The 63,549-nt window shown below is 39.0% G+C and overlaps 1 protein-coding gene across 2 annotated transcripts; it reads left to right on the top strand.

Moving 5' to 3' along the window:
• Positions 1–40,487: 40,487 nt before the first annotated feature.
• NOX1 (NADPH oxidase 1) lies at positions 40,488–62,054 on the top strand. Of its 2 annotated transcripts, none has more exons than XM_070605212.1 (13): positions 40,488–40,607; positions 43,878–43,973; positions 47,712–47,822; positions 48,062–48,146; positions 48,490–48,641; positions 48,745–48,926; positions 49,014–49,146; positions 55,721–55,816; positions 56,365–56,600; positions 56,816–56,978; positions 57,416–57,562; positions 57,757–57,881; positions 60,716–62,054. In XM_070605212.1, the coding sequence occupies exons 1-13, from the start codon at positions 40,563–40,565 to the stop codon at positions 60,840–60,842; spliced, it is 1,698 nt and encodes a 565-aa protein (XP_070461313.1). In that variant the 5' UTR covers positions 40,488–40,562; the 3' UTR covers positions 60,843–62,054. The 2 variants fall into 2 exon arrangements, with proteins under 2 accessions (XP_070461313.1, XP_070461314.1); XM_070605213.1 differs by lacking the exon at positions 40,488–40,607 and adding an exon at positions 43,487–43,726.
• The last annotated feature ends 1,495 nt before the right edge of the window (positions 62,055–63,549 follow it).

The following is a 63,549-nucleotide window of genomic DNA, read 5'->3' as shown; positions in this document are numbered from 1 at the left end:
TAGCTACACTAACCAAGGAAAAAAAGAGAAAGGACCTAAAGCAACAAAATTATAAATGAAAAAGGAAACATTACAACTGATACCACAGAAATACAAAGGATCATAAGAGGGTATGAACAACTATATGCCAAAAAAACTGGACAGTATATAAAAACTGGAAAAATTCTTAGAAACATGCAACTTACTAAGACTGAATAATGAAGAAATAAAAAATGTGAACACAGCAATTACTAGTAAGGAGAATCAGTAATCAAAAATCTCCCAGTGAAGAAAAGCCCAGGACCAGATGGCTTCACTGGTGAATTCTATCGACTGTTTAAAGAATTAACACCAATCCTTCTCAAACTCTTCCAAAATATCAAAAATGAGGGAACACTCCCAAACTCATTTTATGAGGTCAGTATTATCCTGATACCAGAACCAGAAAAGGACACTAATAGAAAAGAGAACTACAGGCCAATATCCCTGATGAATATAGGGGGACAGTGTCAAGATGGTGGCATAGGCAGACTCTGAACTCACCTCCTCCCATGGACACAACAAATTTGCAACTACTCTTGGAACAATTACCCCTGAGAGAAAACTGAAAACTGGAAAAAAGAACCCGTGCAACAAGGGATAGTGCTGACTGAGGTGGAAGAGGCAGAAATCCCTTTTTAGAGAGAAAAACAGCCACTTTTGAGAGCTGTGGCACTTCATGGCCAGCTGGGAGCAATCCTAAGGTACGAAGCCCTCCCTGGAGGAGCACAGGATTTCAGTGGGGGAGCATTACTGCTATAAGAAGCTTTTGGACTCAGCACAACTGGGACGAGTGTCGTAATATCTGGCTTTGCTGGCTACTAGCAACAATGGGGAATACCCCTGGAAGAGCTATGAGACATAAGGGGAAAAAGGGCTGCTCTTGAAGGGTCCACATACAAATTCACCCATTTTGGAAAGCAAACTAAAATCACCAGAAAGAAAGGCACACAGTCCTTTGGTAAAAAGAGACTCACTTGATAGGCTCTGGGAGCATCTCAGTGAGAGGTGAAACCTCTCCAGGGAATGAGACATTGGTGGCAGCCACTATTGTGATCTAGTACAGGCATGCTGACACAGATGCTGACAGACACCATTGGAGTTCTCCCTCTAGCCTGTTAGCCCAGAGTCAGCCCCACCCACTAGAGCACTGACTTAATCCAGTTCAACCAGGACAGGCAGCCTACCCTAGGGACTAGCTCCACCCAACAGCCAGCCCTCAGGCAACTTGTGGGCCCACAAAGGCAGGGTGCCTGGAACCTCTGAAGCTGGGCAAGTGGGTCCACCTCTGCAGGGCAGGGCATGCATGAGGAGCAGGTGGAGTGTGTGGGGATTTGCTTGAGTGTGTGGAGCCTCCACAGTGGTGTGACTGGACCTGCTTCAGAGGGTTGGGGCATGCACATGGGGCAAGACTGTCTTGATGGGGTGTGCAGCCCTGTGGGTAGTGGGGCTTGTCAGCTGCAGCAGACTGGTGCTTGACAAACAGCTACATAGGGGATAGGCCCCACCTTCCAAAGCCTGAACAATTAGGTGCTCCCATGTCTGGGGCCTGCCACACTCAGCTGCAGTCCTGAGAGAGCTGACAACAGTCTTGCAGGCTGGAGGCCTACAGCAATTTTAAGCCCCTGAACCTAGCAACCAGGAACACTGGGGGCCTAATCACTTAACAGAAAAACTGCAACAGGAATGTGCTGTTAGACCTTGCAGCCAACTGTGCTGGGGCTCCCCACACCCAATAAAGTGACTGAAGGGCCCATAGCAGCCACATGCAGCTGAGCATTGCAACCAGCCAGCCAGAGGGACAGCCTAGCCTCCCTGGGCACCTGCAACAAGAGTAACCCTGCCACAACAGAAGGACACGTGTAGCCCACACAGGCAACACTCCTGGAACACTTGGAACTGGTGATAAGAGGGAAACACATTGCTGGGCCTCATAAGTCATCTCTTACATAAGGCCACCTCTCCAAGATCGGGAGACATAGATGACCTACTTAATGCATAGATATAAGCACAGAGGAAGAGGCAAAATGAGGAGACAAAGGAATACGTTCCAAGCAAGAGAACAGGAAAAAAACCCAGAAAAAGAACTAAACAAAACAAAAATAAACAATCTACCTGACATAGAGTTCAAACAAACAGTCATAAGAATGCTCACTGATCTTGGGAGAAGAATGGATGAACTCATTGAGAACTTCAATAAAGAATTGGAAAATATAAAAAAGAACCAATCAGCAATGAAGGATATAATACTGAAATGAAAAATTCACTAGAGGGACTCAATAGTAGAGCAGATTATACAGAAGAATGGATCAGCGAGCTGGACAAAAGACTAGAGGAAATCACCCAAGCTGAACAGGTGAAAGAAAAAAGAATTAAAAAGAATGAGGACAGTCTAAGGGAACTCTGGGACAACATCAAGTGCACTGACATCCATATTATAGGTGTCCTAGAAAGAGAAGAGAGAGACAGAGAGACAGAGAATCTATTTGAAGGAGCAATAGCTGAAAATGTTCATAACCTAAGGAAGAAAACAGACACCCAGGTACAGGAAGCACAGAGAACACCAAACAAGATAAACCTAAAGAGGCCCACACCAAGACACATTGTAATTAAACTGTCCAAAATTAAAGATAAAGACAGAATCCTAAAAGCTGCAAGACAAAGGCAACAACTGACATATAAAAAGAAGCCCCATAAGGCTATCAGCTTACTTCTCAGCAGAAACCTAACAGGCTATAAGAGAATGACATGATACATTTAAAGTGCTGAAAGGAAAAAACCTACAGCCAAGAATACTTTGCCCAGCAAGATTGTCATTAAGAATGGAAGGAGAGGTAAAGTATTTTCCAGACAACCAAAAACTAAAGGAGTTTAGTAAGTAATCAGCCTTACAAGAAATGCTAAAGGGACTTATTTAAGTGGGAAAGGTAAGACCACAAATAGGAATAAGAAAATTATCAAAAAAAAAAAGCAATAAAATGACTGGTAAAGGCAAAGATACAGTAGAGGTATCAGATCAACCACCTATGAAGATAATATTAAGGTCAAAAGACAAAAGTACTAAAATTATCTATTTCCACAATAAGAGGGTAACAGATACACATGCACAAGAAAAGAGGTTAGATATGATATCAAAAACATAAAATGTGGGAGGAAGGAAGTAAAAGAGTAGAGCTTTTAGCAAGAGGTCAAACTAAAGAGACTGTCAAATTAATAAGGTTTGCTATATACATAGGTTATTATATATGAACCGCATGGTAATCACAAACCAGAAACCTGTAATAAATACACAAAAAATTAAGAGAAAGGAACCCAACATAATACTAAAGAAAGCCATCAAACCAGAGCAAGAGAAGAAGAAAGGAACAGAGAAGAACTACTAAAACATCCAGAAAAAAATAACAAAATAGCACTAAGTCCATACTTATCAATAGCTACTTTGAATGTCAATGGACTAAATGCTCTGATCAAAAGGCATAAGGTGGCCAAATGGATAAAAAACAAGACCCATATATATGCTACATACAAGAGACACACTTCAGACCTAAAGACACTCACAAACTATGTGCAAATGGCAATGAAAAGAAAGCTGGAGTAGCAATACTTATATCAGACAAAATAGACTTTAAAACAAAAACTGTAACAAGAGACAAAGAAGGGCACTACATAATGATAAAGGGAACACTCCAACAAGAGGATATAACACTTGTAAATATCTATGCAGCCAATATGGGAGCACCTAAATATATAAAGTAATTATTAACAGACATAAAAGGAGAAATAGACAGTAACACAATAGCAGTAGGGGACTTTAACACTCCAATTACACCAATAGATAGATCATCCAAACAGAAGATCAATAAGGAAACATTGGCCTTAAATGACACGTTAGACCAGATGGACTTAGTAGATATATACAGAACACTCCATCCAAAAAACACAGAATACACATTCTTTTCAAATGCGCATGGAACATTCTCCAGGATAGATCACATAATAGGCCACAAAAGAAGTCTCAATAAAATTTAAGAAAATTGAAATAATACCCAAGCATCTTTTCTGACCACAAAGGTATGAAACTAGAAATCAACTACAGGAAGAAAATCAGAAAAGCCACAAATATGTGGAGATTAAACAAAATGCTACTGAACAACGATTGGGTCAATGAAGAAATCAAAGGAGAAATAAAAAAACACCTGGAGAAAAATGAAAATGAAAATAAGACATGCCAAAATTTATGAGATACAGCAAAAGGAGTTCTAAGAGGGAAGTTTATAGCAACACTGGCCTACCTCAACAAACAAGAAAAATCTCAAACAATCTAACAGTGCATCTAAAGGAACTGGAAAAAGAAGAACAAACAAAGCCCAAAATCAGTAGAAAGAAGGAAATAATAAAAATGAGAGCAGAAATAAATGAAATAGAGGCTAAATTGTCAATAGAAAAAAATCTATGAAACCAAGAGCTTGTTCTTTGAAAAGATAAACAAAATTGGCAAACCTTTAGCTAGACTCAGCAAGAAAAAAGGAGAGAAGGCTCAAATCACTAAAATCAGAAATGAAAGAGGAGAAATTACGACACCTCAAAAATACAAAAGATTATAAGAGAAAACCATGAAAAGCTATACACCAACAAATTGGATGATCTAGAATAAATGGATAAATATGCAGAATCTTAGAATTTTCCAAAACTGAATCAAGAAGAAATAGAAAACTTGAATAGACCAATCGCCAGTAAGGAGATCGAAATAGTAATCAAAAACCTCCCAAAAAACAAAAGTTCAGGACCAGACGTCTTTCCTGGTGAATTCTACCAAACATTCAAAGAAGACTTAATACCTATCCTTCTCAAACTCTTCCCAAAAAATTGAAGAGGAAGAGTAACTTCATAGCTCATTCTACGAAGCCAACATTACCCTGATACCAAAACCATACAAGGACAACACAAAAAAAGAAAATTACTGGCCAATATCAACTGATGAATATTGATGCAAAAATCCTTCAACAAAATACTAGCAAATCGAATACAGTACATTAAAAAGATCATACACCATGATCAAGTGGGATTTATTCCAGGTGTGCAAGGATGGTTCGACATCCACAAATCAATCAACATGGTACACCACATTAACAAAATGAAGAATAAAAATCACATGATAATCTCAATAGATGCAGAGGAAGCATTTGACAAGATACAGCATCCATTTCTGATAAAACCTCTGAATAAAATGGATATACAATGAAAGTAACTCAACATAATAAAGGCCATATATGATAAACTCACAGCTAGTATCATTCTCAATGGAGAAAAACTAAAGGCTATCCCTCTAAGAACAGGAACCAGACAAGGATGCCCACTTTCACACTCTTATTTAATATAGTATTAGAAGTCTTAGCCAGAGCAATCAGACAAGAAAAAGAAATAAAAGGGATCCAAATTGGAAAGGAAGAAATGAAACTGTCACTATTTGTAGATGACATGATTTTATATATAGAAAACCCTATAGAATCCACCAAAAAACTTTTATAAATAATAAATGCTTATGATAAAGTTGCAGGATACAAAATCAACATATGAAAATCAATTGGGTTTCTATACACTAAGATTGAAGTAGCAGAAAGAGAAATTAATACAATCCCATTTACAATTGCAACAAAAAGAATAAAATGCTTAGCAAGAAACTTAACCAAAGAGGTGAAAGATCTATACACTGAAAACTATAAAACATTTTTGAAAGAAATTGAAGAAGATACAAAGAAATGGAAAGATAGTCTGTGCTCTTGGATTGGAAGAATCACCAAAGTTAAAATGTCCATACTTCCTAAAGCAATCTACAGATTCAATACAATCCCTATCAAAGTTCCAACATTTTTCACAGAAATAGAACAAAGAATCCTGATGAATATAGATGCAAAAATTCTCTATAAAATAGTAGCAAGCTAAATTCAGCAGCACATTAAAAAGATCATTCTCCATGTTCAAGTGGAATTTATCCCTAAGATGCAACGATGGTTGACATATGCAAATCAATGAACGTGATCTATCACATTAATAGAATGAAAGAACAGAATTATATGATTATCTTAATAGATGCAGAAAGATCATTTAACAAAATTCAATATCCATTCATGATAAAAATTCTTAACAAAATAGGCATAGAAAGAGCATATCTTAACATAGTAAAGGCCATATATGACAAGCCCACAGCCAACATCATACTTAATGGTGAAAGTTTGAAAGCTTTTCCTCTAATATCAGGAACAAGACAAAGGTGCCCGCTTTCACCACTCTATTCAACATAGTATTAGAAGTCCTAGTGAGAGCATTCAGGCAAGAAAAAGATTTAAAAGCTACCAGAATTGGAAAGGAAGAAGTAAAATTGTCTCTAACTGCAGATGACATGATTTTTTACATATAGAAAATCTTAAAGACTCAACCGAAAAACTGTTAGATCTAATCAATTAGTTCAGCAAAGTTGCAGGATACAAAATTAACATAAAAAAATCAGCAGCATTTCTGTATACTAGCAATGAATGTTCTGAAAAATAAATAATGAAATTGATCCCATTTACAATAGCATCAAAAACAATAAAATACTTAGAAATAAATTTAACCAAGGAAGTGAAAGATCTTTACTCTGAAAATTGCAAGGCACTGATGAAAGAAATCAAAGAAGACACAAATAGTACCCCATTTTCATGGATTGGAAGAATTGTTAAAATGTCCATACTCCCCAAAGCCATCTGTAGACTCAATGTAATCACTATCAAGATTCCAATGGCATTTTTTACAGAAGTATAAAAACTACTCCTAAAATGTATAGAGAACCACGAAAAAACCCCCAAAAGCCAAAGAAATCCTGAGACAGAAGAACAAAGCAGGAGACATCACACTCCCTGATTTCAAGCTGTACTATAAAGTTATAGTAGTCAAAACAGTATGATACTGGCATCGAAACAGACATATAGATCCATGGAACAGAATTGAGAGCCCAGAAATAAACCCACGCATATATGGTCAACTAAGATTTGACAAGAGAGGCAAGAATATTCAATGGAGAAAAGGAAATCTCTTCAATAAATGGTGCTGGGATAACTGGATATTCACATGTAAAAGAATGAAATTGGACCCCTATCTTACAGCACTCAGAAAGATTAACTCAAAATGAATTAAAGACTTAAATGTAAGACCTGAAACCATGAAACTCCTGTAATAAAACATAGGAACAAAGCTCCTTGATATAGGTCTTGGTAATAACTTTTTGGATCTAACACCTAAAGCAAAAGCAACAAAATAAACTAGTGGGACTGCATCAAACTAACAAGATTCTGCAGAGGAAAATAAACCATCAACAAAGAGAAAAGACAACCTATGGAATGGGAAAAAATATTTGCAAACCATATGTCTGATAAGGGGTTAATATCCAAAACATATGAAGAACTCATACAACTCAATGGCAAAAAAAAAAAAAAACCCAATCCAATTTAAAAATGGGCAAAGCACCTGAATAGACATTTTTCTAAAGAAGATATAAGGCCAAGGGGTACATTAAAAGATGCTTAACATCACTAGTCATTAGGGAAATGCAAATTAAAACCACACTGAGATATCACCTCACACCTGTTAGGATGACCATAATCAAAAAGACAAGAGATAACAAATGCTGGTGTGGATGTGGATAAAAGGAAACCCTTGTACACTTTTGGTGGGATTATAAATTGGTAAAGTCTCTATGGAAAACAGTATAGAGGATCCTCAAAAAATGAAAATTAGAGCTGCCACATGATCCAGCAATTCCACTTCTGGGAATATATCTAAAGGTGACAAAAATACTAACTCGAAAAGATATCTGCATCCCCATGTTAATGGCAGAATTATTTACAATAACCAAGACATGGAAACAACTTACATGTCCATTGATGGATGAATGGATAAAGGAGTTGTGATATGTATATACAATGGAATATTATTCAATCATAAAAAGGAAGGAAATCCTGCCATTTGTGACAACATGGATGGACCTTGAGGGCATTATGTTATTGAAATAAGTCAGATAGATACAGACGAGTACTGTATGATCTCACTTATATGTGGAATCCAAAAAAAAAAAAAACCCAAACTCATAGAAAAAGTGATCAGACATGGTTACTAGAGGTGTGGGGTGGCAGGAGGGGAATTGGAGGAACGTGATCAAAAGGAATAAACTTCCAGTTATAAGATAAATTAGCACTAGGGATGTAATGTACAATACGATGACTATAATTAAGACTGTTGTGTGATATATAGGAAAGTTGTTAATCCTAATCCTGAGTTCTTATCACAAGCAGAAAATTTTTTCTTCTTTTCTTTATATTGTATCTATATGAGATGATGGATGTTAGCTGAACCTATTGTGATTATCATTTCATAATATATGTAAATCAAACCATCATGCTGTATTCCTTAAACTTATAGAGTGATGTATGTCAATTATTTGTCAATAAAACTGGAAAAAAATGAATAACATTCCATTGTTTAGATATACCACAGTTTGTTTATCCACTTAAATAAGGACATCTTGGTTGCTTCCGAGTTTTACCAATTATTAATAAAACTGGTATAAACATCCCTGTGTGGGTGCTTATGTGGACATTAGTTTCAATTCATTTTGGTAAGTACCAAGAAGTGCAATTGCTGGATCGTATGGTAAGAGTATGTTTAATTTTGTAAAAAAAACCCATTAAACTGCCTTCCAATGTGGCTGTACAGTTTTGCATTCCCAGCAGCAATGAATGAGAGTTCCTGTTTCTCCACATTCTTGCCAGCATTTGATATTGTTAGTGTTTTGGATTTTGGCCATTTTAATAGGTGTATAGTGGTATCTCATTGATCTTTTAATTTGCAGTTTCCTAATGACAAATGATGTTGAACATCTTTCTATATGCTTACTTGCCATCTAGATATCTTCTTTGGTGAGGTGTCTGTTCAAGTTTTTTGGCCACTTTTAAATTGGATTCTTCGTTTTCTCATTGTTGCATTTTAAAAGTTCTATGTATATTTTGGATAAAAGTCCTTTATCAGATGTGAATTTTGCAAATATTTTCTCCCTGTTTGTAGCTTGTATTCTCATTCCTTGACATTATCTTTCACAGACTAGAAGTTTTTCATCTTAATGAAGTTCAGCTTATCAATTCTTTCTGTGATGAATCATGTCTTTGGTGTTGTAACTAAAAAGTCATCGCCATACCCAAGGTCATCTAGGTTTTCTCACATGTTATCTTCTAGGAGTTTTATAGTTTTGTGTTTTACATTTAGGCCTCTGATCCATTTTGAGTTAATTTTCATGAAGGATGTAAGGTCTGTGTTGATTCTTTTGGCATGTGAATGTCTAATTATTCCAGCACATTTGTTGAAAAGACTATCTTTGATTCATTGTATTGCCTTTGATCCTTTATCAAAAACTCAGTGATGATATTTATGTGGGTCTATATCTGGGCTCTCTATTCTGGCCCATTGATCTATTTTCTCTATTCTTTCACTATTAACACACTTTCTTGATTACTGTATCTTTAGTAAGTCTTAACATCAGGTAGTGTTAGTCCTCCAACTTTGTTCTCCTCCTTCAATATAGAGTTGGCTATTCTGGGTCTTTTGCTTCTCTATATAAACTTTAGAATCAGTTTGTCAAAATCCACAAAATAACTTGCTGGGATTTTGATTGGGATTGTGGTCAATTTATAGGTCGAGTTGGGAAAAACTGACATCTTGACAATATTGAGTCTTCCTATCCATGAACATAGAATCTCTCCATTTATTTAGTTCTTTTTTGATATATTTCATTAGAGTTTTGCAGTCTTCCTCATATAGGTTTTTTACTTACGTTATTAGATTTGTATGTAAGTATTTCATGTTTTGGGACACTAATATAAATGGTAATGTGTTTTTAACTTTAAATTCTACTTGTTCATTGCTAGTATATAGGAAAACAATTGACTTTTGTATGCCAACCTTGTATCCTGCCATCTTGCTATAAATATTATTAGTTCCAGGAGTTTTTTTCATCAGTTCTTTCAGATTTTTTACATTGACAATCATGTCATCCCTGAACAAAGACAGTTTTATTTTTTCCTTCCCAGTCTGTATACCTTTTCTTTTCTTTTCTTTTCTTTTCTTTTCTTTTCTTGTCTTGTCTTGTCTTGTCTTGTCTTGTCTTTCCTTGTCTTATTCCATTAGCTAGGACTTCCAGTACAACACTGGCAAGGAGTGGTGAGAGGCAATATCCTTGTATCATTCCTAATCTTAGCAGGAAGATTCTAGTTTCTCACCATTAAATACAATGTTAGCTGTAGGTTTTCTGTAGCTGTTCTTTGTTCAGGAAGTTCCCCTTTATTCCTAGTTTGCTGAGAGTTTTTTTTTTTTTATCATGAATGGGTATTGGATTTTGTCAAATGCTTTATCTGCATCTATTGAGATGATCATGTGATTTTTGTCTTTTATTCTATGGATATGATGTATTACATAGATTGACTTTCATGTGTTGTGTGACCCTTGTATGCCTGAGATAAATCCCACTTGGTCATGATGTATAATCTCCTTAATGTGCTGCTGTATTTTATTTACTAGTATTTTGTTGATGATTTTTGCCTATTTTTGTAAGGGATATTAATCTATAGTTTTCTTTTCTAGTGATGTCTTTATCTGCCTTGTTGTAATGCTGGCTTCATAGAATAAGTTAAGAAATGTTCCCTCCTCTTCTAGTTTTTGGCAGAATTTGAGAAGGATTGGTGCTAATTCTTCTATAAACTCTTGGCTACCATGATCAATACCTTTGCCTCAAAACGCTTTTAGCAAACACCTCCCAGTAAGCTGCCTCACTCCTTGGAACACTTGAAGTCAGGTGAAACAAGCAAGCCCTTGTGATCTTACCTCAGGGAACCACCAGACAGGTCAAAATACACATTCATAGTTCTTTGAGAATAAGGTCTATATTGTTTCCTCTGGCACTAGCAACCTGCACCAGGAGAGTGGGCTGCCATCTTCACAGTTGCTGCCAATTTGTTGAGTGAGGGATAGCAAACAGGCAATTTAAAATGCCACAGTCCTCTCTTACTGCAGTCCAGCATCTTCTTTCTTCATTAAGCTTTCCCATGGTTGGTATACTAGATTTTTTACTAGATTCCAGAGGTCCTGGAAAGTTGATTTAGACAGTTTGCTACCTTATTAGTTGCTATTGTAAAGGGACAGAGCTCTGGAATTACCTACTCCACCATTTTTGGTGACCTCAGTTTCTTATTTTTTGTAAGAATGACAATGCTTCTTCCAAGCTCTTAATATGCCTAAGCTAAAACCAGATGTCCATTCATTACTTTTTTATGCACAAATTATTTCATCACTGGCCTGTGGAATCCCCTTCAAAATGGCTTGTTGTCCCTTTGACAGAATCCCAGTAAATCTTTGATAGCTTCCTTTCTACTACAAGATATCTCAAGCTCATCTTGTACATTTACTGACTCAGACTTGGATAGCCATTTCTCCAAAGGACTCTGGTTCTTTTAGGTGGGAAATGGTATTTAAAGACCAAGGCCTGGGTACTAAGGGTATTTGTTGCTGTTGAGTTGTCATTGCTTCTAGGCTTTTCAGTAGATAGAGCTAGGAAAAACATTTTTAAAAATGAAAAATATCATGAGTACATAATGATATTTCCAATTTAAATGTAATAGTACAGGGTTTAACCTAATTTATTTATTTTGCACTTATATCTTTTTTCTCTTACCCTGAAAATCTTGGTTTCTGTCTACCTTAACCTTATACTTATTTGCTTTATGCTAAATAATAATTTCAAAATAACAATGCCAGTATTACTATTAACAATAAGACTACTGTAAGCAGTTTAAGATTTCTTTGTGGTTCATTTTGTCCTTAGACCATATATCACTAGGGATTTACAGCCAAAATACTGTGTTTTAAAATCACTTATTCTCTTCTTTGTGTGATTATGCCACCGGCTTGATATACAGTGAGGTTCATCTGTTTGTTTGTTTTCAGTTTTTAAGGATTGCTTTTTATTTTCCTTTTGATTTAATTTTACTTTTAATTATGCTTCCCAAGTCAAAACTAGGGGTCTGGCCCAGTGGTGCAGTGGTTAAGTTTGCATGTTCCGCTTCTGTGGCCTGGGGTTCGCTGATTTGGATCCCAGGTGCAGACCTACACACCACTTAGCAAGCCATGCTGTGGCAGGTGTCCCACATATAAAGTAGAGGAAGATGGACACAGATGTCAGCTCAGGGCCAATCTTCCTCAGCAAAAAGAGGAGGGTTGGCTGCAGATGTTAGCTCAGGGCTAATCTTCCTCAAAAAAAAAAAAAGTCAAAACTAGATAACAAGGTACATTCCGAGAAGTTTAGCTTCCATCCCTATCACTGCATTATGCTCTCTCCTTCCCCCAGTTTTTTTAGACTTTTGTTCATACTACTGATGTTTCTTGTTGAAAAATATAAGCAAATATGTATGTGTGTATGTAGGCGTATATATTTCTCCCCTTTTTGTACACAAAGGGCAGCATACTATAAAAACTTATCTACCTTGCTTTATTATCACCTAGTATATCCTGGCAATCATTCTATATCAGCATATGAAGATTATCTTCATCCCTTTTTATAACTGTATATTACTCCATTACATCGATGTACTGGGTTTCTTTCAGTCTTTTGATATTACAAATAATGTCACAATGAATACATTGCACATATGTCTTTTTGCATTTTTTCCAGTATGTCTTTGAAATAGATTCTGGGAAGTGAGATTGCTTTATGTAAACATATGTAATTTTACTAGATAGTGGCAAATTCCCCTCCTTAGGGGCTCTACTATTTTGCATTCCTGTCAGCAATGTGTGAGACTTCAGGCCTCTTTACATCTCTCCACAGAATCAGTGTGGATCAACTTGGTAACTCTGGCCTTCATGGCACAGGAGAGACTTTACCTCCCTCACCACTCATCCCACAGATGTGAACCATAGCTTGCATTTTATTATTTTCTCTATTTACATACCCTGTGCTAAGAACAAATGGGTTGCCTGATAGTAATGAGAAATGAAGTAATATGGCAAGCCTTGGCTTGTTATGAGCCACTTCTCAAGCTACCTGAGGCTGAGGAAGGTTCTAAAACGTGTTAAACAACCCTGACAGCCTGATTGCAAGTGAGTCTACATTGTTTGCTCCCTATACCAACCATGCAATCTTGACTATGCCCCTGTGACTGGAGGGCATAGCCCAGTACACACAATGCAGAATGGGACATTAGATGTGCATATTTATACTTCCCCGAAGTACTTGTTTTCTATTCATTATTATCAACTTTGAAATAAACCCATTGGAGCCACCCAAAAGACAAACACATCATTGTTATCACTGTTGATACTTCTTTCATCTCTGGCACTTGCTTTCACTTCCATTCACTGCCTCTCCAAGTGTCTCCTTGGAGCTCTTACCATCTTGTGGCAGGTCAGCACAAGATTCAGGCTTGAGAACTGAAGTGTTGACTTTTCATAAGTATGAAGAAAGTGTTTTCTAAAATATCGTAGGCTTAGGCTCTGCCTCCTGCCTCCCCCGACCCGCCACCTTTGGCAACAGTGCGAAGTAGGAAATGTTCATTGCCAGTGTTCCCAGATTTTATTTTCTAGACCTCCCTCTCATTCTCATGCTCCTAGCCCTCCTTCATGGTGCCCTCTTTCTGAACTCAAGTACTCAGAGCCCTGTTGGTCTCTGCACCCATCAACAGCTTCTTGTGACCATATGTCACCACATTCCTTTCCAAAAGAGTTTGTCCTCTGGCCCTGAAAAGAAAGGCTATCTTTGGCTGAAAGGATTTCAGGCACCAGGGAGGGTGGCAATGGCAGGATGAAGGAAGGGTACAGACTTGAGAGTGAGACCTTTTCCTGAAATCATGCCATGCAGTCATCAACTATTCAGCCTCTGCAGGGACTCTGAGTTAGCAAGCTGAGAGAGGAACTGAAAGTATTTTCTGATATAACAGCAAAATTTCACAGTATCATGTCAGTTATTTCTATCTATGGTATATGCTGGGTACTTGCAGCTCATTAAAGATTTTCCCCTGAGCTGATTTGATGTTTCAGAGGTGATCTACAATGTGTGATCCAAAGGGTTCTGGGAAGACTCCAGAGCCCAAAAGATGTTTTTCACTAGACTTTTGCTCTTCTGGAAATTTTTACTTATATGTGAAAAGATGTATTTTAAAATTATAGAAGCAATGCTTGGTTCTACTTAAAGATGGCAGATTGAAAACATGAATTTGTTTTTGTTCCTTCACCAAGTCCCGTTTATTTTATTGTTTTTATTATTGAGTTCATAATAGTTTACATCAATGTGACATTTCAGTTGTACATTATTTCTTGTCTGTCACCACATAAGTGCTCCCCTTCACTCCCTGTGCTCACTCCCCCACCCCCCTTCCCCTGGTAACCACTGAACTATTTTCTTTGTCTATGTGTTAGTTTATATTCCACATATGAGTGAAATCATATGGTGTTTGTCTTTCTCAGTCTGGCTTATTTCACTTAGCGTAATACCCTCCAGGTCCATTCATGTTGTTGCAAATGGGATGATTTTGTCTTTTTATGGTTGAGTAGTATTCCATTGTATCTATATACCACATCTTCTTTATCTAATCATCAGTTGATGGGCACTGGATTGTTTCCATATCTCGTCTATTGTGAATAGTGCTGCAATGAACATAGGGGTACATATGTCACTTTGGATTGTTGATTTCAAGTTGTTTGGATAGATACCCAGTAGTGGGATAGCTGGGTCATATGGTATTTCTATTTTTAGTTTTTGAGGAATCGCCATACTGTTTTCCATAGTGGCTGCACCAGTTTGCATTCCTACCAGCAGTGGATGAGGGCTCCCTTCTCTCCAAACCCTCTCCAACATTTATTATTTTTGGTCTTAGTGATTATAGCCATTTTAACAGGTGTTAGGTGGTATCTTAGTGTAGTTTTGATTTGCATGTCCCTGATGATTAGTGATGTTGAACGTCTTTTCATGTGTTTCTTGGCCATTTGTGTATCTTCTTTGGAAAAATGTCTGTTCATATCCTCTGCCCATTTTTTGATTGGGCTGTTTGTTTTTTTGTTGTTCAGTTGCATGTGTTCATTATATATTATGGAGATTAACCCCTTGTCAGATATATGATTTGCAAATATTTTCTCCCAATTGGTGGGTTGTCTCTTTGTTTTCATCCTAGTTTCTTTTGCGTTGCAGAAGTTGTTTAGTCTGATAAAGTCCCACTTGTTTATATTTTCTTTTGTTTCCCTTGTTTGAGGAGACATGGTATTCGAAAAGATCCTTTTAAGTTCAATGTCAAAGAGTGTACTACCTATATTATTTTCCAGGAGTTTTGTGGTTTCGGGACTTATCTTCAAGTCTTTGATCCATTTTGAGTTTATTTTTGCGTATGGCATGAGATAATGGTCTACTTTCATTCCTTTGCAACTGGTTGTCCAGATTTCCAAACACAATTTATTGAAGAGACTTATCTTTTCTCCGTTGTATGTTCTTGGCACCTTTGTCAAAGATTAGCTGTCCATCAGTGTGCAGTTTTATTTCTGGGCTTTCAGTTCTTTTCCATTGATCTGTGTGCCTGTTTTTGTACCAGTACCATGCTGTTTTGATCACTATGGCTTTGTAGTACATTTTGAAGTCAGGGATTGTGATGCCTCCAGCTTTGTTCTCTTTTCTCAATATTGCTTTAGAAACTTGGGGTCTTTGGTTGCCTCATATGAATTTTAGGATTCTTTGTTCTATTTCTGTGAAGAATGTCATTGGGATTCTGATTGAGATTGCATTGAATCTATAGATTGCTTTGAGTACTATGGACATTTTAACTATGTTTATTCTTCCAATCCATGTGCATGGAATCTCTTTCCATCTCTTTATGTCATCATCTATTTATTTCAATAATGTCTTATAGTTGTCATTGTATAAGTCCTTCACTTCCTTGGTTAAATTTTTTCCTAGATATTTTATTCTTTTTATTGTGATTGTAATGGAACTGTATTCTTGAGTTTTCTTTCTGTAAGTTTGTTATTAGAGTATAGAAATGCAACTGATTTTTGTAAGTTGATTTTGTACCCTGAAACTTTACTGTAGTTGTTAATTATTTCTAATAGTTTTCTGATGGATTCTTTAGAGTTTTATATATATAAGATCATGTCGTCTGCAAACAGCGAGAGTTTCGCTTCTTCACTCCCTATTTGGATTCCATTTATTCCTTTCTCTTGCCTAATTGCTCTGGCCAAAACCTCCAGTACTATGCTGAGTAAGAGTGATGATAGAGGGCATCCTTGTCTTGTTCCTGTTCTCAGAGGGATAGCATTTGCTTTCTCCCCGTTGAGTATGATGTTGGCTGTTGGTTTGTCATATATGGCCTTTATTATCTTGAGGTAATTTCCTTCTATCCCCATTTTGTTAAGAGTTTTTTACCATAAATGGCTGTTGGATCTTGTCAAATGCTCTCTCTGCATCTATTGAGATGATCATGTGGTTTTTAGTCCTCATTTTGTTAATGTGGTGTATCACATTGATTGATTTGTGGATCTTGAACCATCTCTGTGTCCCTGGAATAAATCCCACTTGATCATGAGGTATGATCTTTTGATCTATTGCTGTATTCAGGTTGCCAATATTTTGTTGAGGATTTTTGCACCTATGTTCATCAGCGATATTGGCCTGTAGTTTTCCTTTTTGTGTTGTCCTTGTTAGGCTTTATCAGAGTGATGTTGACGTCGTACAATGTGTTAGAAAGCATTCCATCTTCCTTGAGTTTTTGTAATAGCTTGAGAAGGATAGGTATCAAATCCTCTCTGAATGTCTGGTAGAATTCTCCCAGGAAGCTGCCTCTTTCTGGGCTTTTATTCTTTGGGATGCTTTTGATTACTGTTTCAATCTCTTTACTTGTGATCAGTTGTTCTGATTCTCTATTTCTTCTTGATTCAGCTTTGGGAGTTTGTAAGACTCTAAAAATTTATCCATTTCCTCTAGATTGTCCATTTTGTTGGCATATAGCTTCTCGTAGTATTCTTTTATAATCTGTTGTATTTCTGTGGTATCTGTTGTTATTTCTCCTCTTTCATTTCTAATTTTATTTATCTGAGCTTTCTCTCTTTTTTTCTTTGTAAGTCTGGCTAGGGGTTTGTCAATTTACTTTATCTTCTCAAAGAACCAGCTCTTTGTTTCACTGATCCTTTCTACTGCCTTTTTTGTTTCAATTGCATTTATTTCTGCTCTGATTTTGATTATTTCTCTCCTTCTGCTGACTCTGGGCTTTGTTTGTTCTTCTTTTTGTAATTCATTTGGGTGTAGTTTGAGATTGCTTAGTTGGGATTTTTCTTGTTTGTTAAGGTGAGCCTGTATTGCGATGAATTTCCCTCATAGTACCACTTTTGCTGCATCCCATGTGAGTTGGTATGATATGTTTTCATTTTCATTTGTCTCCAGATGTTTTTTTGTTTTCTCCTTTAATTTCTTCAATGATCCATTGGTTGTTCAATAGCATGTTGTTTAGTCTCCACATCTTTGTCCCTTTCTCAGCTTTTTTCTTGTAATTAATTTCTAGCTTCATGGCATTGTCATTGGAAAAGATGCTTGTTATTATTTCAATCTTCTTAAAATTATTGAGGCTTGCCTTGTTTCCCAACATATGGTCTATCCTTGAGAATGTTCCATGCACAGTTGAGAAGAATGTGTATTCTGCTGTTTTTGGATGTAGTGTTCTATATATGACTATTGAGTCCAACTGGTTTAGCTTTTCATTTAATTCCACTGTTTCCTTGTTGATTTTCTGTCTGGATGATCTATCCATTGATGTGAGTGGAGTTTTGAGGTCACCAACTATTCTTGTGTTATTATTAATATCTTCTTTTGGGTTTGTTAATAGTTGCTTTATATACTTTGGTGCTTCTGTGTTGGGTGCATAGATATTTATGTGTTATTTCTTCTTGATGGAGTGTCCCTTTGATCATTAAATACTGCCCCTCTTTGTCTCACTTTACCTGTCTTATCTTGAAATCTACTTCCTCTAAGTATTGTGACACCTGCTTTCTTTTGTTTGCCATTAGCTTGGAGTATTGTCTTCCATCCCTTCACTCTGAGCCTGTGCTTGCCATTGGAGCTGAGATGTGTTTCCTCGAGGCAGCACATTTTTGGGTCTTATTCTTTAATCCATTTCACCACTCTGTATCTTTTTACTGGAGAGTTCAGTCCATTTATGTTTAGGGTGATTATCGATATATGAGGACTTAATGCTGCCATTTTATCACTCATTTTCCAGTTCTGCTGCATTTCCTTTGTTTCTCGTCCTGTGTATTTTGGTCTACCCATTGGATTATGTAGTTTTTTATGATGTGTTTCTTTGTTTTCTCCTTTTTTATTATTTGTGTTTCTGTTCTGCTTTTTTGTTTAGTGGTTACCATGAGGTTTGTATTCAAAATCTTGTGGATATGATAGTCCATTTTCTGATGGCCTCTTATTTCCTTAGACTAAACCAATTCAGTCCCTTTCCTCTTCCCTTCCTAAGTTGTTTTTCTTACATCTTATTCCATCTTGTGTTGTGAGTTTGTGGTTAAAATGACAAGATTATCTTTGTTTTTGGTGTTTTCCTTCCCTTATCTTTAATGCTATACTTCAGTATTTACTAGCCTGTTCTGATTCTGTCTACCTATTTATCTCCTTACTCTGTGCTTTGTAACCCCTTTCTCCCCACCCCCCCTTTTTTTTTCAAGTATAAGAGCCTTCTTGAGGATTTCTTGTATGAGGTGTCTTGTGGCTATGAACTCCCTTAGCTTTTGTTTGTCTGGAAAAGTTTTTATTTCTCCATCATATCTGAAGGATATTTTTGCTGGATAGAGTATTCTTGACTGAAAGTTTTTTTTCCTTCAAACATTTGAATATGTCATTCCAGTCTCTCCTAGCCTGTAAGGTTTCTGCAGAAAAATCTGCTGAAAGCCTGATAGGGGTTCCTTTGTAGTTTATTTTCTTCTGCCTTGCTGTCCTTAGCATTTTGTCTTTGTCATTCACTTTTGCCAGTTTCACTACTATATGCCTTGCAGTAGGTCTTTTTACATTGACATATTTAAGAAGTCTGATAGCCTCTTCCACATGGATTTCCATCTCCCTCCCTAGCTTTGGGAAGTTCTCTGCTATTATTTCTTTGAATACACTTTCTGCTCCATTCTCCTTCTCTTCTCCTTCTTGAATACCTATAATTCTTATGTTGCATTTCCTAATTGAGTTGGATATTTCTCAGAGACTTTCTTCCTTTCTTTTTAGTCTTAGTTCTTTCTCCTCCTCTATCTGGAGCATTTCAACATGTCTGTCTTCAATTATGCTGACCTGCTTCTCTATGATGTCCACTCATGTGTTCAGGGAACCCATATTTTGTTTTATTTCTTCCACTGTGTCTTTCATCTCTAATATTTCTGATTGATTCTTCTTTATAGTTTCAATCTCTTTTGTGAAGTAGCCCCTGAATTCATTGAGTTCTTTCTCTGCATTCTCTTTTACCTCGTTGAGTTTTTTGATGATAGCTATTTTGAATTCTTTGTCATTTTGATTTCTGGGTACTTGTCCTTTTCTCTTTGGTCTGGAGATTTAATATAATGTTTGATATTGCTAGAGGGCGTAGCTCTGTTTTTTCACATCTTGGTATTATTTGATTGCAGTTACCGCCTATTGCCACTGGGTGGGGGTCAAGAGCCACATAGTCTGAGCCCTCTGCCTTCCACTGAGATCCCAGGTGCTGGAGCCAGCACTGGGCGGGTGGGGGGAAGGGCACTTTCTCCTGCATGCTCTCAGGGTTTTCTTGCTCTCCTCTCACTATCTGCTCTCCTGGGGTGTTGGCTTGATGAGGGCACCCCCCATGAAAGCTTTTGCCTTGGTAGAGGCCTTCCCTCTAGACTGCAAGGGCCCTCAGGGATCCTTCATGTCCCCACAAATGAATGTCCCCTCCCCTGTTCCTTCCCTCTTGGAGGCCTCCCTCGGTCCTGGATCATAGTCTTTAGAGGAGGGAGTGAAGTTTTCTCTTACCCCATTCCACCTCCTCTGAGCGGGGCTCCAGCTTCCCTGCCCTCCTTCATGTGGCTGCGTGAGTCTCTTAGATGTTTGTTGTGTTGTGTTTGGATGTCCTTTGTTGGAGTATGAATGTTTTTTTGTTGTATGGTGGAGGGGAGAGACTACTGGGAAAGCTCACTCTGTCATGATGCTGATGTCACTCCAGGGTTGCTATTTTTTAAAGGAACACTCAGAGAACATAAAGGAGCTCTTTGGAAATAAAAATATGACAGCAGAAAAAAAATCAATAGAAATGTTGAAAGTAAAGTTGAGGGAATCTTCCAGAATGGAGAGCAAAAAGACAAAGATTAAAGTAGGAGAAAGAATATTAGAAAATTAGAAGCGCTGTCCAGTAGGTTCAATATCTGAATAATCGGAGTTCTAGTTAGAGAGAAGAAGAGAAAATGAAGGGAATGAAATTATTAATATATTAATTCAAGAAATTTTCCAAAAACTGAAGGGCATGAGTTTTCAGGTTGAAAGATCCCATGACCAATGAAAACAGACCCACACCAAGATACATTTTTATAAAATTTCTCAATGTTGTGTTACAAAGAGGATCCTACAAGTTTCCAGAGACAAAAACAGGTCACATATAATGGACCAGGAATTGGAGTGGCTTTGTATTTCTCAATATCAACATTGGAAACTAGGAGATGATGGAGAAATGCCTTCAAAATTCTGAAGGATAGTTACTTTCAACCTAGAGTTCCTTATCCAGCCAAATTGTCAATCAAGTGTGAGGATAGAATAAAGACATTTTCGGACAAGTAAAGTCTCAAAAGTTCACCTCTTGTGCACCTCTTGGTTAAAACAAGAGTTTTAAACCAAGAAAAAGGAAAAACTGGGTTAGTGGGGAAAGGATCCAGCATAAGAAAAAGGCAAAAGGAAATCTCTAGGATGATGGTGAAGGGAAGTCCCAGGATGACAGCTGCACACTAGGAAGGAATAGAGGGGAACCAGCTCATTCAGGTCAGAAGCTTCAGGAGAGATATCGCCAAGATACTTGGATACAACTGAACATATGGAGAGGTGAGGTAGGTAACTGATGAAGAGTTTAAAGTTGAATTCCTGCTGAGTACATAGAAAGCCATTTAAAGAAAATAATAATTATTAGCTCCAGGAAAAACAAGAAGTTGTACCAATAAAGAAAAGTATTTGTGACTCTTCATGGATCAGCGGCAAATAACGTTTATTTGGCCACCATACTGTAAAGCCTGAATAGTGGTCTAAAATTATGATACATCTATATGGGAAGAGTGTGGGGATAGGAAGGGTCCTTGGGTGAGGTGGGGAGCAGAGTGCCTGTAGGTATGTCAATAGACAATGTGAAAAACTTAAAAGTCAAGAAGTAGCAATAAAATAATGTTATTTAGAGAACCAACATAAGTGCCAAAAGAATCAGCTAAAAGAGTTAAAAGCTCTTGCCTCTGGGGAGTGGGAAATTATGGGGAAGGGGAAAGAGAGTATCGTTTTTAGTAACAAAACTTGTAGAACTATTTAACTCTGTAAACTATGACAATGTATAACTTTGATAAAAATTAAAATATTTAAGCAATGCATGCCCATTATAAAAACTTTAAAAATTCAAAAAAGCAAAAATTAAAGAATATCGCAAAGAAACTCAATACTTATCAATAGCCACATTTAATATTTTGCTATATTTCCTTTCAGGCTTCCTACATGCCAAATTTTACATAGCAGTGATTATACTGATATCTTGGGGTTTTTTTCTCCGTTAGCATCAAAGCATATGCCTTCTCCTGTTGCACTCTTTTAAATAGCTGTGTAGTGTTCCACTGTGTAGATATACTATAATCAATTTGACTATTCTCTACTACTGAGCATTTAGACTATTTCCCTTTTTTGGCCACTATAGCTAATGCTGCAATGAACATCTTTTTTCATATTTTTTTTCTGTACTTCAAATTATTTCCCTAGTATATATTCTGAAGAGTGGTACTGTTATGGACTAAACTGTGTGCCCCCAAAATTCATACCTTGAAGCCCTAACCCCCAATGCAACTGTATTGGAGATAGGGCATATAAGTAGGTAATAAAGATAGAGTAAAGTCATAAGGATGAGGCCTTAATCTGATCTGGTTGGTGTCGTTGTAAGAGGAGGAAGAGAACCAGAGATCTCGTTCTCCCTGTCTTCCTGTCTCTCTGTCTCCCTGTCTCTTTTCCTTTCTTCTCTCTCCTTCTCTCCTCATCTCCCTTTTTCCTTCTCACTGTGCACACACACAGAAAAGATGACGTGAGGACACAGTGAGAAGGCAGTCAGGTAGAGAGCTGTCACCAAAAACCAACCTTTTTTTTTTAATTTTTTTTTTAGGAAGACTAGCCCTGAGCTAACTACTGCCAGTCCTCCTCTTTTTGCTGAGGAAGCCTGGCTCTGAGCTAACATCCGTGCCCATCTTCCTCTACTTTTTATATGTGGGATGCCTACCACAGCATGGCGTGCCAAGCAGTGTGAACTTCACCGGAACATGCAAACTTCACTGCTGCGCCAATGGGCCGGCCCCAAAACCCAATCTTGATGATGCCTCGATCTTGGACTTCTAGCCTACAGAACTGTGAGAAAATAAATTTCTGTTGCTTAAGCCATCCAGTCCATGGTATTTTGTTACAGCAGCCAGGCAGACTATACAGGTACTTACTTTGTGTTTTAAAGCATTCATATGAAAATATAAATGTCCCTGGAGATGACTCACACAAGGGCTATTGTCAGTCATTCATGCCCCAGTGTGACTTAATTTAATATGCTGCTTTTTCTTTACAGTGAAGTGAAATACTGGCACCTGGAGGTGGAACTCCTTGCAGTTTATGAGGGATTGGCAGAGCTTCTGGAAATCACAGAGACTCAGCAATACTTAGTCAATAAATGACAAAACAACACTTAATTCTGGGAATTATTTAGATACTGTAGCAATGTTTTCTTTTTGCTCAATGAGTTGTATAAATTGTTTATCAATATGACTAAACATTGCTGGTTTCTCCTCCTGTTCAAAATATATCCTGAATCCACTCTTTCTTCTCACCTCCACTGCCTGGAACCTAAACCAAGCCACTCTGGTCGCATCCCTCTCTCCCATGAGCTGTTCTTTGCACCACTACAAGAGTGTACTTATACAAAGTGGAAACCAGATCCCATCTCTTAGCTCTCAGAACTTTCTATCACCTTTAAAATAAAACCCAAACTCCTTGCCATGTTATATTGTATATGTGCAATGTTATATATTATCTATCATTTACTTTGAGCCACTTCAATATCAGCTGTATAATATACCTGATTTAATCTGTTCTTAGATGCATATTTTTTCACTTTTTGTCACCTCTGAAATTGAGGTGAATTTTACCATTGATGATATGTCATAGTTTAATTGAGAGCCGTTTTCCTTTGTTGGCACATGAAGAATGAGTCTTATAACCTATGACATCTTGGACTCATGGAATCAATGACTTAATGAAATGGTGTATCTGTCTACAAAACCATCTTTTGAAATACTGGTCTAGGGTGAGGGCAGTGGAGGTAGGAAGAAGGGGTGGATTTAGTATATCTTTTGCAGTGGAGGAGGAAGTGGCAATGATTATTCATATTGATAAACAATTTATACAACTTGTAAATTAGTTTTAATCCACACTCTGAGGGTGGTTAACATTTGAATTATTCTAATCAGGAATATACACTCAGGAGTGATTAGTTAGCTTTTGAAAGATCCTACTCAGGTGTCCACACGCCAACCTCATGACGTTCACATTTTCCTATTTGAACCTGAGCTAAAGCAGGAGTTCTTAAACTTTCTTTGTGCCATGGGCCCCTTTGGCCAACTGGTGAACCCTTTTCGGAGTCATGTTTTTAATGCATAAAATAAAACACATAGGATTACAATTAAAACCAATTGCACTGAAATGCAATTATCAAAACATTAAAGATACAATTATTAAAGATACAATTTTGACATATTAATATGTGTGCTTGTTTATTAACTCAGCAAATAACATGATGTAGCAGCAGGTCTAATAACCACCATAATTTTGAGCATAAATGATTTTTTGAGATATTGGCAACAGCTGTAATGTGATGTGAAAATATCTTTGGTATGTGTCGGTGACAAAGTCGCAGGTATTGCTAATAAGACTGTGGTCTGTTGACTAATTTTATTTAGAAATTGATAAAAATAAAGGCGTAATTTTTTTCCCATCAAAGTCCACAGACACCCCTTGAATTCTATCCGCAGGACCCAAGGTTAGGAAACCTTGCACCACAGACTCCATTAATTAGCACAAGACATGTAAGAAATAATATTTCATTGGTGAAATGAATTGTGTTCAAAACATGTGGAGTGGCTAAAAATATTGTCCAGGTGCTTCTGCCCTTGCATAAATAGAATATAGAAATCTGGCAAGCCAGCCCAACCACTCAGCACTCTTTGGAATGGCATTGTAGGCCTCAGACTCTGCATGGTCCTCTATCCCACTCTGCTGTAGCCAGCTTGCCAGATGGTCCCCAGTGATTCCTTCCTTGCTTGTGTAGTCCCTTCCCACACTGAATAGGGATGACCTATTTAACCAGTAGGATATTATGGAAATGACAAAGTGTGACTCCCAAGGCTAGGTCAGAAAAGACCTTGCAGCTTCTGTCTTGCTCTATTTTGGATCGTTGCTCTGAGCTTGCATGTTATGAGAACATGCCAACAACCCTATGGAGAGGTCCACGTGGTGAGGAACTGAGATTTCCTACCAACAACTAACAGTGCTTTGCTGGGCATATGAGTGAACCACCTTGGAAGCAGGTTCCCGGTTCATTCAAGCCTTCAGATAACTGCAGCCCTAGCCAACATCTTGACTGCGACCTCATGAGTGACTCTCCTGAGCCAGAACCACCCAACTAAGCTGCTCCCAGATTCCTGATACACAGAAACTATGTGAGATGATAAATGTTTGTTGTTTTAAGGCACTAAATTTGGGGAGTAATTTGTAGCACAGCAATAGATAACTAATATATACCACTTAGAAGATTTTCCTGCTCCACCCAGAAGATAGGCTGGTCCTGTTACCATATTATTAGACCATCTGTTTTAGGTAAATCTTTCATGCAAGGAACTTGCTGGAGTTCCTAAAGGTCAGAGAGCATGTCTTTGACCCAGTTTACAAGAAAAGGCTATCCGACTGTTTTGGTCCCTAATTGCTAATAAGTGTATGTGTCACAGAATTCAGTCTGACAGGGTCTATAGCCCTCACCTATCTCTAATCTTCAGAGGCTACCTAAATCTACCAAAAACAATAGGTATAGGTCTATTTGCAACATATTTGCAAAGGCCTGCAAGGCCCTAGATAACCTGACTTTCATCTACCTCTCTAAACTCAACTCTCACCACCGACTCTCAAGTCTCTTCAGCAACACTGGCTGTATTGGTTTGCTAAGCCTGTACGATGAGTGGCTTAAACTACTGAAATTTGTTGTCTCACACTTTGGAGGCTAGACGTCTGAGATCAAGATGTTGGCAGGGTTTGTTCCTTCTGGGCGCTGCGAAGAAGAATCTGTTCCGTGCCTGTTCCCTAGCTTCTGGTAGTTTGGGGGCAATCTTGGGTATTCCTTGACTTACAGAAACATTGCCCCAATCGCTGCCTTCATCTTCACATGGTGTTCTCCGTGTGTGCGTGTCTGTGTTCAAATTTCCCCTTTTTATGAGGACACCAGTCATATTGGATTAGAAGCCCACTCTACTGCAGTATGACTTCATCATAACTAATTACATCAAATAAGCTCCCAGTCTGAGATACTGAGGGTTACTTTAGACTTCAACATATGGATTTTTGAGACACAAGTCAACCCATAACACTGGCCTTCTTGCTGTTCCTCTAGCACACCAAGCTCATTTCTTTCTTTTATTTTTTTTTGTGAGGAAGACTGGCCCTGAGCTAACATCCATTGCCAGTCTTCCTCTTTTTTTTCCAGGAAGATTGTCCCAGAGCTAACATCTGTGTCCATCTTCCTCTATTTTGTATGTAGGACACTGCCACAGCATGGCTTAATGGGCAGTGTGTATGTCTGCCCCCGGGATCTGAATCTGTGAACCCCAGACCACCAAAGCGGAGTGCACGAATTTTACCACTATGCCAAAATCTCATTTCCACTTCAGGTCCTTTATACACACTAGTCCTTCTGTCTAGAACCCCAAAGAAGCATGACTGTTCCCTTCTCAGCATGCAAGTGTTATCTCATATGTCACCTCCTCAAAGAGGCCTTCTCTGATCACTCTATCTAAAATAGCCCCTCCACAACACACACATCATTCTCTACTCCCTTACCTGTTTTAGTTTTCTTCACAGCACTTATCACTACCTTAAACAGTTTCATTTTACTTGTTTTCATCTGTCCCTCCCACCAGAATATGAATTCCATGAGGACAGGGAGCTTGTTCATTTTATTTACTGCTGTATCATCCCCTCCTAACAGTGCCTGTTAGAGAATAAATATTTAATAAATGTTTGTTGAATGACCATTGAATGAGAGAATGCTCACTTTGGTGATTCTCTGATTTAGTCTCTGGAAAGCCCAGTAGAATCAAGTTTACTCTGAGAACATGGAACTTATTCCAAACTCCTCAAGATATTCATTTCCTCCCTTGAAATGAACTACTCCTTTCTAAGAGCTCAATTATAAAACAATAAAATAATATTACTCCTCTCCCCCAAAGTTACCTGTTTTCCCTCTGCTTGTACTACCAGGAAACCACCTGAGGGCAGCAAAAAATCAGAGCGAAAAGAGGTCAGTTCCAAGGCAGAGGTACATTTGCAGTCTTTCCTCAAAGGTTGTCAACCACCTGCTCTGTCTCCAGTCTGGCTGGTTCTTTGCAGGTCTAATAGGCACACATTCATGAACCTGACTGGATTACCTGTTAGGAAAAAGAAGGGAATCCCTTTCATTGGATTAACTCACTCGGAAAAGGCTGAGGAAATAAACTGACTTCCAACTCAGATTTCTGAATTTAAGAGCCTTAAGTCAGAGCAGTGGCTATATTTTATTCCTCAAAGGTTTTTAAAAAGGAATTGTCCACTTTGAGTTCTGAGCTTCCTGAAAGTAGAGGGGTGAACCTAGTGCCCCCCACCTGCCTCCCAGCTCTCAGCTGTATGACCTATGATGACAGGTGCTAAGATCAAGTGATAGCTGAAGTGAAAAAGTCTCTTGGGGTTTTTGATTATTATCTCTTGGGGGGTTTTGATAATTTTTTGTTTTCATCTTTCCTTAACAATCAAAAGAGGACTCTAATCAGAATATTTCATGTTTATTCACCTAAACTCAGGATTTTCCTGTAATAATAATAAAAAAGGGATTGTTTGTGGTTTGTGATCTGAGAAGATTCGAGCAAGGGGGGAGGGAGGTTTAGTTTCTAGACTATTTCTCAAAAGATAATTTTTATTAAATAAAAGGAGGAAGGAATTTAATTAAACCATTTTTGAGATCAACTCCCAACTTTTTTCCATTTAATCTTTTTTTCAAACCTGCTTAAGTCAGTAGTTTTTGAGCCCTTGTGGGTTGCAGACCCCTTACAGCAATGCTTCTTAAGTTAAATGTGCACATGAATCACCTGGTTATCCTGTTAAAATGAAAGTTCTGATTCAGTAGGTCTGGAGAGGGCATTATAGGGTGGATCAAGTGGGTCTTCAAGCTTTCCCTTTTAGGCATTTTGGCTTCAGCCTGCCTCCAAACGCCCAATGCACCCCTGTTTTCCAGAGCCCTCTGCTGCAGTTCCCCATTCTAACTACTCCTTGCCAGATGCTCCAGTTACAGGTCTTTCTGTTTTTACCTTGCCTTCAAATTTACCTGTCTTAGGTCCTTTTCTCTCTGGATTCTGCCGCCTGTGAAAATGTAATGAGTAACAGGTGACAGTGGGTTGATTATGTAATTAAGAAGAACAACCCCACCCACCCCTCCACCATCACAAGGTAACAATGAAATTTAATCATAGCCTCTGGGGACAAAGCTTTTTCCCAAAAGGATAATTCCAATGGTAAGAATTTCCTGCCCTATAGCAGAATAATGAAAAACTATTTTTTTTTAAAGATTTTATTTTTTCCTTTTTCTCCCCAAAGCGCCCTGGTACATATTTGTATATTCTTCGTTGTGGGTCCTTCTAGTTGTGGCTTGTGGGACGCTACCTCAGCGTGGTTTGATGAGCAGTGCCATGTCCGCGCCCAGGATTCAAACCAACGAAACACTGGGCCGCCTGCAGCAGAGCGCGCGAACTTAACCACTCAGCCACGGGGCCAGCCCCGAAAAGCTATTTTTTAGTGGGGTGGGGAGGAGGAATGTCATTTTGAATTTCTCAAAAAATTATACAACATAGGAGATTGCCTACCTGACCTACTTATACTTTCTGTTCTACCTCTCATCTGCTCTGGTCTCATTAAAAGCAACATTGTCTTATTTTAGAAGTGGGGCCGTGAAACCGTCAAATGACCAGGTATTTTATGTCTATGTACAAAGGAGGTGCAATTCCAAAGCAAGAGAAGAAACAGAGGGGCCAGCCCCGTGGCCGAGTGGTAAAGTTTGCGCACTCTGCTGCGGTGGTCCAGGGTTTCACTGGTTTGGATCCTGGGCACAGACATGGCACCACTCATCAGGCCATGCTGAGGCGGTGTCCCACATGCCACAGCTAGAAGGACCCACAACTAAAATATACAAGTATATACTGGGGGGATTTGGGGAGAAAAAGCAGAAAGAAAAAAAGAAAGAAGATTGGCAACAGTTGTTAGCTCAGGTGCCAATCTTTAAAAAAAAACAGAAGAGACAGAGATCTGAGTGTAGGTTTTTCTGCAGATGATAGTGCATTACCTGGTATTTACTGAAGCTTAAAGGATCCTGATACTATTTGACCAATATTTCACCCAATAATTTTCCTATAACTTCTTTATTTTTTTGGTAGAATGGAAACTATTCATCTAAAAATATTTATTTAGGCCTTCAATCCACAACATTTAATATTTTTTTTCTTTTTTGAGGAAGATTAGCCCTGAGCTAACATCTGCCGCCAATCCTCCTCTTTTTGCTGAGGAAGACTGGCCCTGAGCTAACATCCATGCCCGTCTTCCTCTACTTTATATGTGGGAAGCCTACCACAGCATGGCTTGCCAAGTGGTGCCATGTCTGCATCCAGGATCCGAACCAGCGAACCCTGGGCCGCTGAAGTGGAATGTGTGCACTTAACTGCTGAGCCACCAGGCCGGCCCCCAGCATATAATATTTTATTTTATTTTTTAAAGATTTTATTTTTTTCCTTTTTCTCCCCAAAGCCCCCCAGTACATAGTTGTATATTCTTCGTTGTGGGTCCTTCTAGTTGTGGCATGTGGGATGCTGCCTCAGCGTGGTTTGATGACCAGTACCATGCCAGCGCCCAGGATTCGAACCAACGAAACACTGGGCCGCCTGCAGCTGAGCGGGCGAGCTTAACCACTCAGCCACGGGGCCAGCCCCAGCATATAATATTTTAAATGGCTTATTTTCATGCCCATTTATAGGAACAAAAATGGGCTCCTCAAGAGATAAATTTGCTATACTAGAGATGTAAATGATTGCTCAACCTATGCCATACCTCTACCTAAAGTCTTTTCATATACTCCTCCTGGCTTAGTGGCCATGTTCTGCACTATGATCACATAACCCAAGAATAGGCAAACCCATCCAATAGAATGGCCAGCAACCACATCTGGCCTGTAGCATAAGAAAGGCTGGGTCAAATTCTATTCTCAGGAATATTGGTGAGGTAACAGAAAAGATATAGAGATGACAGCAAAAGTAATCCATAGAAAGAACAGAAAATATACGCTTGAACATAGGCCCTCCTTTCTGGCAGAACTTTGAGTTAGCTTCTGTTCTTTGAATCACAGAGGTGCGAAAATAAACAACAATGAAGGAGAAAACATCATAGGCTGGAAGGATAAATGAATGGTAAACTATGAAGTTGGTGGCTTCTGCCTAAACAGAACATTAAAGACACTTCTTCCATCCCTCTGGCTGCACTGTGAGCTCCTTGAAGGAAGGAACTGTGTCTTATTCATCTTTGACTTCCTCACACCTTGTATAGAACAGGTATCCAATAAATATCAAATACAAAATTCAATTTTCTATGATGAACGCAAGACATCAAGATCAGATAGCATAGTTTGGTTGATCCCAGCCTTTTTATCACCTAGGACTTCTTTCCTTATGTTTCCCTCCATAGACCTTATATTTTGAAAAATATTGTCTAACTTGCATTAAATAATTATGATTTTTTACAAGGTGGCTATGAACATCATTAATTTTCAAATTGTAAAGTCCAAAAGAATGTCCAGATTAGTGATTAGAATTAAAAAGAATTGATCTTGATTCTTGGATACAAAATAAATATATCAATTGATTCCTATATAGATGACAAACAGATAAAAATGAAATTTAAAATATAATTCAAAATGCCAGGCAATAGTAAATATGAACTATCAGGAATAAATATATAGAAAAATATGCAAAACTTCTATGATTAAAGAATAATAATAATTCAAATTTTAAAATACCAAAATCCTGTGTCCTGGCCCTGGGGTTTAAGTTTTCTCAGTTCACATTTCCTCCCAGAACAGATGTAGAAGCTCATCCCCACTACCCCAATAGATGTCCAGGGCTTATAGGCTTCGAGAACTGAAGGGTCTGGAATTTTACCTTACAAGCTAATAAGTGAGACTCCCTGTGTCATGGATGCTGGCAAAGACACGAGACTCCTGGGTCAGAGACAAAAGACTTTGTTACCCATGGCACAGCAAACAGCATTAAGTTCGTGTTGACTTGTGGAGGTTCCCCATGCCTCTCAAGTCTCACAAGTGAGAGGTAAGCAGGGTAGGGGAGGGCCAGGCAGATACTATGCATGGAATGGATTTGCTTTGTGGCCAAGGAACACTCAGGTTGGGAGATTCACTGATTTATAGCAAGCAGAAGCAAGCCCACTCTTCGTCCATGGTGAGATATTACCTCATCTGTCGAGGCTGCTTGCTGCAAATACAACTCTGAGAAATGACCTGAGCAGATCAAGATCTTGCATTCTTGGCACACCCAGCAAGATGTGTAGGAGCATGAGAGACTCATGGGGGAGTAGCTCCCCCAACAAGGGGTGTTTGTGGGTATTGTAGAGAGATATCTGCATGAGATAAAGAGTTGGTGAAAGAGCAAAATCTTTTTTTATTGAGATATAATTAACATATAACATTATATTAGTATACAACATAGTGATTCAATGTTTGTATACATTGCAAAATGATCACCACAAAAAGTTTAGTTAACATTTTCACCATACATAGTTACAAAATTTTTTTTTCTTGTGGTGAAGACTTTTAAGATATACTCCCTTAATACTTTTCAAATATGCAATACAGCACTATTAACTATAATCACCATGCTGTACGTTACATCCCCTAGCAAAATCTTATTGCAAGTGAAAGGGTGTAGCCACTGCATAAAACTGTTTGGCAATTTCTTAATAAGTTAAACGTAGACTTACCATACAACCCAGCAATTTCACTCCTAGATATATACCCCAAAGAATTGAAAACAGGTGTTCAAACAAAAGTTTGTGTGTGAATGTTGATAGCAGCACTATTCATAATAGCTAAAAGCTAAAAGCTTTTATTCATAATAGCTAAAAGGTGGAAGTAACCCAAATGTCCATCAATGGATGAGTGGATAAACACAATATGATATATCCATACAATGGAATATTGCACAACATTGTGAATGTACTAAATGCCACTGAGTTGGGCACTTTAAAATGGCTTAATGTTGAATTTTATGTTATGTGATATTTTACCATAATAAAAAAAAATCTTATTGAAGCCCAGGCATTGCTCTTTCCCATCGGATGGTCAGCTGGTAAAGCACTGGGCAGAATAGAGTCACGTTCTTGCCCATGTGCAGACTGAAGAACCAATGGGCACAGGCCCTGGGTGCAGTATTGCCCTTTAGCATAGCTCTTCTCTTGGTGCACTTGATTAGCTATAGGTGTGGGGACAGAATTCTAGGACTGAGCCCCAAAGGACCTGGACCACCTTCCCTAACCCATCAAGCAATTCTCTTCCTTGTCTCCCCCACTCCAAAACCTCCCTGGATTTCAGGATACCTCCTCTCTATCCAAAGCCCAGGTCTGTTTTCTTTACCAAGAGACCTTGATGACCCATGGTGAAGAGCCTCAAATCAGAGTCCAAATCCTTAGCAATCAAAAACCTTTGTCTTGACAGCAAGAAAAGCTCAGTCTTCAAAATTTAGATAATCTCGTCTTGTGCTCTCTGAAAAGAAGGGAAAATATTTGCATCCTGTTCTGAGGAAGTTCCCTTACCCCTAGAAAGAGCTGAATGTTTCTAACACAACAAAGGAAAAGCCTTTTTAAAAAGCAGTTGCATTTCCTTATTTAAAAGACTAATCATTTACATCCTGCTTTACATGCAACCAAAATAGTTCTAACTCATTTGTCATGGCCCCTTCCTCCAGCTTCAAAGCCAGGGACACAAGGTTGTGTTCTTCTCACATCACATCACTCTGAACTCTTCTTCTGTCTCCCTCTTCAACTTTTAAGGGTCCTTGTGATTACATTAGGCCTGTCTGCGTAATCCAGAATAATCTCCCTATTTTGAAGCCAGCTGATTAACAACCTTAATTCCATCTGCAACCTTAATTCCCCTTTGCTATGTGAGGTGACATAGTCACAGGCTCCAGGGATGAGGATGTGGACATCTTTGGGGGCCATGATACTGCCTACCACACCATCACTTGACAAATGTTTATTGAGCACGTACTGTGCATAAAGAGCTTTGTGCTCAGCCTTAGAAAGCCATCTGGGTGAGACAGGAGTTACTCAGAAAAGGGTAAATAACAATAAAAGGTTTTACAAATTGTGGGAGGAGTAAGAGGATAAGAGGAACTCCTGCTATGAAAATTAGGACAGGGTGTGGTGTGATTGTTGAGGTATTCAGAGAAGGCTTCCTGGAAGAGGCAGAACTTCCTCAATCAGTCTTAAAGGGCAATGCTTGACTATTGTTTCAATAATAGTGAAACATTGAACTGAGTTCAATGAGTTGAACAGGTCTTACGTACTGTTAAATTAATTAAATAAGAAGGCCATTAGACTGAGGTGACTAATGCTTTAGTGACCTATGTAAGCAGAGTGAAACCTATACCTGTAAATGCCTCAAGATTAAGAAATAGAAACCCAAGGATAACCAATCACAAACAGCCAACTTGGCATTAAGCTATAGCCCGTCAAATAATTTCCTTTTTCTGCTTCTGTCCCTTCTCTATATGTCACTCCCCTAGCTCCTCTCAGTGAAGTGTTCCTAACCACTTCCAGTTTGGCGCTGCTGGATTTGAATCGAGTTTTGCTCAAGTCAACTTTTAATGTTTTTAATGTGCCTCAGTTTATCTTGCAGCAAGACACACTTTTGAGTGCCGCTTTCCAATGTAAAGTTGTAAAATGAAAACACTCACTGCTATTCAAGTGATGTCCCCATAACACTCTTCAGCTTGAGCAGCGCTATTAGAACCTCTTTCGATGCTCACTGCAGCCCTGTGAGGGAAGTAGAGAGGGCAGGGAGCCACAGGATCCTTGCCACCATTAAGTCCCCAGGCCCCTTTCCAGGCCTAGTGTCTGCTCCCTGTGTTCCTTCTTCCTTGAACAATAGGGACACAGCCTGTTTTCTCTCCTTTGGTAGCTGTCTTCCTGAGCCTCGCTGCGGAATGAGACACAGCCTCTCCACATCCCCCACTTCCTTGCCACTGAAGCCAAGCATACAGGCTCATTCAGTTTCAAGGTTTGTCTGCTACCTGCTCTGGAGAAACAGGAGATAAAGCTAACAGAAATAAGGGAATGGCAAAGGTTCCATAATCTTGCAAAGCTTATATAATCATGGCCTCTAATCTATAATTTCTGCTCCTTTTTTCAATGGTAAAAGAAAGTACCATTGGCTTCAGGCCGTCTGCTTATATTTTCTTAGGGATCGTCATCATCAGAGCAGCAATCAACCGTAGAGTGCATTGTTCTAATTGCTTTACATATTTTAACTCATTAATTCTTACAACCACCCATTTTACGGATAAGTAAAATGAGGCGGACTTCAAACCCGGGTAGACGGGCTCTGGAATCTGTGATTCTAACCACTGTACCATACTGCCTCACTGCCTCTTCCCTACCCTTACCCTGCCTGCTGCCTGTCAATATAGGCTACTATTTGGACATTTTCTCCATGAGGACCCAGTACACTAAGTTACAGATGAAAAAACTGAGGCCCAGAAAAGTTAGACTTTTCCAAAGCAGCATTGGTAGTGAGCAGGGAGCTGGGAGTTAAATCCAGTAACGTTGCACCATGTTGTCTTTAAGAGAGGCTACTTTGTGAGGTCTGGTTCTGATCCAACATAGTGAAAAGAATTGATTTTAAACAATTCCACATACATCAATCCCTCTTGTCATTATGGGATGCTTCATTTTTAGACACTGTGATCAAGGCCAGATTAATACCTTTGGAGGCTCTAAGCTTTAAAAAGAGAAGGATGTCCACTCAACACCATTCTCTATGGATTCAACTTAAAAACAATGATAGGGGCTGGCCCCGTGGTGTAGTGGTTAAGTTTGCGTGCTCCACTTGGGTGGCTCGGTGTTCGTTGGTTCAGATCCTGGACGTGGACATGGCACTGCTCATCAAGCCATGCTGAGATGGCACCCCACATAGAAGAACTAGAAGGACTTACAACTAGGGTATACAACTAGGTACTGGGGGGCTTTGGGGAGAAGAAGAAAAAAGAGAAAGATTGGCAACAGATGTTAACTCAGGGCCAATCTTCCTCACCAAAAAAAACCCCAAAATAACAATTACGACAGCAAAATAAATACAGCAAAGTACCAATTTTTCCCATCATGACCACTTAAATTTTTCTTTTTGAAACACCAACAATCAAATTCTTAAAAGCATTTTTCTGAGTGTTCTAAGCACATGTTTAAACTGTTAGTAATTCAGCACTGACTGTTTCATATTGATTCCTGGAAAAGATGTACAAGGATTGTAACTGTAAAGGTAAGTTAGGGACAAACGATGTGACCAGTGATCAGGAAGAAGACAGAGCCAGCAAGTCAGGGAGGGGCTCTGTGTTTACAATTTACAAAAATGCACCTACCCTGGGTGAGATCAACCATCTACAGGAAATCTTTCCAAATGAATGCAGCCTACAGGATAACTGTGGCTAAATTACTAATGACGTTGATGTTTAAGTACTCCAGGAAGCAGTCGACCTCAAGATTAAAGAAGGTCAATCTATAAACCTGGGAAATGCAAATATTAAGACAGTCTGGAGAAACAAAGAGGGAGGGGAAGTATTAGGATGTCTAGAGCCAAAAGAAGGAAAGGAATTTCTTGGAGAAGTTACAAAAAGGGAAGTTGATGGTAAGAATTTTTTAGTGTGTCCAGCATTGCCCAAGGAGGAGGGGCCTCAGATTTGCAGCATGAATCTTGTAGTTGGATTAGCTGTTATAATCTAATTTTGAAAGAGTCCAACTGATCCTGCTGTTGAAGCTTAATGATAATATTCCATTAAGATCATCTGATTATCTTTGCTCAGATTCTATGCTCATCAACTTATCAACTGACTTCCTGGGACTCTGGTATTGAGTATGGGGGCCCCTACCCACAGACACAAGGCTCCATTCATCACGGCGTATATAATCCACTAGGTAATACATAAATTGTTATCTAGAATATAAATCATTCTCTTAACGAATCACAGGATCTCAAGGTTGGAGGATACTTCAAAGACATTTAACCATCCATCTGGTGCTGAAATTCCCCTATAAAACAGCTGGCAAGGGGTTGTTCATTTTCCCTTGAACATCTCAAGTAACAAGAAATTCATTACCTCTTCACTTCTTTGAACACCTCTGTTAGAAAATTCTGTTTTATATTGAACAAAAATGGGTTACTTTAGAGCCTCCAGTCCTAGTTTGACCCCTTGGGTCCAAATACAAAACAAACTAAACCTTCTCCAAAAAAAAACCCCCGAAAACATAGGTAAGCTCCTGTCCCTGGCAAACCTCTTTTCCAAGCCAAATTCCCTAAGTTCTTTAACAGTTCCTAATACGGGATGGTTTTGAACCATTACGTCATCCTCGTAACCCTCCCACGGGCAGGCTTTAGTTTCTCTTTTAAAGTGTGGTGGTCTTGGGCGTGATCAAGTGTTTTTGTAAAGTTTGCAAAAGTAAGACTGCAAATGGTTAAGATGACTGTCTTTTTCTGTTCCTCCTTCCCCTCTGTCACACTTCCCCTCAAGTTAAGCAGTGCTGGAGTGGCCATGAGCATTTCTGGAATAAAGCTCCTTAGCTTTATTGTATTGTCTTGTATTGAAGGTGCATTGATGGTATATTTATTGAGGGTTTAGGAGAATGTGTATCATGTGGTTCACTGACACTTCCGTGTATAGTTAGTCGATTGCTAGTGCTTGCTGTCTTAGTGCAGGAATGGCTTCCAAGAACACTCCTAGCGCTCACTGTGCTAATTTCACTCAGCATTGTGACACTAAGTTGCAGGTGTGTTAGGCAGCTAATGAAAGTATTATGTTATTTGTATGAGTTTTTGATATTGAATAGATTTTTCAGCTATTTAAAATATAAAATATGCTATGCATTCCCCCTTATAATGGGGAAATTTTTATGGTATGTAAATTATACCTCAATAACCCTGTTAAAAATGTGCTATGATTTCTCTCCTTATTCTAAATAAATGTTAACTTTGAGCCTAAAATACAGTAAAATAAGAACATATAGCCAGGTATCTACAAAAAGCTACACCAAACATCATACTTAAGGATGAGATATTGAAAAAAATCCACTTTGAGACTGGCAATTAGAAAGGGAGTCGCTATTACTACCTCTGTTCAACATTGTATTAGAAGTTCTAGTGAGTGCAATAAGTCAAGAAGAAGAAATAAAAGATATAAGAATCAGGAAGAAAGAAATAAAATTGTCATTATACCAAAAAATATGACTGTGTTTGTAGAAAATCTAAAAGACTAAATACAGAAATATTATTAGAAATAATGAGTGAGTTTAGCTACATTGCTGGATACAAAAATCAATACGTTGTTGGGACCTGGAATTGGCCACCCCAAGATATGTCTCTTTGGCATCAGGATTATTTGAGGCTCATTGCTTTTGATAAACTGGGACAGGCAAGGAGGCTCTGAGCAATGGAACTTGCCCTTTGTTAGGACACATTTACGTTTGTAAGGTAAATCTCTATCTGTAAAGGTGCCTCCCTCTCTGTACCAGGAAGAAGAAAGGAGATGACCTTCTCTCCAAAAACTCTTAATCAATACCAAAGGCAAGGACTTAAATCTGCATTTTATTGTGCTAGTCTGGTAACCTCCTGTAACTGACTTCCCTCCCCCTCCCAACGTTGGCATTTCTTTAAGGGTTAAGCATCTTTCCTTAGGCTAGGAACTGATTGCTGCGCTCACCTGTGACAGCCCAGCTCCAGACAATCGACTTGCCTCCTGCTACACCCACCGAGATAGCAGACCACTACCTGCTGTGTCCATCAAGCACTGTGCCGATAGGGCAATCTTGAGACTATTGTGGGAGGTACATTTCAATCACATGTGAAACACCCTGTTTGGGGGTATATAACCACTATGTGCACCCCACTTCTTCGGTGCCCTTTCTTCCTTTGGGAAGAAAGTCCCCGGGCCATGGTTCCTCATAAAGCTTGGTTTAATTTTCTCTTGCTATTCTGTCTCATGTGAATTTAATTCGTTCTCCGGCCAGACGAACCCACATTTGGGAATAGGAAATGTCTTCCTCCCCTACAACGTAAAAACTTTGCACTTTTTTTTATAATAGCCACAATTAAAAATTAAAATAAAAAGGTATAATTTACAATCCTGTAGAAAATATAAAGTACTTAGGAATAAATGTAAAAAAAGAGGTGCAAGAGAAAGTTGAATCTAAAATTTATGTGCGAGTGAAAAACGCCATGAATAGCCAAAGCACTCCTGAAGAACAAGGCGGGGCAACTGGCCCTATCCCATGTCAGGACTTAACAGAAAACCCTGGAAATGAAGGCAGTGGCATGGAAGAACTGACCAGAGAGTTCAAGAACAAACCCACTTGCACATAGACATTTGATATACGATAAAACAGACATTTTAGATCAGCGAAGAACCTGTACTTTTCAAATATAGTGCTGCCATAGTTAGTTTTCCATGTGGAAAAATAGCAAATTGGACCCCCTACCTCACACCAAACATAAAGAAATAAACTCCAGATGGATTCAAAACATAAATGTGAAAGGGAAAATATAAAACTTTTAGAGGAAAACATAAGAGAATATCTTAATGATCTCTGGGTAGTGAAGGATTTCTAAAAAAAGACGTATAAATCATAAAGGAAAAGACTGGTAAATCCGAGTATATTAAAATGACGAACTTCTATTCATCAGAAAACATAATTAAGAGAGTGAAAAGACAAGCTATGAACATAACCAATCAAAGATTAATAATGAGAGCTCTAAGGCTCTATAGCCAAAGAAAAATAAACCAATCGAAATACAGGCCAAAAACTAGAACAGGCACTTCTTAAAAGACAAAACTCAAATGGCCAATAGTGGAATTAAAAGATCCTCAACTTCATTAGTACTCAGGGAAAGGAAAATTAAAGTCACAATAAAATAGTATTTCACACTCACTGGAATCGTAAAAATAAAAAAGTCTAGAAAATACCAAGTGTTGTAAGCATCTGGAGGAAATTCAACTCTCATTCACAGCTCATTGCAGTATACATTTATGTGAGCACTTTGGAAAAGGGTTTGGCATCATGTAAAGTTGAACATGTGCAAATCCCAGGACCCAGGACTTCCACTCCAGGGTATATACCCTAGAGAAACTGTAGCATATGTACCTCATCCCGTTATTTCATCATCATATCCAACAATAGTAGAACAAATAAATAAACTATGGCATGTTCATGTAATGGGATGTTGTATAGTAGTGTAAACGAAGCAAAACTACATGTACCAACGTGTATGAATCTCAAAAACACAATGTTGAGTGAAAGAAGCAAATCACAGAAGCATACATACATAGAAACAGCTAGGTTCCATTTATTAAAAAGTTCAAAAACAGGAGAAACTAAACAATATATTATTTAGGGATGCATTTAGTTGATAAAGCTATAAAGAAAAACAAGGCAATGAATCCCCCCCCCCCCCCGCCATTTCAGGATGGTGGTTGGTGGTTGCACCGGCTGGGGGAGGGAGAGGGGAAGAAGAGGGACGTGATCAGGGCTTAAGATACTGGAGAGAAAAGTTCTGTTTTTTCTAACCTAGGGAGTGAGTACATAGATATTCATTCCTTAAAGTTATTCTTTAAATTACATATATATGTTTTATATACCTTCTGTGTGTGATGTATTTTACCATTTTAAAGAAGGAAAAAAATAGTGCCCAGAACTGGTTACACAACTCTAGCTAATCTATTATACTAATATTATACTAAGAGATAATCACCTCCCTTGTTTTGAGTATTCTGACTCTGTTTTTTTTTTTTTCTTTTGTAAGGAAGATTAGCCCTGAGCTAACATCTGTGCCAACCTTCCTCTATTTTACGTGGGATGCCACCACAGCGTGGCTTGACGAGCAATGCTAGGTCTGTGCCTGGGATCTGGGCCTGTCAAACCTAGGCGGCCAAAGCGGAGCACGTGAACTTAACCACTCTGCCACCAGGCTGGCCCCTGACTCTGTTTTTGAACTGAGGTGTACATTTATATCTGTTAAAGTTTCTCTTATTCTACTTGGCCATTCTTTTCACTTGTCCTCCCAGCTGGTCAAGCTCTCCCCAGAGCCAGCTCATCCTCCAGGATACTGATCATCTTCCAGATACTGAAGTCCAAATAGCAGCTGGCAGATACAGCAGCTCTTCTGAGAGCCTACCTTAAAGCAACTTCCTTAACGTGCTTACTCTCTGCCCTACTTCTCCCGAGGTCATCTTTTTACAGCACTAGCCTACTGTTGTTGCGAGAAACCATAGCAAATGTCACATCAAGGAAGGCAATTCCTCATATTAGGTCATGTTGATAAGATGATGAGAGAATGTTCTCAACCAAGAAGACTTCTATTTCATGAAGGAACATAAACCCCACCAGGGAAAACCCCTGTGGCTCTCATAGGTAGGGCTGGTCTACCTAAGCTATAGTCCAGAGAAGGAAGGCAACATGCACTTATTCATTCCTGGAGGCTGTGTGAGTAGATGTGCCTCTTTCACATCTTAAAGACTCACAGACACTAAGCTGGAGAAAAGTCCCAACCCTGAAGAACTTCTCCAGAATCCAGGTTGCTGAATCTTCCCTGCTGCCTAGAAAGATTCCAAGTCACCTCTTGACAATGGGAAACTGGATAATTAACCACGGGATCTCAGGTTTGATTCTGGTAGGCAGTGTTTCATTTGCTGTTAATTACTCTTAGCAAAGTAAGGAGAGATCATGTTTGTTAATATTTGTAAAGCTTTTTGAAAGGGAAAGATTCCATGCCAATATTAGGCTTATCAAGGCCAGTTAGTTAAAAAGTCAAACTCTAGAATTATGTATGTATGTTTTATATGTTCTTCTTTGTTTGATATATTTCACCATTTCAGAAAAGGAAAAAATCCAACTCTAGAAATTAATTGGTAAAGAGACAATCTGCAATTGTTCATGTTATCAAGCCACAAGTAATTGGAATTTCAAGCAGTTTTCATTTTCTGTCTTCTCTTCCATCACTTCTAACTACTGCCATACAGCAGTCATTTCTCTTCATCCTTCCTATAGTGCTCACATCAAGATTGCATAAAATCACTGAATGTTTGAGATAAAAGTGACCTTAAAGATCATCTGATCCAGGGCTGTCCACTAGAAATACAATGTGAGCCACATATGAAATTTTTGAATTTTCTAATAGTTACATTGAGAAAGGTAAAAAGAAATAGGTGAATTTAATTTCTAGTAGTATATTTTGTTTAACCCAATATATAAAAAATGTTAATATTGAAAATATTAATGAGCTAATTTGTAGTCTTTTATTTTTCCTAGTCTTTGAAATCTGAAGTGTAATTTATACTTAAACCACATCTCAGTCAGGACTAGCCCCATTTCAAGTGCTCAGTAGCCGCAGGTGGTAGCAGCTACAGCATTGCATGGTGCAGATGGAAACCAGCTCCTTGATTTTACAAGGGAAAATAAGACCCGGATGTCACACGGTGAATTGATTGCAGAACCCAGCTCTCCAGTGCTCAGGCCAGAACTCCTTTACACATCACGTGTGCACAATCCGTTCCTCCTAACACACACCTTTCCCTACTTCATTCTTCCATTTCTGACCCACCCCTGAGCCTGGGACTCCCTGTGTCCCTCCCTCATCGCTTTCCTAGATCTTCATGTCATTATTCCTTCTGGGCTTCTCTCTTTCCTCCTTTGTTTTCTTTGGGTCCCATAGGACTACCCAGGTGCTCCAGGGAAAAAGGTGTCCAGAGCAATCATGTTCCCCTGGAGGGTTGTCTGTTTTGCATTTAGTCAAAGGCCACATGCTTATTTTGGCAGGTTATCCTATGACTTATGTTTTCAACATGCAACGCCCTATATTTAATTCCTTTGTGCTGGTGAAGGAGACAGGGAACCTGGGAATTAGTTTCAGTTCTGCTATTAATTGAGTGACTTTAATCAAATTATTTATCCTTTCTAGACTTTAAGTCATCTGTGTGTGTATGTGTGCGGAGGGGATTAATGAAGTGACTAGATACAAATATGGGGATATTTCTAGCTTTAAAATCCTATGCGCTTTTTATCCCTCTCTTATTTTTTGCTTGAAGAGTTCATTGCCCATGGTGGTGGTTCCACATTTAACTATCTAGCTTTGAACTTCCATCCTCCACCAATCCTGCTGGCAGGCTCCAACTTCTTGCTATCTCTGACATATACTCCTACGCACTAAGTTTTTAAATGAAAAATAAATTACTCAAAAAATAATTTTACTCCTCTTTTCTGCCAGGTCGTCAACTCCACTTTCTTTTCCTTTCACAGTGGAGGAAATGATAGTCAAGGTGGGAAATGGAATTCCCTAATCCCAGATGTCACTATATGTCATCATGCACCTTGCCAACAATTGAGGATGAGCTGACACAGAGTTCTTTGTGTCTGTGTCCCTCTCGGATCCTGAAATATTTCTGCTCCCTCTAAATAAACTTCTCTCCTCTGTCTTCTGAATCTTGAGGATCTGTGGCTTTCATCTCTCTTTTTCCATTAGGATCAAAGAATCTCTGGAAGACACTCAACTCCGGAAAGGGTGTCTGAGCAAAGGATTCAGGAAGAAAATGATTGGTAAATCCAGTGTGCTAATGATGCAACTCTATAGCCAGCATTTTTTAAGCCCTTCCTATGCACCAAGCATTGTATTATTCACTTCACATGTGTTATTTCATGTAAACCTCACAGCATTGCTGTGAGGTAGATATTGTTATTATCCTCATTTTACAGGTGAAGAAATGAGGGTCAGAGAAGTTAAATCACATGTCTGTCTAAGATTACAGGGCTAGAAACTGGTGGAGCTAGACTTGGAGCCCAAGGAGTTTGACTCCACTATCACACTTGAAATCCCTATGCCATGCTGCTAGAGGTGTGAAGGGTCCAGATCTGGGGAATCTGAATGGGCCATTCTAGGCTTAGGGTCCTCTACCCGTGGGGCTGAGATGGTTCTGATCCATCCTGGGGCCAAGGATATATATTGGAGGCATCCCAGGGCCCTAGAGTCCTGCTCAGTTACAGACTAGCAACTCCAAGCTTGGCTAGAGTCCATTTGGTTGGTCTCCAAGGCAATGGGCAGTAGGTTCCAAATTTCCCCCCTTGCCGGTACAGAGATAGAGCCTAGGATAGACAAAAGCAGTCTTAAGAGCTCAAATTAGTCCAAAGCAATGATAGGTTAATTTGCCAAAACTCTCACAATCTAAAAACAGGAAAATGTGTGTCAGGGTGTAATTAAAGAGGCAGGCCCATCTGGAATGGTTTAGTTCTTTTCAGATGGGTATCGTTATAGATGTTAAATTTATTCTTCGTTTCTTTAGAAATCCATTTATTCACTTACTGCCGTCTTTTAGGTGAATTGGTTTGAATGCTCTAGTCCAGAAGTTGGCAAATGTTTTCTGTAAAGGGCTAGGTAGTACTTATTTTAGGCTTTGCAGGCCGTATGGTCTCTGTCACAACTACTCAACACTTCCATTGACTCATGAAAGCAGCCATAAACAATACAGAGATAAGTAGGCATGGCTAAGTTCCAGTACCACTTTATTTATGGACACTGAGGTTCGAATTTCATTCAATTTTCACACGTCATGAAATTTTATTCTTCTTTTGATTATTTCCAACCATTTAAAAATGTGAAAACAAAAACATGTGAAAACCATTCTTAGCTTGTAGGCTGTACTAAACAGGTGGTGATCTGGATTTGGCCATGGGCCTTGATTTGCTGACCCTGCTTGTTGGCGGCTAATGCGCGTCTTGAAGTGCTAACTCACTCTGAAAGTAAGTTAGATACCAACAAGCTTGTACTCATTTAAAACGAGAACAGATAAACGTAAAATAGCCAAAATGGTGACACTCTTTCCTATCCCTCGTCTACTTCTTCTCATACTCAAATTTCTCTTTACTCTTTGCTTGTGTTTTCTTCCTCTAGGCTGTTTGGTTGGGGCTGAATGTCTTCCTGTTTGTGAATGCCTTCCTGTTGTATGAGAAGGCCGACAAGTACTTCTACACAAGAAAAATCCTGGGGGTGAGTACACCGTTGTGGAGTGTGGAACTCTGTTTTTACCTTCTCTCTGACCCTGGCCCCTTTGAGACCCAGTGCCCTGATTTCCTCTTGGCCTAGGGTTGCCAGAAAAAATACAGGATACCCAGTGAAACTTGAATTCCAGAAAGGCGACAAATTCTTCTTTGGGTATAAGTGTATTCCAAATATTGCATGGGACATGGGTATACTAAAAAATTGTTCCTTTTTAAAATCTGAAGTTCAAATTTAGCTGCGCATCCTGTATTTTTGTTCACTAAATCTGACAGCACTATCTGGGGTGTACTCCCCGGACCCAAGAATGAAAACACACAATAAAGAACACTATTAAGCAGTGATTTTCAAACTGGTTTCCACGGAGACTCAGGCGCCCCTGCAGGGTGTGAGGGGAAGGCTAAGTGGGCAGTGCCTCTGCTCCTGCCCCTACTTCAACCAAAGCAGCCTTTACCCATCTTAGGGACTCGTGCTTGTGATTGGAAGAAAGAGTTTGGTTAAAAACAAATGAGCAACTTGAAAATCACCACTGTGGACTGATCTTACAGACAACACCTCTCTATCAAATGAGAGGGATACTTAGCGGGGGGTCTACACAGTGGGTGGTGCTGCAGAACTCAGGGCCTGCACAAAGGTGGGGTCAGGTCAGAGTAGCAAGACGGAGAAGGCTGGGGAAGTGGCAGATCAAGCACAGAGGGGCAAGGGTTGGCGGTGGGTAGGTGACCAGGAAGAAGCATGGAGATGAGAAAATAGTTCTTTACAGGCTCATTAATCTGGCCACTATCTGATTTGAAAAACAAATTTGACTGCTAACTGTAGTCAGTTATTCAGTAACAGGTGTGGGACTTGGTTAAATCATTTTCATCTTGACGGTGCCCTTTTTGGTTAGCTTTCCACACCTGTAGTCAGTTATTCAGTAACAGGTGCAGTATTTGGTTAAATCGCTTTCACCTTGACGGTGCCTTTTTTTTGTTAGGTTTCCACAAAGACCCACCCAATGTACATGTTTAAAGACAGCTTGACCTTTTTAAAAGTCCTTCTTTTCTTTCCATAGTCAAAGGATCCATGTTGAGATCACAACTAATTTGAATGTTCTGTCCATGGCTTATTTCACCCTGCTGTTTTCCATTTTAAATGCTGGTCCTTGATCCTTCTTTGGAAACTATACCTCCAAAGGAAGTGTTAATTTGTTTTAAAAATAGCTTTTTATTAAGAGAATGATGCAATAAATGTGACTAGTTATTAAGAGCTGAACAGCTTTATGACCAAAAAGCAGCAGAAAAATGAATCATGCCGATATCCTGTGGACATTTTATTTTTAAAAATCCTCTCTATTAAAAAAATTAATTGTAAATAATGCTGCTTTCAGTGAGATCAGACGATCTAGAAGTAAAACGTGAAAACGCCCTCCCATCCTACTCCCCAGAGATAACCACACATTGTTAATAGTTTGGTGTGTGTATCTACATAGACACACTGACATACTCACAAATGCACCAGACATACAGGTTTGTTGTTGTTTTTGAGATAGGTACTATTCTTATTCACTTATTTATTTTCTGTATACAGTAAAATTTGCTCTTTTTTGGTGCACTGTTCATGAGTTTTGATAACACATACAGTAGGACACAGAGTTTTTTCGTTTTAACCAAAAGAGATCACATTGTAGATACTGGCTGGAAATTGCTTCTTACACTTAATGTATCTCAGATATCTTTCCATGTGAGTATGTCACTGCGATGTGCTGAAACCAGCTCATACCAACCTGCAATAGCCAGTTGTGTGCATCTCTTTGCAACTCTGCCTTCAGTGGTGTTCAGTGACATCAAGTTGGTATCTTGAAATCTGTCCTGGTGGGAGTATTTATGTCATGTAAATTGGCAAGTGCTGGAAATCAAGACCTCCGCCTTCCCCTGAAGCTGGTTGTTAAACATTTACCACCCCTACACCACTGCATGTGGCCCTCATCCTTTGAAGAGCGTAATAGTCCATGGCGTTGAGGTGCCATAATTTATTGAATCATTCTGTAGAGTATTTCTTGAATTCATGCTTCCTCTAGGAAAATACAAAGAATTATTTGATTTATTATGAAGCAGAGCAAATAAGTAGCAGAGGAAGGAGTTTACATCCATAGTCAATGAGGCATTAATGACAGCAGCAGTTGACTTAGACATCAGTTAGTGTCGCTGTTGAAAAATCAACATAAGTTGAGATATTTCAATGTGCTGCAATGGGGGAAAAAGATTTGCTCTAAAAAGAATTCATCCCATACAGATAGCCCCCACAGAATATGGAGCTGTGACATTGTAGTCCTACATTTTCAACTCACTTGCCAATTTTAGCTTGAAGAAACCTCTGTGACTCAAATAAGCAAGCTGTGGGAGCCAGTGTGGAAATGCAAGATCTTTGAGATGAGCAGAGAAAATTTACTTCAAAATGGAACAGGCTGTCTCTACCCAAACCAGTCGGAGCGTGACTCTGGAGAGAGAGAGAATGCAGGTCATGTGGAAGAACCAGAAATGGAAAGCAGCGGGGCAGCTCTTGCTCACTGCACCGCCTCACATCGTCAGCCATTATGGACGCTAGGCAGATCTTGACCTGGCTTATTAAACCAATGCCATGTTGTCCTGGGGTTAGGTCGTGTGGAAAAATAGTTTTTGTGCCGAAAAGATTGTTAGAAAAAGGCCGAGAAATTGTTAATTCCAAGACATGTTCTTCCTTTTAGCAAGTCACTGACAGGCACACATGAAAGGCTGGCCAGTCAGCCAAGTGCAAAAAAAAAATTGTGTGGCTGCCGCCACTACCTCCGCTACTGCTCCTGCGAGATTGTCACACTCTATAGTCTGCAGGCCCAAGTACGTAGAGCCAACTCAGAGAGCAGTTGTACAGTTGAAGAAAGAAGTCGAACTTACGTGGAGTTGAGCATGTTCCATCCAGCCTATACATACTCAAGCTTGTTTCTGGGCCAAATACTTCTTTGAAGCACTGATTTCTTGTCTCCTTTTCTAGCAGTTTCTACTGCTGAATCAGATTGATCTGGATGTATGCTGCCTCGTTACCCAAGGAAATCAGTTTGAAATTCTGTTCTTGGAAGTTCTCCCTTTTCAGAACTCTACCTAAGTTTAAAATTTTTCCTCTGAGGGATTCACTAATTTTACCTAAACTTTATTCAGTTGTTAAAGACATCTTAACTATAAGCAGTTACATGTTTTATTGTTTTTATTACATGATTATTACATGCTTATAATTGCAACATTAAAAATACAGAAAAGAGAAAAAATAGTCACCGTCTGTAATTATACCTCTAAATTTATATGCTTTATTTAAAATGCAAATAAAAATACATATGATCCTCAAGATTGTTTTACAAATGACAAATAATAAAATCATAATTGAGCATATTAAGCAAAAATAATTCTTACAAAGTAGTACATCCATAGAATGTATTTGTTAACATGGAATCATTAAATCCTGTTCACTTTCATATTGATAAATGTATAGTCAAACATTTCCAATCCGTCACAGGAATTTCTTAATTCAATATTAAGTTCAGTGAATTTTCTGTGGTTTGCAAACAGAGAGCCTGGACTGACTGTGCTAGCTACTGAGAGGGAGGGGAGGAAGTGCAGCCTGCCCATTTCCGGGTCTTGGACAAGTGGACTGGGCCTGTGCTTAGCTGCTAGATGGTGAGATGCAGCAGCTGATGATCTCTTCTCTTCTCTGCTCTAGTCGGCACTGGCCTGGGCCCGAGCCTCTGCTCGCTGCCTGAATTTTAACAGCATGCTGATCCTGATTCCTGTGTGTCGAAATCTGCTGTCCTTCCTGAGGGGCACGTGCTCAGTGAGTTCCAACCACTCGTGGGTCAACTATCACAATAAAGACAAGGGGCCCTGCCTCCTCAGGAGGACAGCCCAGCACCAAGCCCTGAGGAATGGAAGCCAGAGGTCTCCTTTGGCAGCCAAGGGGATGGGCAAGTGTGAGTGGCATTGGCACGCTCTGTGTAAGACATGTTGGTTATGGGTTAGTGAATTTCATAAAGCTCCCTGGAGACACCTAACCTTGATCACTTTACATTGTAGTTTTGCAGGAGCACCCTGAGAAAGCAACTGGATCACAACCTCACCTTCCACAAGCTGGTGGCATATATGATCTGCCTACACACAGGTAACTGAGGCAAACCACAAAACTGCAGGCTCCTGGGCCTTCAGAGTCTAGTTTCATTCATCCATGCATATAGACATTCAAAAAATATTTATTGAATAATTGGCACTATTTGCCAGGCACTGTTCTAGGCCTATTTTCATGGAACTTACATTATATTCCTTTGGGAACAGAGTGAATATATAAAAGATCTTAGAGCTCTCTGCAATCAAGGTTCATTGGGCACCTTCTGTGGACTCAGCATTCTGCTAGACACTATATATAGGATTCTCCTTTTCTGGGGAAGGCTGCTTGCCATGATGTTCCCGAGACACCTTTCACATTCTTTTGCATCTTTCCCATTTAGCTATTCACATCATTGCACACCTGTTTAACTTTGAACGATACAGCAATAGCCGAAAGGCCACAGATGGATCTATTGCTTCCGTTCTTTCCAGCTTGTATAATGATAAGAAAGAGGAGAATTATTGGCTAAATCCCTTCCACTCCCAAGACATGGTGAGTTTACTCAATGGCCAAGCATCTGGGATCTGAGCATGAGCAAGAAGGGCATGGTATCCTTGGTGGACGTGGTATCAGGCTGAAATTTCTCCTTTCACAGACAGTGGAGTATGTGACATTCACCACCATTGCTGGTCTAACTGGAGTGATCATCACAATAGCTCTGGTTCTCATGGTGACTTCAGCTATGGAGTTTATCCGGAGGAGTTATTTTGAGGTCTTCTGGTATACACACCATTTATTTGTCATCTACTTCATCGGCTTAGGGCTTCACGGCATTGGGTAAGGTCCTCAAACCCCATCCTCGTGCCCCAGCTCCTGACCTTGCATAGTTTTTTGCCTCAAACCGTCCTTCTTTGTCTGTCTCAGTGGAATTGTTCGGGGCCAAACACAAGAGAGCATGCATGAGAGTGATCCTCGTAAGTGTGAAGAGTCTTTCCAGACGTGGAATGATCATCACCCCAGCTGCAAGAATCCCCGATTTGAAGGGCACGCCCCTGAGGTAAGAACCCTATGGACAGGGATAGACTCTTGTTAGGAGCTGTTATTGTTGTTGCTGTTATTATTACCGTTATTAGCTCAGCCCTGGGCTAGGTCCTATGGAGAATACAGCCACAAGGTTCCTTCCTTGGAGCTCCAAGGAGCTCAAATGTCACTGGCAACAGCCTAGGGAATTATCATTAGCAGGAGATCCTGAAAAGGAAGGACTAATGGTTATTGTATGTTGTGAGACCCTTTCCAAAGCTGAGAGTGCCAGCCCACATTATTGATGGTGTTTACCATGTGCCAGGTTTGCTGCATAATATGGATTCTCTCATTTATACATAGCAATAAACCATGACAAAAAAGGTACTTTTTTGTCTTCATTTTGAGAGAAAAGGACTAGGATTCAGAGAGATGAAAAAAACTGTCAAGCTCTCACTGTATGTCACTAGTGGAACTGGAATTCAAGCCCAGGCCTTTCAGATTCCAAAGATTGTGCTCTTGACCCCTGTACTGTCCCAAAACTTTGCTGTGAAATCCTAGTCAATTTAGTGGGGGAAGAAACGCATTCTTTTTTCCAACTTTATTTAGGGGTAATTGACAAATAAAATTGTATATATTTAAAGTATACAATGTGATAATGATATATGTATACTTCGTAAAATGATTATCACAATGAGGTTGATTAACACCTCCTTCACCTCACAGAGTTACCATTTTTTTTGTGTGGTGAAAATGTTTAAGATCTACTCTCTTAGCAACTTTCAAGTGTGCTACACTGTATTATTAACTATAGTCACCATACTGTGCATTAGATCCCTAGAGCTTACTCATCTTATGACTGAAGGCTTGTACCTTTTGACCGGCATCTCCCCATTTCCCCCACTCCAGCCCCTGGTTAACCACTTTCCTACTCTCTGTTTCTGTGAGTTCAACTTTGTTTTTGAAACACTCTTGAAGTCAGCCATCTTTGGTGTTATAAGAACATGCTTGGAAATTATTTTTAGTAGTGGATGATCAAGAAACTGGGTTCCAGGCAAACTTGAGGTGTGCCTCAGGGTAATTATCGTGGATATTATGGTTATGGGTTCCTCATAAAATATGTTAGATTGAGGAATAAATTGAAGGGAAAGGTTGACTTGTGGTGCGTCAATGTGCTCTGAGGATGGTTAAAGTCTTTCAATCACATGCAGAATCAAGAGCAACAGCTCATACCTCATCTAGAAAGAGAAAAATATCTTTAAAAAATCCCCTAAAGTTGGCATTTCAAACTTAGTGGGAAAAAAGATAGATTATTCACTAATTCTTTTAGAATAATAAAATAGCCATCTAAGAAAAAAAAGCTGTTTCTTTATTCCACACTTTACACTAAAATATGGATCAAGGATGAGTGGATCAAGGAGGAGAACAGATTGGTGGCTACCAGAGGGGAAGAGGGTGGGGGGAGGGTGAAAGGGGTAAAGGGGCACATAGGTACGGTGACAGATGGAAACTAGACTTTTGGTGGTGAACATGATGCAGTCTATCCAGAAACTGAACTGTAATGATATACGCCTGAAAATCGCACAATGTTCTAAACCAATGTGACCTCAATAAAATTTAAAAAAAGAAAGAAAGAAATCATAAAAGCACCCTAAGACCACATGGGAAATTTTTTTTCTAATACTGGAATATTATTGAAAATAACCTCTAAATAAGAAAAGGAAAGATAATAAATTTGAATAAATATAAATATCCAACTTTATTATCTATCTATAAATTTTTATGGCAAAAAATCCATCATAAATAAAGACAGGTGACAAATTACTAAGTAGGAAAAGCATTTACAACTCACAGACCATGAACTAATTTCCGAATATGTAAATAACTCCTATAAATCAATAAGAAAAAGCCTAACAACCTGATAAAAATATGTAGAGGATATGAACAGAAATGAAGATATATGTTAATCTTAAATATATGCAATTACACTTAATGTTATTCATAATAGAAGAAATGCAAAATAAAACTACATTAAGATACTTTTGTTTTAACCTAACAGATTAGCAAAGATAAAAATATTTACTCGTGTGCTAGGTTGGCAATGCTCTCATGCATTACTGGTGAGAGCGTCAACGTATGCAACTGCTTGTAAGGGTAATTTGGTAGTATTTATCAAACTTTAAAATTCTACTTCCAGTAATTTATTCTAAAAAATATATTTTCATATGTGTTAAATTTTGTATTAGGTTATTCACTGCTTGATAGAACAAAAGGTTGGAAAGAAGTGCCCATCAGTAGGGACTAGTTAAATTATAGGACTTTCCTACAATGGAATATTCTGCAGTCATTTAAAAGAAAGAGGAATCTCTTATATGTACTCATATGGACCGGTCTCTAAGAGGTTAAATGAAAAAAAGGCAGGGCAGTGTGTATAGTCTGCTACCATTTTCACTTAATGCAATATTATCACTTAAATGCATGTTCTCCAGAAGGATTCACAGAACAGTAACATTGACTGCCCCTGGCAGCAGGGGGACAGGGATGGAAGGGAGATTTACTTTTCATTGTATACCCTTTTGTTCTTTTGAATTGTGCGCCGTGTACATGTATTAGCTACTTAAAAAATAATTTTAAAGGACATGCCTGGCATATGTTAACAGCACATTTCATTCCTAAAGTCAGAGGAACTTATAAGCTATATCCAAAGACTTGCTATATTATTTGACCAGTAGACGAGAGGCCCTTAAGGGCAGGAAGCTATAAAGCTTGATCAGCCCCTTACTAGCTAAGGCTGTTTTACCCTGTTTTACCTTGCACTTCAACTTTTGTCTTGTTCCCATCTATTACCTGAGATTAGGTATATTTGGCCTATTTGAAGGACTACTTACAACTCAGAGGTTGCTTTGATTGGTCACACAATAAATACCCCAGTTTTGCAATCTGTTTGAGTGTATTGATTTGTTTCTTCCATAAACATTAAAAAAATACTCTCTCCATATTCTCCCCACTTAAGAATTATAGAAATAATACATGTTTATTGTAGAAAGTTTGGGAAACACAGAGAAATGTTTAAAAGAAAGTGAAAATTTCACAGAATTCTACCACCCAGAGGTAATAATTTTTTCCCCTTGATCTATGTCATGGATGCTTTCCTCTGTTATCAAATATTCTTCTGAAACATTTGTTCTCAAAACCTGTATGGTATACCATTTTTGTCATTGTTTTCTACATGGTCATTTTTTAAATTTTATTGATGTCATATTGGCTTATAACATTGTGTAAATTTCAGGTGTACATCATTATATTTCAGTTTCTGTATAGACTGCATCGTGTTCACCACCAATAGTCTAGTTTTTCTCCATCATCATCATACATATGTGCCTCTTTACCCCTTTCACCCTACCCCTACCCCCTTCCCCTCTGGTAACCTCCAGTCTGTTCTTACCCATGTGTTTGTTTATCTTCCACATATGAGTGGAATCGTGTGGTGTTTTTCTTTCTCTGTCTGATTTATTTTGCTTAGCATAATATCCTCTAGGTCCATCCATGTTGTTGCAAATGGCCCGATTTTGTCTTTTCCATGGCTGAGGAGTATTCCATTGTATAAATATACCACATCTTCTTTATCCAGTCATCAATTGACAGGCACTTGGGTTGCTTCCACGTCTTAGCTATTGTGAATAATGCCACAATGAACATAGGGGTGCATAAATCTCTTTGAATTGTTGATTTCATGTTCTTTGGATAGCTACCCAGTAGTGGGATAGCTGGGTAATATGGTATTTCTATTTTTGATTTTTTGAGAAATCTCTTTACTATTTTCCGTAATGGCTTCACCAGTTTGCATTCCCATAAGCAGTATATGAGAATTCCCTTTTCTCCACATCCTGTCCAACACTTATTTCTTGTCTTGTTAATTATAGCCATTCTGACAGGGGTGAGGTGATATCTCATTGTAGTTTTTTGTTTTTTTGGTGAGGAAGATTGGCCCTAACACCTTTTGCCAATCTTCCTCTTTTTGCTTGAGGAAGATTGGCCCTGAGCTAACATCTGTGCCCTTCTTCCTCTGTTTTGTCTGTGGGTCACTGCCACAGCATGGCTCTGATGAGTGGTGTAGGTCTGCATCCAGGATCTGAACCCACAAACCCAAGCTGCTGAAGTGGAGCACACAAACTTAACCACTATACCACTGGGCTGGCCCCTCTCATTGTAGTTTTCATTTGCATTTCCCAAATAATTAGTGTTGCTGAACATCTTTTCATGTGCCTGTTGGCCATCTGTATATCTTCTTTGGAAAAATGTCTGTTCACCTCCTCTGCCCATTTTTTGATTGAGTTGCTCATTTTTTTGTTGTTGAGTTGTATGAATTCTTTATATATTTTGGAAATTAATCCCTTGTCAGATATGCAATTTGCAAATATTTTCTCCCAGTTGGTGGGTTGTCTTTTCGTTTTGTTGATGATTTGGTCTCTTCAATAAATGGTGTTAGGAAAACTGGACAGCCACGTGCAAAAGATTGAAAGCAGACCATCATCTTATACCATACACAAAAATTAATTCAAAATGGGTTAAAGACTTGAATTAAGATCTGAAACCATAAAACCCTTAGAAGAAAATATAGCCAGTACACTCTTTGATATTGGTCTTAGCAGTATCTTTTTGAATACCATGTCTACTCAGGCAAGGGAAACAAAAGAAAAAAATAAACAAATGGGACTATATCAGATTAAAAAGCCCCTTCATGGCAAAGGAAACCACCCACATGGTCATTTTTATTGACCTTGAGGGCATTGTGGTAGGTGAAATGTCAGACAGACAAACAAAAACACCATATAATCTCACTTATATGTGCAATCTACTAATAAAAAAAAAAAAACAAGTTCATAGATACAGAACAGATTGGTGGTTTCCAGAGGCAAGGGGTGGGGAGAGTGGGCGAAATGGGTGAAAGAGGTCAAAAGGTACAAACTTCCAGTTGTAAAATAAATGATTCATGAGGATGTAATACACAGCATGGTGACTACAGTTAATATTGTATTGTATATTTGAAAGTTGCTAAGAGAGTAGATCTTAAAAGTTCTCATCACAAGAAAAAAATTTTTTTGTGACTATGTATGGTGACAGATGTTAACTAAACTTATTGTGGTGATCATTTCACAATACATACAAATATTGAATCATTATCTTGTACACTTTAATATAATGTTATATGTCAATTATATCTCAAAACCAAACAATAAATAAAAATTAAAATTAAAAAAAGACAGTTGATGTGGGCAACAAAAAAAATCTATATGGTATACTGGTTTTTTTTCATTTTTTTCTTAGTAAATAATGTGGCCATTACTATACTCTTATACTTTGTACATACCTTAATTATTACTTTATGCTCCATTTCCTAGAAGTAAAATTCCTGTGTCAAAGAGAAGGAATGCTTTCAAGGCTGTTGGGATATATTGCCAAATTGCTCTCTGGGAAGATGCTACTAATTTGCACTTCCACCAGCTACACATGTGAATATGTCCAATTCTTTGCATCCCAGTCAATGGGCGGCATTATTGTTTAAAGCTGTTTTCCAACTTGAGAGGCTAAAATGCTCTTTTGTTTTGCTTTCTTCATTGTATGTTCTTGGATCCTTTGTGAAAGATTGCTATTTTGTTTTAATATTCATTTCTCTGATTACTTCTGAGGCAGGTTTTTTTCCCACGTTGTTATTAGCCATTTCTTAAATATATATTTTTTCATGTCTTCTGAGTTCAGCTGGGAATTTTTTCCAAATAAGAAGTAACATCAAATTGTAAAATGCCCACTCTCAAGTTTACTAGCCCCATTTCTGCACCTTTCCTCCCCAGAGGTATCCAAGGAGGTTATTTGCCAGAAACAGCATAAGAAACCTCATTGCACATATTCTGATGTATCATGCCCGAGCAATTGTACAAGACAACACATGACTTCGCATTGCTAGCATATACATTTTTAGTAGCTCCTGTGCATATGGAAGCAACCTGCTACCTTTGAGAACTCAGGGATAGGAAGTCTGCTTTTTAAAAAAATGTGTACAAGATAAAAAGTATATTACTATGTTAAGTGTTTTGAGTGCTTGAGAAAAGAGGTGATGGATAACTACCAAGTTTTATATATTGTTGTTACCAATAGTGTCAGCTGCGTGCTTTCCCTTTTTTGATTGTTTTGTTTTTAATCATCTGCTTCTATTTCACATTTACCTTCTCTGTTGGTTTTTCAGATTGGACAAGTTGTTCTGGAAAACAGTCTTGGATTCCTAAAATTATTTTATATATAATTTAAGAATGTATATCAGATATGTATATAATTACCATGTATTTTATTTCTGTGCTTTTCTTTTGCTTCCTGGTGAGAACTGTAAAATTTCAGCAAATGATCTGCTTTATGAGTAACAGATTAGCAAACAAAACCATTGTAGTTTATTCCTTTCCATTTCCATCCTCAAAATTTGGTGAAATTAGTGGCTTAATAATGATAAGCACCAGAGAACTAAATAAACTTTTTATTGAATGAAGGATTGAACTGCTACACAAGTAAATCCTAAACGAGAGATTAATGTGTAACTCCATTCTTTACTCTCTGTGCAGTCTTGGAAGTGGATCCTTGCACCACTCATTCTTTATTTATTTGAAAGGATCATTCTCCGAGGTTATCGCTCCCTGCAGAAGGTTGAGATTATCAAGGTAAAGAATACGTACTTTCCCCTTGCTGGGATAAGACTTCCGTTCTTCCTGATTATAGAAATCAGTGGCCATGTTGTCACCCTGAAGGGAATAAAAAAGAACTTGGAGGCCACATACTTCAGTTCCGCCAGCGCCGGCCAGAACTATGGGAAAGAGGGATTTGGCAGAAATCATCGAGCATGGGTCTATGTAAGAGGCTGCAAACAGGTGGCCTGCGCCAGGTCTAGCTCACAGGCATATTTGGCCCACACTCTGATTGTTTAGAAAGTCGAATTGATTGCTAACATTTAAAAATCTGGATGGCGGCTTTCACATTAAAAAATGGCATTTCTGGCTTCTCTTGAAGAATCAGGCAACCTGATAATGCGGGGTCACGGTTCCGTAGTGCAACCGTTGTCTGGACTAAGTAACTGCTGCCCCCTTTAGAAAGGATTCGTGCTTGCAGTTCACCACTGTCACCAGCCCTCCAGCTTTACTCATTTACTTTATCTGCCTGCCCCTGTCGCCGTTTGGATTTGCCTCCATTGGTCTCTGTGCTTCATTCATAGGTTGTCATGCACCCATCCAAAGTTTTGGAATTGCAGTTGACCAAGCGTGGCTTCAGCATGGAAGTGGGACAGTATATTTTTGTTAAGTGCCCCTCAATCTCTTACCTGGAGTGGCATCCCTTTACCCTGACTTCTGCTCCAGAGGAAGACTTCTTCTCCATTCATATCCGAGCAGCAGGGGACTGGACAGAAAATCTCATAAGGGCTTTTGAACAACAGCATTCGCCATTTCCCAGGTAGGTCCTTGAGAGCAGCAGAGTCCCAGACCGGGAGGCAGACAGGCAGAAAAGAGAAAACAATTCCTCGTTGAACCTTAAGTCTGGTACAATAGAATATGATTAAAATAAGTTGGCAGAAGTCAACTGTGGGAACAGCTATGTATCTGGAAGGATGTTTGAGGTTGGGGTGCAGGTGAGACTTCACTTGCCCATTGTCTTCTGTCTTCTGCCAGGATTCAGGTGGATGGTCCCTTTGGCACCGTCAGTGAGGATGTTTTCCAGTATGAAGTGGCTATGTTGGTTGGAGCAGGAATTGGGGTCACTCCTTTTGCTTCCATTTTGAAGTCCATCTGGTACAAATTCCGGCAGGATGATCGCAAGCTCAAAACACAAACGGTACTCTCCCGCATACCACTTTTCATCTGCTCTGGGCCTACCAGGTCCATTGCTTTCAGGGCCTAAGCTCTTTACAATGGATAAGAGAATAACCACCACCACCCCCCACCCCCTGGAGTTATGAGAGTGAGTGATCACTTCTCTCTGCCGAGGTGTCTGCTTCTACAGATTTATCACAAGAACAGGGTCTTCATTTTCAATTTGGAGTTTAAAATCACCTTGAACCAAAGATCATGTTGGAGGTTTCTTTCCATAAGGGAAGTTGTCAGGACTCTGGACACTCATGCTGCTTAAGGTCTGCGGCTCTGTAGAGGTGATTTTTCAGGTCACCCTTAGACTTCATCAACAAATGTAGAGCATATAAACATAATCACGTCACCACAGCGCACATCGTAAGGGGCACTTAATAATGTTACGTTCTCTCTTGCTGATTCCAGATCTATTTCTACTGGATCTGCAGGGAGACAGGTGCCTTTGCCTGGTTCAATGACCTATTGGCTTCCCTGGAACAGGAGATGGAGGAATTAGGCAAAGTGGGTTTTCTAAACTACCGTCTCTTCCTTACCGGATGGAACAGCAACATCGTGAGTCCAAACAACAGGCTAATTCCCACGTTAGATGCAAGATGAATTTTGGACCAAAGATAGAGCATGCTGATTGGAAATAATTTCTTATGATTTTCTACCTGCCCTCACCCTCACACCCAAGTTTAAAAGTGGCTGAAGGGAGAGACAGCTATAGAACTGCTTTTTCTAATTTCTTATTTCTCTGACTCCAGGCTGGTCACGCAGCATTAAACTTTGACAAGGCCACTGACATCCTGACAGGTCTGAAGCAGAAAACCTTCTTTGGGAGACCTATGTGGGACAATGAGTTTTCTGCAATAGCCACTGCCCATCCCAAGTAAGTGTATGCTCCTCTAGTTAGTTGAGTTTGCAGAGTTAGGGTTTAGGAAATGTCTTACAGCACCTTGAACACTCTTGGGAAAAGATCTCTGGGGCAGAAAAGTTCTCTGGGGCAGAAACTTTTTGCACCAGCTTAGATTCTTGCTTAAAACTGAGGAAATTTCATCTAGGGTTTTAGCCAAATAAGGGTCATGATATTGTAATTGATGAGAAGATATTTGATGCCCCAGCAAGCCCTCATTCAAACAGTGAGGCAAGGAGACTCAGTTTCAATCTGTATTACCAAACACACTAGAGAACTGGAACAATTCAAATGCGTTGGTTTTGGCCTTAATGACCTCTACTTAAAGTAACAAGGGTTTGGAGTGTATCACCTAATTAACTGATGACCTGACCTAGGTCTTTCTGGAGGGGTTTTGAAGCATGCTGGAGCATAGAGGAAAACCTGGTGCCAGGAAATCAGCCATCCCGTTGGGAAGGAGGTTAAGCTGATCGTGTTAGAGAAATTCCTGGAACAAGTTACCAGGTGAAGATCAATTCATTTCCACAAACATTATTTGTTACCTTCCATAAGCTCAGCACTCACTATTCTAGAAGCTTTGGAGGATGAAAGAGAAATAGCATATGGTTCTCGCCATCAAGGAGCACACATTTTAATAAGAGATGCATACCATCAATTCAAAGCAGAACGATGCACTCCATGAAACAGGTACATGGACATCAAGGGAAGGAAAGTCTATGCCCTCGTGGGGTGATCAGGAAAGGCTTCACGAGGGCAGTGGTGAGAACACGTGGTGACTCAGATTCAGATGATTCTAGATTCTAATGGTAGTTCTGACACTTTCTAGTTCTGGGACCTTGAGCCAGAAACCCCCCTGATCTTCAGATTTCTCATCTGTAAAATATGGTTTATGTTGGTAGGTGCCTGCTCTACTCACTTGCAGGATTGTCATGAATATTAAGCAAGACAATATATAAAAATGCTCTGTGAACTGTAAAGCAGCATATAAGCAAAAGAGACAATGTTAATTATTGTGTCAAGTTGACCATAGTAGAAGTTGTGAGAATGGATGAGGTTGCCAGGAGAGAGAGAGTGGCAGAGGACAGAGTATTAAGGAATGCTTACATTACGTGGGAAGGGAGAAAGGTGAACCAGGGACAAGCAGGAGAACGTGGAGACGCGGCGTCACAGAAGCCAAAGAAGGCACTATTAGAGAAGTGTGGTTAACAGCGTTGAAGGAGTGGCAGGTCCAGGAAATGTTTATTTAGCGTAAGGGCAATCTAAGCATTTTTATAGACTGAACAGGAGCCAGTAGATAGGAATAAAGTAAATATACAAAAGGGGACAGAGGGCTAGGATAGCCATAATAAAAAACAGGCAATAAGAGCTGGCAAGGAATTGGAGAAATTGTAGGAGGGTTCCTCCTACATTGTTTGTTGGAATGTAAAACATTGCAACACTTTGGGATAAGCGGCAATTCCCGCAAAATAGTAAATGTAGAGTTACCACATCACACAGCAATTTCACTCCTTATTCCCAAGAGAAATGAAAACATATGTCCACACAAAAACTTGTACGTGAATGTACGTAGTGTAGCCAGAAAGTGGAAACAACCCATGTCCATTAACAGATGAATGGATAAACAAAATGTGGTCTATCCACGCAATGGAACATTCCTCAGCTGTAAAAAGGAATGAAGTGCTGATACTTGCTACGGCATGGATGGACCTTGAAAACAGTATGTTAATTGCAGGAAACCAGACACAAAAGGCCACATATCATATGATTCCACTTAGACGAAATGTTCAGAATAGGCAAATCTGGAGACAGAAGGTCAATTTGATTGTCTAGGGCTGCGGGTGCAGTTGGGAGGAGATAGGAAGTGACTGCTAACGTGTATGGGGTTTCTTTTGGGGATGGTGAACATGTTCTCAGATTCGATAGCGGTGATGGTTGAACAACGTTGTGACTATACTAAAAAGCACTAACTGCACACTTTAAAAGGGTGTATGTTATGATCTGTGAATTCTATCTCAATTAAGTAAAAAAGAGGGAAGCGGAAGGTATGAAAGAAGGAAGGAAAGGGTGAGACCCAGAGCATAGTTAGAAAGATTATCCTTGGCAAGAGAGACCACCGCCTCTTCAGTGTGAGAAATTTTGAAGCAGGGATAAGTGCATAATGGATGGCTTTAATGGCACCTAACACGTACTCATTTGCTTTGTGCCAAGGATTTTTCTAATTGCTTCATCTGTTTTTTGTTTAAACCTCAGAACAACCCTATGAGGTGGGTACTGTTTTTATCTCCATTTTACAGGTGGGAAAACTGAAACAGAGAGGTTAAGAAACTTGCCTGAGGCGGCATCCCACATGCCACAACTAGAAGGACCCACAACTAAAAATACACAACTGTGTACCGGGAGGCTTTGGGGAGAAAAAGGAAAAATAAAATCTTTAAAAAAAAAAAAAAAACAAAGAAACTTGCCTGAAGTCACACAGCTGGGACAAGTGTCAGAGCTGGGATCTGAACCCAGATAGCCTGGCTCGAGTCTAGCACTGAACTACCACACTGTACTACACCTCCTGAGTGTCTGTTCTCAATAGCATAGGAAAGGCTGAGTGCTGAGTGATAAGGGCTGGGGGCACATTTGGGGCTTGCAAGCAGAAAAGGTAAGAAAACTACCCTGAGGAATGTGAGAGGGCGTCAACAGGGGATTTTTGTGCAAGCTTGCTGGGAGTAGCAGAGGCCTAGCAGAGGCCCTTTCTCCCTTCCCACCAAGCACATCAGCAGCCTCGCTGAATTCTTGCCCTCACTATTGTTCTATTCTTGCAGGTCTGCGGTGGGAGTTTTCCTATGTGGTCCTAAGAAAATGGCAAAGAGCCTGAGCAAACGCTGTCGCCAACACTCCAGTCTGGATCCTAGGAAGGTTCAATTCTACTTCAACAAAGAAAACTTCTGAATTATAGGAATAAGGACGGTAATCTGCATAGTCTCTCCTTTGTATCTTCAACAACTTACTTGGTCTGATCAGGTTTGGGCAGCTGCCACTGAGGGATAATAATGTGCCTCTCAAGCCTTGAGTCCCTGGCATTCTTTTTGAATTGGATTCAACTTTGTCGTCACCGAGCTTTCACGAACCTGAGAACACCAGGAGTCACGATAATCCAAAGCCCATGGATCCTTTCTTGGGAAAATAACTGTAAATCCTTTTGGAATGCCATGACCGCAGCAAGGCCTGCTAGTAGAGGAGGTTGACAGACAATTTAAGCCGAGGTGATTTTGTTGATTCTAAATGTTACCATCTCCTGGACCTGGGGTCATAATCTCCCCTCCCACCCACAAAGAAGATTTCTAAGCAGGATGATTTTTTTAAAATAAAAATTTATTGAAGAATTAACGACACAACATAATAAGCATAAATAATAAAATAACGAACATAAGATTACCAAGAACCCCATCCCTATGTAACACTATGTACACTCTATTATGTTCAACATGGTCTTATCCAGTGTGAACAGCAAATTATGCTTTACTCACGTTTCCTTGTCAAAAAATGAAGGATTTTCTTCTTTGCTTAACAAATGAGTCTTTTGTTACTTTATCTGGACTCTCCATTTGGGAAAGAAAATCTTGCAAATATGTTAATCATAATTGAAATTGTATTAGAAATGAAACCTATATTGTCATTAGCTTGCATTGTTCTGTTGAAAATTGTGAAAACGTGAAATCCATCTTAGGATGACTTATTTAGTCAACAGGGGCTCTTTATCACCATTTTTATTAAGGGGGTTTATTAATGCCTAGGTTTAAAAAAAGATAATTTAGAATTTTGATAACATTTCTTGGGCTCCTCCCTATTCACTAAAGAATCATTCACCTAATGACATAAACAAAATGCCTTTTCTTTCTCCTATCAAAATGCTTTTATTTCTCCCATCCAGCTGGCTCTGGGATGTTAGTAGTCACAGTGAATCAGGAGGAGGAAAGAGGACCGGGGCCCTTAAGAGAAGGAGAAAACTCACACTTCATTGTGCCCAAAGACAATTCGACTCATCAATTTATAACAATGTTTCTACTGAATTAGCATTATAGCACCTATTTCTCTACTACGAAGTGACCAAGAATGAATAAATGGTTGTTTCTAATTATCCAGAAACATATATGACTTGAAGGATTAGTAAGATCGATTTTTTTCAGTCACTAGTTTAACAAGGTAAAGGCAGGTCACGAACTCACGGCAGCTAATTGTGTTTCACTTACTAATTGGACATCGGTAAAAAATACTAATGAGTTTCCATAGGAATAGATTGGGATACCCTGCTGTTGCCAATTTTCCAGATTTTAGCTACCTAAATTAAATTTAATAAGGTTTTAGGAAAATGCACAATGGAACCTTGACAGTATGGTTCCTATTAGACAACTGCTGACCAAATGATAATTTGATCTTCGACGACTTTGATTTGGAATCTTAGTGTTCCTTGAAACTTATGATAAGTTCCTAATGAGAAAGGTTTCACTCTTGGTCTCAATGTCTAAATGTATTGACACTTCAAGATATGGCTGACTGCTGCTAAAATCAACATATCGCGGGCTAGAATATTCATGGAAGCAAGCAAAAAAGGTAATGATAATAATAAATCCTATACATGATCAACATCCATGCCTGAACTGGGGATGAGCAGGATACCCAGAAAGCTCCTCAGCTGTTTTGAGCATGTTTTTCTTCCTAGGACGCAATATGAAGTATCTTATTCAGCCAATTTTGTAAATGTTTATGTATCAGAATAGAAAATCCCTCAATTTCAATGCCTCTTATAAAAATGATTATCTTTGCATTCTTTCGCTTGACATGTAAGCAATATGCTATTACATTCTCTAAGCCTATGGAAGGCTTTTAATTCACTTGACCATAATCCTAACCCAGAGGATAGGATTCTGAGAATATAAATAGGCTCAAGAGTAGTTCCAGTGGAACTTTACTAATTATTAAGGCACCTCTTAACCTCTTGAGGCTGGCCTGATGGAGGGAAAACATGTTCCTCCTTAACGCCACCATGAGAGAGAATACTAGGCTGGAAGAGCCATAGGTTAGAGCTCGTGGCACTAATTATGTTCATACCTATCTGCAAGGAAGCAAACAGGGGCAGGCCTAATGGGCAATCTGACTGTGCTCTGCATTTGGTCCACTTCAAAAAATGAGAAGAATGTAAAAGTCTTAGGGTTTTCTCCTTTAACTTCCCAGAATAAATTTGGTTACAGGGTAGAGCTACAGGTTAGTGAAATCTAGAAGATAGGATGAAATGTATTTTGCTCATTTGATTTCTGTTCCGTTTTTATTTCATCTTGAACATGTGAAAAATTAGTGGCTTTTTTACCTTTTAAAGTTGACTATCCAGACTGAAGAATTTTAGAACAGATAGGTAAAGGTCAACAGTCTTGTTTGTTGACACACTCGAACCAGTGCCACTACATCTTTGTCTTGAATTCCGAACTATGCACATGAATAGACCTGCTACTGACGTAAAAATGCATTTTGATATTTGGATTTTTCTAAACTAAATTACACTGCTCTGCTAGGCGCTCTGCTTTGTTGGGCTTCTAACCATTTTATAGCTCTAAGCAGGTGCTATTTTCTCCCAGTAGACTCAGAAGTTCTAGCAAGTTCT

The sequence above is a fragment of the Equus przewalskii genome, chromosome X (genome assembly GCF_037783145.1).
Source record: "Equus przewalskii isolate Varuska chromosome X, EquPr2, whole genome shotgun sequence".
NCBI lineage: Eukaryota > Metazoa > Chordata > Mammalia > Perissodactyla > Equidae > Equus > Equus przewalskii.
Note: the sequence above shows the minus strand (reverse complement) of the source record. Positions and strands in the feature narration are given on the sequence as shown.

Excerpts from the sequence above, each read along its gene's own strand:
- NOX1 (XM_070605212.1), top strand. The coding sequence starts at position 40,563 with ATGGGAAACTGGATAATTAACCACGGGATCTCAGGTTTGATTCTG. Across the intron at positions 48,927-49,013 it reads TTAGGGCTTCACGGCATTGG|TGGAATTGTTCGGGGCCAAA; the intron begins GTAAGGTCCTCA and ends TGTCTGTCTCAG. Across the intron at positions 57,563-57,756 it reads CCGGATGGAACAGCAACATC|GCTGGTCACGCAGCATTAAA; the intron begins GTGAGTCCAAAC and ends CTCTGACTCCAG.